The sequence below is a fragment of the Asparagus officinalis genome, chromosome 6 (assembly GCF_001876935.1).
Source record: "Asparagus officinalis chromosome 6, Aspof.V1, whole genome shotgun sequence".
Classification (NCBI taxonomy): Eukaryota; Viridiplantae; Streptophyta; class Magnoliopsida; order Asparagales; family Asparagaceae; genus Asparagus; species Asparagus officinalis.
Genome location: NC_033799.1, coordinates 2714477 through 2786565, shown reverse-complemented (window position 1 = coordinate 2786565; position 72089 = coordinate 2714477). Strand labels below are relative to the sequence as shown.

General features: G+C 34.4%; 6 protein-coding genes across 8 annotated transcripts in view; 3 read left to right on the top strand and 3 right to left on the bottom strand.

Moving 5' to 3' along the window:
• Nucleotides 15573-26908, top strand: LOC109844247 (starch synthase 3, chloroplastic/amyloplastic). Of its 2 annotated transcripts, XM_020413214.1 has the most exons (17): nt 15573-15767; nt 17095-17158; nt 17223-18701; nt 19280-19494; nt 19861-19913; nt 20070-20131; nt 21018-21193; nt 21894-22001; nt 22773-22882; nt 23048-23150; nt 23287-23457; nt 23633-23761; nt 24558-24740; nt 25330-25461; nt 25551-25662; nt 25809-25932; nt 26534-26908. In XM_020413214.1, exons 1-17 carry the CDS (start codon nt 15684-15686, stop codon nt 26661-26663), a joined length of 3435 nt encoding a protein of 1144 aa, XP_020268803.1. In that variant the 5' UTR covers nt 15573-15683; the 3' UTR covers nt 26664-26908. The 2 variants fall into 2 exon arrangements, with proteins under 2 accessions (XP_020268803.1, XP_020268802.1); XM_020413213.1 differs by having other exon boundaries at nt 19861-20131.
• LOC109844442 (autophagy-related protein 8C-like) lies at nt 27657-30323 on the bottom strand. The gene is given in 6 exon segments (XM_020413476.1): nt 27657-27966; nt 28068-28200; nt 28997-29053; nt 29139-29194; nt 30072-30142; nt 30226-30323. Coding segments are annotated over 5 exon segments (378 nt in total). The 5' UTR covers nt 30109-30142; nt 30226-30323; the 3' UTR covers nt 27657-27871.
• On the bottom strand, nt 34455-39192 carry LOC109844441 (L-ascorbate oxidase homolog). 2 transcript variants are annotated; one of them, XM_020413475.1, is made up of 8 exons: nt 38844-39192; nt 38652-38761; nt 37233-37503; nt 36788-36881; nt 36335-36683; nt 35478-35852; nt 35328-35406; nt 34455-34796 (listed from the first exon to the last, which is right to left on the bottom strand). In XM_020413475.1, the coding sequence occupies exons 1-8, from the start codon at nt 38982-38984 to the stop codon at nt 34599-34601; spliced, it is 1617 nt and encodes a 538-aa protein (XP_020269064.1). In that variant the 5' UTR covers nt 38985-39192; the 3' UTR covers nt 34455-34598. The 2 variants fall into 2 exon arrangements, with proteins under 2 accessions (XP_020269064.1, XP_020269063.1); XM_020413474.1 differs by having other exon boundaries at nt 36788-36890; nt 38844-39187.
• On the bottom strand, nt 45088-46101 carry LOC109844729. Its single transcript, XM_020413842.1, has one exon. The coding sequence runs from the start codon at nt 46099-46101 to the stop codon at nt 45088-45090; it is 1014 nt and encodes a 337-aa protein (XP_020269431.1).
• On the top strand, nt 46924-49418 carry LOC109844894 (aminomethyltransferase, mitochondrial). Its single transcript, XM_020414064.1, is given in 9 exon segments — nt 46924-46992; nt 46994-47022; nt 47024-47082; nt 47085-47126; nt 47129-47164; nt 47167-47231; nt 47234-47350; nt 48043-48161; nt 48679-49418. Coding segments are annotated over 9 exon segments (1068 nt in total). The 5' UTR covers nt 46924-46938; the 3' UTR covers nt 49226-49418.
• The window catches only part of LOC109845090 (transcription factor MYB59-like), a 30610-nt gene continuing 10293 nt past the window's right edge, over nt 51773-72089 (top strand). Inside the window, exons 1-2 of the mRNA XM_020414277.1 lie at nt 51773-52158; nt 52334-52811. Coding sequence (XP_020269866.1) covers nt 51790-52158; nt 52334-52811 — 847 coding nt within the window. The 5' untranslated portion in view covers nt 51773-51789. The remainder of the gene's footprint in view (nt 52159-52333; nt 52812-72089) is intronic.

Here is a 72089-nt window from a genome sequence, read left to right as displayed (position 1 = left end):
GTAATTTTAGTCAGGTTTGGCAATCCCGCCAATTTTTGGCAAAGACTTGAATCAGGGTCTCGAGCACATACTAATTAGTCGGGGCTGTCAACCCTGACTAGTTAAGCAACGTGATTTTTTAAAAATCGACCCAATTTCTGGCCACGAAGCTGACGTGGCAGCAACTGGATCAATTTCGCCAATAAAAAAGTGATATGGTTGATTATTGTGATAAAATACGGTAGTGAGTCTATATTAAAAATTTCTTCTTTCGACCTATTTTCAGCTAGTTGGCTAAAAGTGGATCGGAAATCAGAAATAAGTTGCTAAAACTTTACGAGATTTAGAATCCCCTGAAGTTTAGCAGGTAATTAAACTGTACGAGATTCTCAATCCTGTGTAGTTTAGAGTTAGGCTAAACTCCACAGAATTGTAAATTCCGAAGAGTTTAATATATAATTTCAAGTTCAAATCTAACATGATCGTAATAGTTAGCTAAGTTGTTAGGTCAAAGAAAGCTAGACTTCAATCATTCAAGTGGCCTTGAGTTCGAATCTCCCAACATATTTTTTCCTTGAATAGTAAAAAAATTACTACGTTAGGATTTGAACCCTGTGTTTCCATCCAAGCCTTATAGGCTACTTCTATAAGCACTAAACTCACTTACATAATTGCATATTTTGTATAGTTTGTGTTGGCCTCTTTGTTTTGATAATGTTTAACAAACAATTTACCACTAATGTTGTTTGTCTAGTGTTTGTGTTTATCTATTTATTGTAGACAAACAATATATTGGAGGATGGATGGAATTGTGCCACAACGATCATATCCAAATGGAGGTTGGCGGAATCGTGGAGTGAAACCTTGTAATTCAAGTTAAAGATTCAAGTTAAAGCTTCATCTGCAAGTTTACCAAGAAGAGCTTATTGAAGATCAAGATCATAGCTTGGGTATATTTAGTTTAGGTTTATATTATGTGTGTTAGTACTTTAAGCTCAATCATATACACACATACACGTTTTGGTTTTGTATATATATAGTTATATATATATACATATATGTTTTGGTTTAATTTCATAGATATGAAACAAATATATATTCATATAAATACTCATATGTTTCATATTCTATTGTATTTATGAAAATATTATATTCTCAATTTTTGAACTTAATAATAATCATATACATCTTTTATTAAGTCTACAAAATTATTTTGTAATGTTTCAAAACATGGTTAAGCTAAAATATCAAAACTCATGCGTTTACATTTTCATATTTTGGACTATTTTGCAAAATAATGATATTTTTTATTTGGGAGGTCCTTTTTGAAAACCAGTTTTTGTAGCATGATTATTATCATGTTTACAATCATTTTCCAAAGTTTTACATTTTTATGATTTTATTTGTTATTTTTAAAAGAGGTTTGAAAATCAGATTTCTGTTTAAAACAGACAGTGTGCATGTCTTGAGTCAACTCATGAACAGTGTTGAGTCGACTCATAAACTGTTGTGTAGTTTACATTTTGTTTCTGACGAGTTGACTCATAACATCATGAGTCGACCCATCAGGCTGAGTCGACTCATGCCTGTCATAAGTCGACTCATAAACTGTGCTGGTAAGTGTGTTTTGTTTCTGCTGAGTCGACCCATGCATGATGAGTCGATCGACTCATGAATTTTATAAGTCAACCCATAAGTTGGTTTTTAGCATGTAACGGCTACTTATGAGTCGACTCATGAACAGTACCAAGTCGACAACGGCTACTTATGAGTCGACTCATGAACAGTACCAAGTCGACTCATAACACTGTAACGGCTATATTTCCAGACTGTACTATTTTTGGGTTTTTGGTCTTTTTTGCCTTGTTTTCTCTTGGCTTTGGGGTTCCTATAAATACCCCCACATATCCTCAGTTCTATATATAACTCAAGAGAATGTTTTAAGAAGGTTTAACAAGGGTTTAAAGTTTTGTTTAGTGTTTGTTTAAAAAACTTTTAAGCAATTGAGAGTTTGTTTTGTGAAAACAATTTCACAAGAGCTTGAGGAAGATCATCCATCGGTGTTTGAGCATCCAACTCTTATCCCTCTCTCTCTCTCTTGTTATCATAGAGAAGTTTTTCTAAACTCTATTTCTAGCTATTTATTATTTTGTTCATAATTTTCATAAGCTAGATTTAAATTGAGTTTGGTTTGATTTAATTTATCTCTTTGTTCACACACAACCTATTGAGCTTATTGTATTTATATTCATAGTATAATTTGGGGTTGTAGGTTTTTGACTTAGAGTGTGAGCTTTCATTGTGTTCTCATCCATATTAAAGAATAATCATTTTGTTATTTTGTGCTTATTGTGAGATTCACTTTATAATACACTTATACACCGAGAGGAGTGTGTGGTGAGAGGCGGGGTCGTCCCAAGAGGAGTGCAGTAGGTGGTAATGCCTAGAGAGATGTTGTAATTCCTAACACTTGAGGGGGACACGGACTAGAGACCAACACTTGAGAGGGTGTAAAGTGGGATTGCAAGAGTGTGAGATTGTAAAGTTTTCGGTTAGCTAGAAAACCGAGTATGAGGTGTAAACGTTATTCGGTTGAGCGTAAAAAATCCAGTTGTGATAGTGGATTTCTCCCAGGGAGTGGGGAGCAGAGACGTAGGACGGAAAGTCTGAACTCCGTGATCATATTGTGTGTTTGCATTGCTTATATTGCCCTATCAAAATTGTATCTTTAGTATAGATTGTTTACCCTTGTATTGTTTATATATCCTTGCATATATTTCACCATATAGGATATATCTCTTTGTTCATATTGCATATTCTTGCCCATAACATATTGTATATCTATCTTGTAAGAATAATTTATTAATAAGTTTTAATTGGCATAAAATCGGATTAGATTAGCATAAGACCCTAATCACCCCCTCTAGGGTCTATCAGTTTGTTTATTATAAACTTCACAGGATTCAGAATCGCGTGAAGTTTAGTAGCAGCGCCAAGCTTTGGATTCTAAATCCCGTGAAGTTTTCACAACTTAGTTAGCATTTTTACCTAGTTTCAGCCAGTTGGCTGAAAGTAGGTCGAAAATGCTAAATAAAAAATAAACAGGTTGAATTATTTAAAATAAAGTTCCAAAAGTGTTGGTTTTAAAATTTTGTCCCCAAAACTAATTTTTAGAATTGAGCTAATTGCATATTGGTCCCTAAAAGTATTCATAGTCGTAAAAGTAGTCCCCCAAATCTTCCCTCAAAACTATAGTTTATTGCAATTTCATCCACATGTTAGCTTTTATTATGCTATTTTCTCTAAATGTGGTTAGGGTAATTCTTAATCTAACACCTACAATTGACAAAATACCCGCTCTAGTGTGTGTTTCTCCCTCAAAGCAACCCAATCTAGAGGATTATAAGGTTTAGTGGGAATATTACCATGGAAAGAGCTCTAAAATGGGTTTAGATGTGCGTCATTGACTGTTCGGCAAGAATAACTTTTTGGATACAGGCTTGAGGACAAATGGGTTGTGGGTTTAAACCAGCTAAGAAACAGGCTGGTAAATTTTAAATGAAGGTATAACAAGTAAACCCTCTCATTTGTTAAAGATGACTGAACATTCCCTCAAAACCGTGGCAGAGCCAAAATTTCTATGTCAAATCAAATTTGTAATAGACTCTAAATATAAAAAGTCATACGAAGATATAAAACTAAAAAGAAAGAGAAGTTATAAAGTAGCAAATATGGGTTGATTGGATCGTCCGTCGCTTATGGTATCACTTGTTGATGTCAAAGTTCTCAACAACGGAATTAGCTGGTAATCCCGAGTTTAGCGACGGGATTTGGGTTTGATGTGTATGATGTGGGTTCCTCCATCCCTTTAAGCGGCCAATCCCCTGCCCAAGATAGGAATGCTACAAAATAGTTACATTAGAAGAGCAGAGTTGGGTTCTCCGGTGATTCCTCTGATGGTCAAGTCAGTATCTAAACTTGAGTAGAGAAGTTATCAATGAACCGCATAAGTTCTTAGTATAAAATCAGTTGAGTGAGTTGAGATAGCGAACCTGTGACCCTGAGAGGGCCTGAGGATCAGCCCCCTTCACCAGTGGGTGTTGAACCCACACTTATACTGGCTTCGAGGGGTAGAAATGTTATTACGGCCTAGTCCAGGCAACTAGCTGACTCGACAGGTAGCTGACAGGTGTCGACTGTGCACGTAATGAGTCACTATTGATTGAACGTAATGGTGATTGTTGAGGAAGTATGGGAGGATGAGTCATAGAGACTAGTGGTACTAGCTGTGATGATGAGGGATGGTTGTGATAATGAGGGATGGTTGCTGGTGTGGGGCTCGAGGAAGTACCGCCTCTTGACTCGGCTCTACGAGAGGGTCGAAAAGTACCACCTTTTTAGTCAACCTTGCAGGTTGTCGACTTGGTTGAGGAGGTCGTGTGAGAGCTGGTCTCGACTTGGCCGTACTCGAGAAAGGTTGAGTGCTTAAGGGAGCCGAGTCATCCCTAGCTGGAGTGATCTAGCATGATTGATTAGTGCTTAAATGAGACGTGATCTAGCATGATTGATTAGTGCTTAAATGAGACGTGTGTCGGTTCTAAAGGGGAGGACTAATAATTGATGTAATTATGGCTATAATATTGCGCTTAGATTCAGAGTAGCCGAGTCCGAGTGAAATAGGACTGTTGTTGGCTGGGTCCTGAGGATAATTATGAGGACTGCTAAAGGGTCTTTTCGGAGGTGACATTGCTGAAGTCAGGGGATAATTCTGGGTTGACGCCACCTCGATTCTCATGCGACGATTGCGGGCTATTTAAGATGATGGGTGCTTTGGTTTTGGAACGGTTACCTTGTATTCTGGGAACAATCTTAGCCGTTAGTTTAGAGGTGAGTTGATCCACATGGATGAGGCTGAAGAGGATGAGGCCATGGGAGAGGCAAAGGAGGCTCTTGATGCAACCATTGAGTCGGCCCATCATTTGGGAAAAGAGCCAGTTGATGAGGGGGAGCACCCTACCCAAATATATATAGAGAGAGAGAGAGAGAGAGAGAGAGAGAGTAATGGGTATGCTTGGTACCAAACAAAAATTTTGTGCTTGGTAGCATAAAAATAGACAGCCCTACTTAAATACCCTACTGTTTCACCACTTTTACATAAATACCCTAAGTTGTAAAAAGTAGCATAAAAATACCTTAGATTGTCAAAAAATAGCACATTGCTACATTTTGTTAAATAGATGACAGAATATTTCTAGGAATATTCTCATGTGCACAGTACAAAAGGATTTTATTATTGTATTGCCCATATTTATTGCTTTACCTACCATTTTACCTATCATTTAATTAATTACTAATATTTTAACAGAGGACATTTTCATCAAAATTAATAGTGTTAGCATATTCTAATTGTTGACAAAATTTAGAATTATGAATTATTTAAGGAACTAATATGCAATCAACTATTGACGAAATGTTAAGGCTTATTTGCAGTTTAGAATTAACTTTCTTTAACTTGGATAAATTTAAGTTTAAATTTGACAATTTGAAACCTTAACATTTTATTAAAGTTAAATTATAATAAAAACCTTTGAGAGAGAGAAATGCATCAATCACGAGTGGTCGATGCAAATGAGGAAATTACAAATAAGTAAATTGGAAATATTTTTCTTTAAAAAAATGTTATTACAAATAAGGGTTCCTTCAAGAAAAATTTAAATGTCCTAAAATTTTGTAAGACAATCTAGAGTTAAAGAGGAAGTTGTAAGATACATAAGCTCTGCCTTTTTATTGTTCATGGTGTTTTTGTGAAATTAATCCACACATCATACTCTCTTTAAAAGCACGAGTTCAAGAAAATCTTTATATGGTCAATATTACCAATCACTATTTTGAATATTACATTTAAATTTTAATCTATTATAATTCTAATTATATCTTATCTAATCTCACATGAACTATCCATAGCTCAACAATTAAAAAAAAGGTTAACAAACTACGTGAAATATTATTTTAAAATTTTTATTTAAATCTTAATCTATCTAAATACTAATTATATCCTATATTAACCCCACAGGAACTATCTCTAGTTCAGCAATTTAAAAAAATAAGATTAAGATTTAATTCAAAAATTATACAAAATATCTTTAAAAGTTCAAAATTATCCAAAACACCGTGACTTTTCAAAACTTAAAATAACAAACATGAAATCTATAAATTAAAAATAGCCCCCGAGGAATTTAAAAATTATAATTATACCCTCAAAATTTCTAAAATTGTAGAAACAACCTTAAAAATTCAAATTAGAAAAAAGCACCATAAAATAAATGACTTCAAAACTTGCAAACAACATAGATAAATTTCAGGGATTACAATTAGACACTTAAAAAATTAAATTTTATAATAAATAACCTCAAAGTTACATAAACTACAAAAACTCCCTCAAAATTTAAAAATCACAAAAATCCTAAAATTTTAAAACTTATAATCGGTAGACATCAAATCTAAAATTTATCAGCAGATTATTAAAAATTTAAATTTATCAAAAAACAACTCAAAGTTTTAGTAATTGTAAAAAATACGCTCAAAATTTCGGAGTTGAAAGAAACATCTTAACATTTAAAAACTTACCACCAACTCATAAAACATAAAAATTACAAGCACCCAACATAAAATTTAAATTTTTTTTAAAAAAAATAACATTAAAGTTAAAAAAATTACAAAACACACTCTTAAAAGTTTAAAATCATAAAAAGCTAAAAATTGACAAAGAAAAGAGTAAATGTTTGATATCATTTCATTAAGATATATAAATTTAAGTTTTAATTTAAAGTTTATCATCCATTTTTAGTATCTAAAGTAGTCTAAGTTGACGCTGGTAAAAAAAATTAATTACGATAGATTAAAACTATTCAGTTAAGGAATAAAAATTTAAAAAATATATGACAGATTAAAAAGTAATATTATTGTATAAATTTAAGAAACTACATATAATATTAGTAACAACATTAATTGATAGAAGACTAAATTGCATAAAACTAACAAAAGACTATAATATATATAATATTAGTAACAACATTAATTGATAGAAGACTAAATTGCATAAAACTAACAAAAGACTATAATATAATAAGTTAGCATTATTGATAGAAGACTAAATTGCATAAAACTAACAAAAGACTATAATATAATAAGTTAGCATTAATTGATTATGATGTATAAACATTCATCTCTAATGTTAATAATATTTATAGAGTAAAAAAATACAAGGAATTTTGCATGAAAAAAATATCAGGAAGTTCAGAGATATCTTTTAAAAAGATCAAGCTTTTTTATTTTTAAATAGAGAAGTGAAATAAATAAACCCAAAATATGAAAACATTCATGAATCACTTGAACTGGCATTGACAAAAGGTATATCTAGCAAAGAGTACCGATGAGTTCCCCCTTGAAGAAATGTTTAACAATTTTGTCCCAATTAAAAAAGCATTCATCGTGAAAGATACATGAAAAATTAGTTTGTATTTATAAATTTTCTTACTTTATTCTTGAAATACTAAATGAATCATAAACTTAATATAAAATTATATATAAATAATTTTACAATAGAAACTAAAGTAAAGTTATTGATCAACTATGTTGCGAGATATAATAAGCCAGATAAGATGAGAGAAATTACTATAATGGACAAAATGTATATACATGATAATTAGTTACAATAGCATAAGTAAAAAAATTAAAATTGATATTTTTCTTTTTCCTATATATGGTATGACTCTGCAAGTAAATTTATTTGGGGATATAAATTAAAATTGATATTTTTCTTTTTCCTATATATGGTATGACTCTGCAAGTAAATTTATTTGGGGATATGACTACCTAATAAAGGATTAGTTTTTCCTATATATGGTATGACTCTGCAAGTAAATTTATTTGGGGATATGACTACCTAATAAAGGATTAGTTTCTAAAGACACGATCAAAGATAAGCATGTAATAGCACTGTTAGATTTCAAGATCTTTAAATATGAAGGTAACATATTTTATTACTAAAATTTTTATTAAATGTCACTAAACATAAAATTCACATTATATCTGTCTCAATTTTGTTAGGGAAAATATGAATGTTATCGTAAATTTTGTTAATAATATATACCAACACAAAGATATAATTTATTGATGAAATAAAAGAATGGTAAATAAACCAAGCAAACATACATATAACAAAAAAAAAAATATTACACTTTAAAGCTAATACACATGGCTTATTCAAAATATGCTGCTAATATAAAAGCATATCCATCAAGGCTCTTTACAAATACAATACAATTAAACTATTGATGTATGCAATAATCACAATATCAAAGAGGTATGATCTTTTTTTTTGAGAGAGAGAAAAAAAGAGGTATGATCTTATAATACGTACTCTAAAATTTACACAATTTAACTTAAAAATACTCTACCAATATACGGACACACTATTGGACCTATAATGTAAAGATAACTACTATTTATAATAAAGTTGAGTCGTGGTTCTAGATTACAAAGGATACAACAAGAAGATTGGATAGAGATGTTAATAAGAATGTCCAAATGATAAATATCACAGAATTACTAATAAAGTAGTACTAAGGTTGAGTAATATCCATTCTTCATGAAATAAACATATCAAGATTAAATATTAACATTATAATTTAAGCCAATTTGATAATAAAAAATACAGTTATTTAGTTCAGATCATTGTGGAAAATGACACAGATAGAGCAAAAGTTGTTAGTCCCTAGAGGGGGGGTGATTAGGGTCTTATGCTAATCTAATCCGATTAAATGCTAATTTAAACTAATTAATAAGTTATCCTAGCAAGTATGAAATACAACAAGAATATAAGCTAGGATAAGCAATATGAACAATGAGATATATCCTATATGATAGAGATATATGCAAGGATATATAAACAACACAAGGGTAAATAATCTAAACAAGATAGTGGATGAAATAAATGAGTAATGCACAATTGGCGATATAGATAAATGCAAAAACAAATACGCCAAAGACAAACTCAAACAAGCAATATGATCACGGAGTTCGGACCTTCCGTCCTACGTCTCCGCTCCCCACTCCCGGGGAGAAATCCACTATCACAACCGGGTTTTCTACGTTCACCCGAATAACGTTTACACCTCACAGTATCGGTTTTCAACGCTCACCGATCAACGTCACTCCTCACAATCGGTTTTCTAGTTCACCGAAAACTTCACAACACACTCGGTTTCTAGCTCACCGAAAACCTAACAATCTCACAATGTAACAAATATAAATTGTTCTCTAATATGGATGAGAACACAATAAAAGCCCACACTCAATGTTACAACTCTCACAACCCTAATATATTATGAATGCAAATACAATAAGCTCAAGTGGGTGTGTGTAAACAATGAGTGAAATCAAAAGCAAAACTAAACTCAATTAAAATCTAGCATATAGAAATTATAAAGAAAATAATAAATTGCTAGAAATGAGTTTAGAGATTCTTCTCTGAATAACAAGATGGAGAGATGGAGATTGAAGACCAAATAAGAAGTTGATCTCCTCCACTTGTGAAAACTTCTTCACAAACAAAACAAACCCTTAAACACACTTTAAACCCTTGTTTAAAACTTGTTTTAAAAACTTCTTGGCTTAGTTGAAAACTGAGATCAAAGAGAGTATTTATATCCTCCAAAACCTCAGCTAAAAATCCCAAGTCAAAAGACAAAAACAGCCCCAGACAAATCAGCTCAGAAATAGCCGTTAGGAGACAACGACTCTATTGTCGGTCGACCGGAAATTTAGTCGGTCGACCGATGGAGCGAAAAAGCACGAAAACCAGCTCTGGATAATCGTCGGTCGACCGGTTCGACCGGACCGGTCGACCGACAGACTCTCTGTCGCCCAGTGATGAAAGATTAAATGATCGGTCGACCGGTGCGGTCGACCGAAAACTGACATATATAAAAGCTGATTTCTGATTTAAAACACTGTTTAAAAATATCAAATAAATTCCAAAAAATGTAAAACTTTGGGGAATGATTGTAGACATGATAATAAACATGCTACAGTGACTGGTTATCAAAAAAGACTTCCCAAATGAAAAATATCATTATTTTACAAAATAGTCCAAAACATGAAAATATGAGATACTTGAATTTTGATGTTTTGACATAAACCAACTTTTGAAACTTTGTAAAATGTTTTTATAGACTTAGTAAAACATGTATAAACTGATATTGAAGTCTATAAACTAATAAGACAATATTTTCACAAAATTATATATTCTATGGACTTAGTAAAACATGTATAAACTGATATTGAAGTCTATAAACTAATAAGACAATATTTTCACAAAATTACTGATATTGAAGTCTATAAACTAATAAGACAATATTTTCACAAAATTACATATTCTATGCAATGTTTTCGAAAACACAATAGTAAATATACTAATAAGACAATATTTTCACAAAATTACATATTCTATGCAATGTTTTCGAAAACACAATAGTAAATATGAAATATGTGATTTCATACTTATAAACATGAAAACCCAAAACATATGTATGTATATATATAAAACTATATATGCATAGAAACCAAAATTTGTGTATATATATATAACTATATATATATACGAAGAACCTAATAAAATGTGTGTGTATATTATATTGAGCTTAGAGTATCTAACACACATAATATAACACTTAAACTAAAGTTACCCAAGCAATGATCTTGATCTTCATTGTAGCTCAACTTGGTACACGTTGCGGATGAAGCTTGAACTTGGTCTTTAACTTGAATTGTATGTTGCTTCACTCCACAATTCCGCCAACCTCCTCTTGATATGATCGTGTATGCTAAATCCATCCAACCTCCAACAACGTTGTTTGTCTACAATATATAAGAATGTACAAACACTAGACAAACAACATTAGTAGTAAATTGTTTGTTAAACATCATCAAAACAAAGAGGCCAACAAAAGTAACATTATTTAACGCGACAGAAATTCTTATTGGATGCATACCAGAAGAATTTATTACAGAGAAAAAAGAGATAACTCCTAACATTTAAAAAAAAATAGAAACACAAAATTTTCATATATATGAAATTAACATTTAGTCTCATTGAAACACAAAAATAATTAATGTCTGTATTTCTAGATTTTTTGTTGAACATCAAAAATGCATTCAACTTCTTTGGGAAGTAAGACGAGAAGACAAAACATGATCGAGCTCAGGAAAAATAATTACACAAGAAATCTAGCTCCGGCCTGATGTCGTAATCGATATAGATGATGAAGACACAACTCTAGAATTGCTCAAGGAAAAGATAAATGTGGAGAATGATTGATCTTAACTAAAAAAATAAAACAAAAAGAATAAAGTTTTATTTTTTGAATATTTTATATAGAATAACTTAATTTTTATGGAAAATCATGAATCTTTAGAAAATATTTTCATGAACTCTTTTAAATATTTTTATATGGTTATGTGGATGCTTTTATCATATAAAATATACTAGAGTTAGCAATAATATTTAGTCAATAATTTTTTCTGAAGTCTATCAATTAATTAGCAACAAACTTTATATTCTCATTAGTTTCATTTTAGCTCACTTTTAATTAATCATTTTGGTTTTTTAGCTTTAATTATTCATCTTTCTTTTATAACACTACTTTTTTAAAGTGTTTTTCACTTTTACAATATTTATACTTTCAAGCTTGGTTTCATGTCGGCCCAAATCACGTGAAAATTCAAATTGGCTTTAGATTACATTTGTATCCTATCAATTTAATTATCAACATAAAAATTTAAACTATGGTGTAGCCTATTCAAACAAATATCAAAGAAAATAAATAATCACAATGCTAAAATTTAAAGGCATAAGTGAGCAAAAACGATTAAAGTGGAACGGAGGGACAAATTTTAGTAGGAAATAAATTAAAAATATTTACTCATGATTTTTAATCACGTGTATTGCACGTGCATAAAACCTAGTCATACTCTCTTTAAAAGTACGAGTTTAAAAAAATCTTTTCATAGTTAATATTATCCTTAACTTTTTTTAATATTATATTGTTATTCTAATCTATTCTAATTATCCTATATTCTTTGAATTGGTTATTAAATGATTTATCCTATTCATAATTTTACTTATTTCAATTTAGCGAGAAATCTAAAAAACATATGATAGCTAAAAACTAAAAAAAATTTACTTTGGAGAAAATATATTGTAAATTTTGAAAATTACAAAAACACCCTTAAAAATTTAAAATTTATAAAAAACATCTTAAAAATTTAAAACCTATAAACACACTAAAAACCTACAAATAACACAAACAACTTCTAAAAAATTATGATATTTGTAATAAACACTCTGAACTTTTACAAATCGCAAAATAAAACCCTCAAAATTATAAAATTTACAAAAAACTTGATAATTTCTAGCAAAATAGTATATTGAAATTATAAGAATTATAAATATCCCCTACATAATTTATAATTTATAGAAAACACTCTTAAAAATTCAAAAATTATAAACAAACACTCAGAATTCAAACTTTACAAAAAAATACCCTGAGAATTTCAAACTCATTAGTAAATTAAAAACATAGGAATTATAAATAGCCTATAAATAATTTACAATCTATAGAAAAGGCCTATAAGTCTAAAATTATAAAAAAAAACCTAAAATTCATAATTTACGAAAAATACCATGAAATTTTCTAACCTATAGACACTAAAATGAATATAGAAATTACTAACAACCACTAGAAAATTAAAAATTTATAAAAAATATCATACTCCCTTTAAAAGTATAAGTTCAGGAAAAACTTTTTATGGTCAATATTAGCCATAACATTTTTGAAAAGAATATAACTAATTAAAAAATCTATTAAATTTAAAATTTATAACAAAAGCCTTAAAGTTTAGTACATTGCAAATTACCCCTCCAAAATTTAAAAATTTTCAATTGTTGTTTGTGATTCATTGATTTTAATGTAATGTTTAATAGTTTTGCATATTTTTAAATTACAAAATTTAGGGTATTTTTCTATAATTTTTAAAACTTTTAAGGGTATTTTTTGTAGTTTTCTAAATTTTTATTGTGTTTTTAGTGTAATGCATAGATAAGTCAATTAATGATGATATTGAAGAGCAATCCGTTCTTAAAATGTACTAGGCCATAGTCAAATGTGCACATCACTATTCCTAGGCAGTACAATTTATATATGCAAATTTTTTTTTGAAAATCTATATAGTGCTTAAAAGGATTTTGACTTTAATGTACTATTTTTTCTAAATTGTACTTAATGTGAACCCACATATAACTTTGACCATGGTCATCATAATTTTAATATGTTTGATTGATTGCTTATATATGTATATAGACCATAAATTACTTTACTTTCTCGCATGAACTAATATTTGGCGCTTAATAATTTAAATTATTACTTTTAAATTTGATATAAAGAGGAGCTCTAATAACGTTTATTTATTAACCTACAGGATAATACAAATCCCAATTCCTATTTTTTACTTGAGATTTATTCCAAAGTTATGCATATTAAATTAGTAATTAAAATAATAATTATTCATGCTTAAATTAGGATGATTGTAGTTTGTCACTCACTATGGAATTTTCATAAAGATATATACATTACTTCCTATAGCTATCTGTAATGCCCATTTATATTTTATAAATTAGTTGTTAATTTGATATATTAGATTACTTTTCATTTGTAGAAATTTATTCTTTGACTTTTAGATTGCTTAATCACTATATCATCATTCTAGCGTAGAAAGAACCTCAATCTAAATGACTTCAAGTCAATGTTTGAGTTGAACTAAAGTATATACTATTGCTACTACGTGTATATATTTTTTAAGAAAATCATGTTAATACTTTTTAAACAGAAAAGTATATTCTAACCTTTGATTTTATAATAACTAAATATAGCCAATTGAGTGATTAACAAAAAAGAACTTACATCAGAAAAGCGTGAATAATAAGATAAAGATGAAATGTAATGACATTGCAAACAGTACTACTAATAGCAAACTACAATGTAAGGTTAACCTATTTTGTGGAGTCCAACTACTAGCCATAAGCATCCAGGTTTTCATATATATACTTTATAATTTATTAAAAAGGATCATATAATATTATATAATAAAATTGGTTTAATAATGAATAGTAATCTTATTATAATAATATCGTTATTAGAGAAAAATTTTCATAAACCAGTATGTTCTTTACGATACATAAGCTATGCACTCTAAATTCTTGTGTCTTTTATAGAGTCAAAAGGTTTGAATATGAGCCTCTAACATTTTGCTCTCACAACAACGAAATTAACTTAGTAGATGTTGATATTCTAGATGAGTTATATGCCCTATGTATAATACAATTTCCCTAGGAAAGTGATTAATAATAGCATTTTTCATTAGTATTATTTGGGATAAGATTTAATAGGGATCTTGCATCAAAGAAAAAAGAATTTTTTATATTTAGAGCACATGACGAAATATATCATAATCTTTCTGCTCTAATTTTACAAGAAAATAATTATTTATATTTTTAGTTTTACTTCAATGATACGGAGAATGAGCTATAAAATTAAAAGAGAATATTAGATAATGTGAATATGAGTGAAAGTTAATGTGAATATGAGCCAAACCACAAATAAAAGTTTAATGGACATATTGCAAGTAAATTTATGTGCAAAATTCCTTTGCGAATTGAATGATCAGCCATCTTTTGAAGACTTCAAGATACTAATAAACATAGATGTTGTACTAAATCATTGTGTTTATAACTCACAAATAGTAGATCACATGGTCACAACCTCGGTTGAAGGAATCAATAACAATATTTTATTTAAGAGAGATATTATTGAGTTGATGATCAATCCCACAAAAACTGTATTTTTTTTTATTTTTTTTTAATTTAAATAATCATGATATTCAACTACGTGCATTGCACGTGCATGTTAACTAGTATAAATATAAAAGCTCCGACAAACAAAATACAAATCCCAAATAATACGTACACTAATGCTGTGAGATTTTTTTCCGAAAATATAGAATATGATTAGTTATAATATGTATGAATACGTCAGAGATCAAAATCAAAGAGACAGTGACTCCCTTGTCATGGTGTTATACATAAAGTGTTATTTTATGCGCATAAATTTACATTTCATCTGTTTAGTCTACTATTTTCATACTTTTTTCTATAAAAGTAAGGACAGCAGTCATTTTTTTAAAGAGTAACATTGAAAAAAAAGGAAAACAGAGGGATATTCTAATCTCCGAGTTTTTTTTGTCTTAAAAATATTCATTTAAATTTTTTTTCTCAGAAAAGGATATTATGCTTATTTCTACAATTTTATTTTTTTACACAGGGGTCATTCATAAAATAAGCAAATCATTTTCCGGGGCTAAAATCTGTTGAGAAAATATTTCTAAAATCCTAACCACCCACGTGTGCTATCAAAATGCGAGCAATTTCTTCATTCTAAAAACAAATTCAAAACAAAAATTCCCTTCATCAGACCAATTATTATTATTTTAAGTCTATATCAGTTGGATCTCACAAAAAATTTCCTCCTTTAATTCTCTCAATGCTATAAATACTTCAGTCGCTCGTTCTGCTCATCAGTAGGTAAACAATGGAGATGTCCCTGCAACCAAAGAGCTCTCTCTTTGGGACCTACCTCGGGATCAAGCCAGCCCTTACTCCTTCCTTCTCTAAAGTAAAATTCCCATCTTTTTGAGCAATTTTTATGATAAAGTTTGGCTCCATTTCTTTATAACTTTCTAATTCCTCTCTGGGTATTTTTATGATTGCGTTTCACTCTAGTTTTATCCCGTAAAGGTTTCGCCTTTGTGGAGATTTGTGGTTCTGAAGTCGCCCACTTGCTAAAAGTTGCTCCTTTTTTTGCTGATATGGAGTATAATTCTGTATATTCCTTGGTTTTTTTGGCTGCTGGGATTTCTTAATTCACTAATAACTTTCTATGCTATGAATTGTACTCAATCTTTACGTTTAATTGTAGATATTGGGTTGCCTTACCACAATTCTGTGATGGGGACAGAGCCCGGTATTGAAAAGTAATGTATTGAATAAAGGGGATCGGAAACCCATACTATTAATAGTAGTAATGTAAGGTGCACCAAGCAGTAATACAAGAGGAGAAGAGGTGGGAGAGAAAAGTATATACAACAGAATCATGGAGAGAAGATGAGGTGCAACAATGGCCTAAATAGAAGCTAAAGGTGAAACTATGCGAAAAAGCTGATCCGATTTGGTTTATTTTCTGGATCGAAGATGCTTTTTTTTTCTTCCTCATGCTGTAGGAATCAGCAAATGTAATGTATTGGCCCGAGTACTCGAGAACCTCTCTCTCTGTGTTTTGGTCACTCCATTCTCTCAGAGATCCATGGTAGTAGCAAGGAGATTGATTGTGCGTAGTAGAATTTGATGTAAATTATATTTATTTGTTTCTGCATATGTCATACTTTTATTTGAAACTTTCAGTATTACCTCCCAGAATAACTTATGTATGAGTTATTGAGTCGTGTGAGTAAAATCAAACGATTATGTTGGGTATTATTGTTGCATATCACTCTCTTATTTTGTTGGTTCTATAGTAGGTTGCATGTCCTTTGTAGTTTTAGGGGTTCTGTAGTTATCCTCTCATGTGAAAATATTAACTAGCGTGGAGTTCAACTTCGTGCTGCGGTTCTTGAGTATCCATGGTTATCTAATTTATCTCTGAATTTGCTAGGTAATTCAAAATCTATCTGTATTAACATTCTTCTGTCACCTTTTCATTTTATGATTGCATCAAGAGGGCCTAGAATTGCATTGTTTACTAGATGGTTCTATTTATTGTATCTATATTGCCTTTTTTATTTGAGTAAGATCGGTAGAAGTTCAGGATTCTAATTTGTGTCTGATAATTTACTGGGAGCAATATTCATTGATGAAACAGTGCTTTAGTTTGATGCGATTTTATTTTTTCTGATAAATTATATTCTAATTAAGTGCAGTGAATTGCATCTATTTTTTTGCTGCAGTCATTACTTGGGCTTCAGGAATTCAGAAGAAACAAAGCCACAATTTGCTTGGCATCAAGTTCAGGTAGCGACCTCCCTTTTCTCTTTTTCTTCAAATACATTCTGTCTAAAAATCACATTCACTTTAGACTCTCCAAGAAGGCGTCCGAGGAAGAGTGCAATACCTAAAATCAAACCTCCTGCTCGTAAAGGATTTGCCCCAAAACCACAGGTAGGAACGAGCAGACCCAAAAAAGATCAGAGTGATATCAAAGAAAAGATTGATTTACAATCAAGCATCTCAAGCAATTCAGTGAAGAAGGGAGTGGAGGTATTGGAGAAAGTAGAAGAAGAGGAAGATACTGACATTACCTCAGATGATGAAGCTTCTGTAGTTACTTCAGCAGATATTAGTAATGGAACGAGCAGACCCAAAAAAGAGCAGAGTGACATCGAAGAAAAGATTGATTTACAATCAAGCATCTCAAGCAATTCAGTGAAGAAGGGAGTGGAGGTATTGGAGAAAGTAGGAGAAGAGGAAGATACTGACATTACCTCAGATGATGAAGCTTCTGTAGTTACTTCAGCAGATTTTAGTAATGGTCAACCGGATAGTAGATTAAATCAAGTAAAAATTGAAGGCAGAGCTCATACAACTGAATTTGACTCGAGAACTAGTCGCATAGGGGGTTCTTCTAAGTTGAATGAAATCGACTGTGTTGAGCATCAAATCTCCAAAATGGAGATAACAAAAGGCCACACTCTTGTAACTGATAGCATAGAGGGTGACGAAGCCACAGTTGAGAGTGACATCAATATAAATGAGAATGAAGAAGAACAGATAGATGCACAAGCACAGCGGAATTCGCTAGAGCTTCTTGCCGATCAGAATTATGCAAGCGGAAAGAAAGTATTTGTTTTTCCTGAAGTGGTGAAAGCCAGTAAAAATGTAGAAATTTTCCTGAATCGGAGCTCATCGGCATTGGTCAATGAAAATGAAGTTTTGATAAATGGAGCTTTTAATGGATGGAAATGGAAATCCTTTACTGAAAAGATGCATAAAACTGATCTTAAAGGGGATTGGTGGTCATGCCAGCTATATGTTCCTAAGGAGGCATATAGAATGGATTTCGTGTTCTTTAATGGTGAGAATGTCTACGAGAACAACAACTTGAAGGATTTTTTCTTAACTGTGGAAAGTGAGTTTGACGAATCTTCTTTTGAGGATTTCTTGCTTGAAGAGAAAAGGAAGGAGCTTGAGAGGATTGCTGAAGAACGAGCTGAGAGGGAACGACTAGCTGAAGAGCTGCGCGAGAGAGAGGCAGAAAAGGCAGCAAGTGAAGCTGACCTTGCACAAGCAAAGATGGAAGTACAGAAAAAGCGGGAAGCTGTTAGCCAAGTAATGAAGTTTTCCCATGAATCGGTTGATGATTTATGGCACATAGAGGCTACTGTATTTAAAGGCGAGAACAGAGTTAGATTATACTATAACCGAAGCGCTCGTCCCCTTGAGCATGTTTCTGAGGTCTGGATTCATGGTGGTTATAATAATTGGGCTGATGGATTGACTATTGTTGAAAGGCTTCAAAGATCTGAGAAAAAAGATGGAGACTGGTGGTATGCAGAAGGTATTTGTTTGCATCCATGTGTATGTTGTAGCGTGTGTATAGTTTATGTCCAGTTTAAATATCATATGCTATTTAAGTTGTTTTACCAAATGATTTTACTCAATATTTCTCTCCTTGCTACCAAATTAATGATGACGATGGTTTGTCCACATGCACTGACCAATCTGATACACACATAACCCCAAAATAAAATCTGATACAATACATAGGAGATTTTTGAAGCAAGTTAGGTTAGGGTATATAAACGGTAAATCATGAACCTCTACCAATAGCCATTGGTAACTAGCAAAATGCCTAATTTGAAAACCTAGAAACTAGACATCTTTAGGAATTTTACCAAAGAGGTCATCTTCAATGATACGTGTGATCTTTTATTAGGGATAATATGTCCCCTTAATGACCCAAGTTATTGTTAATTTTTAGTAGCAGCAATTTTACATTTAAATAACATATGTATTTCTCAATAGATTGGCTTAACTGTTAGATATGATTTGATGAGAATCTTTAACCATTTTTTTATGTGATTGAGCACAAAGGAGATCTATTGAAATTAAATATTAACCTTCCTCATTATGCAGTTGTTATACCTGATCGAGCACTAGTCCTGGATTGGGTTTTTGCTGATGGTCCGCCACGGAGTGCAACAGTGTATGACAATAACAATTATTTGGATTACCATGCCATCGTCCCAAATGTTTTGTCTGAAGAACTTTTCTGGGTTGAAGAAGAACATAGAATCTATAGAAAGCTTCAGGAAGAGAGGAAGCAAAAACAAGAGGCTGCACAAAGAAAGGTCAGTCTGGAAAACTGTCTTTTTTCTCCATTGTCTAATGCATTCAGCTATATTCTTTCTTGTAAAGTAACGGATTATCTTGTACAATATCTCACCATCATTACCAAACCTTTTCCTGTAAATATTGGGTTTATTATTAGTTGCAAGTCCGCATTGAAAAGTCTCTAATTGAACAAATTATAACCATCAAAATACCAAATGGTCCAAGTCTATGTCAATTCCTAGCTAGCGTGCAGTTTCTTGAAAATTTCTACGATAAGTTGAATTCTTGGCGATGAACACTATAGGCCATATAGCCGATGTAAGGCAAATTCATATGGCTGTATACATTACGAAACTTTTAACTATTGCCATGCTTGTGAGCAGGCTGAGAAAACTGCACAGCTGAAGGCTGAAACAAGGGAAAGAAGCATGAAAAGGTTTTTACTCGCACAAAAGGATATAGTATATACTGATCCAATTGATGTACAAGCTGGAAAAATGGTTACAGTTTTATACAATCCCTCTAACACAGTTTTAAGTGGGAAACCTGAAGTTTGGTTCAGATGCTCATTTAACCGTTGGACTTATCGCAGTGGCCCGTTACCACCCAAGAGAATGGAACCTGCACAGAATGGCACACATCTTAAAGCAACTGGTAATATTCTTTGCCATTTCTAACTTTCGTGTTCCTGCAATGCACTTTGTGTCCTATTTCTATGTTAAAACTAGTTTGTAGAATAATGTTTTAGTTTTTCTTGTTCCCTATTTTTTTGTTCATTAAGGAGTTCTTCAAGGCAGATTATGGTAAGAACTGAACACACAAATGAAATTCTAAGGAATTTTATTTTATGCATCAATCCATTGCGAGCAAGGTTTTAAATATCGGTTATCGGGAATTTATCGGACGACCAAAATTCTTATCGGATAGCGGAAATCGGGGATATATCGGGGATAAGTAGTATTTATCGGAGTGATATACTAGATGGTGTATATATATAATATAATAACTAAAAAATGTAATCTAACCATGCTTAATGAAATATAAACATACCAAAATGTAAATCATCATGTTTAGAATCACTAACCAATTATAGAAAGCAAAACTTGCATCTTGACTGCACGATGAAACTATTCGATTGCATAGCCTTACTTATCGGCCGATAATCCCGATAAAAAAACCTTACTTATCGGCCGATAAGTACCGATAACGCCGATAACTCCCCGATAACTTGCCAAAAACGATGACCGATTAAAAATCCAAGTTATCCTATCGGAGAGCTCCCAAATCCGATAACTCGGCCGATAATATCGGTTATCGGCCGATATTTAAAACAGTGATTGCGAGATTGATTCACTATAATCAAGACAACTTCATCAATGATAGATGAAACCACAAACTTTGGCTTGTATCAAAAAGATTGTTATTTTATATTGTGTGTATTATAACCTTAAATATGAAAAGCATTTCTAAACGAGTGGTTGTATGTTATGTTTATAATGTATTTGGTTAACAGTGTAAAAAACTTTGTTGTCTTCTCCAGTTAAGGTTCCAATGGATGCTTACACGCTGGACTTTGTTTTCTCTGAGCGGGAAGATGGTGGTATCTACGACAACAAAAGCGGTATGGATTATCATATTCCCGTAGTAGGAGGAACTATCAAGGAACCTCCAATGCATGTTGTGCATATTGCTGTAGAAATGGCTCCTATTGCAAAGGTACATTTGATCTAATACTTATGGAGCATAATATGTTGGACTATGAGATTTCATGTTCTTTATCTGTTCATATCACTTTCAAGTTTCAAATGCTTTAATGGAACTAGGAAGCATCCTACTAGAATTAGTTTTGTAGGTCATAAAAAATTCAGTAAAAATAATTTTCAAACTTTGTGCATCTTTGAGTATATGATCTTTGAACAACTAAGCACCTTTTAAATGGCTGAAGGATTTTTACCAAAATAACTAAAACCTTTATATCACGACTATGGCTTCTGACTTTAGTTAAATTAAAATTAAGCTTTACAATATGCTGCATCTGAAGTTGTATTTATCATCATATATTTGTTAGACTTGTGACTTTTAGTGAACTTGCTAGTGGGATCTTTCCTTGGATCAAGCATAGGTTACCATATTCAAATTTGAAAACTTTGCATATCTCAAGTTTACGCTTATTATGAACACTTTGAAAGCAACTCTTTATTGGGAGTGTTTGATATACTCTTAATTGGTTGATGTTGTTGGTCGAATGCTCTTTAATTTATGCCTTTTCTTATGGGTGTCTGTTTTTTATCTCGAGGAAATGAACTATCTAAAACACTGGTTTTTAGACTTTTTACAGGATGTTATAATTCAAATAACTTGTCTGTAATTTAAATTAGCTTTAATTAATGACCTGTGCAATTGCCACTTACTGCAGGTGGGAGGTCTTGGTGATGTTGTTACTAGTCTTTCTCGTGCAGTCCAAGAATTAGGCCATAAAGTTGATATTATATTTCCAAAATATGATTGTATGAATCTTAGCAATGTAAGCATCTGAACCATAATTCTTCGAATTTCTTTCAATATAGTTACTTGATGTATTGCATTATCTTGTTTCATCTGCTACTGAGGTATTTTTTTACTTTGAATATGAGTTTCTGTTTGTCTATAAAGAGAAGAAAAAAGCTGATGAGGATGGAGACTAGTGGAATCATCTAAAGAAGCCTTTCCTTTTCTAAACATTGCAAAGTAGGTAGTATCAGAATTTTTATTAAGGAAAAGAAAATATTATTCTTTTTCTAATGTATATAACATACATTTATTTGGCAAAAGGCAACAATATAGAAATATTGTTCTTCTTTTGTTTATTTCTTAAACGTGGATTTAAAAGCTAGTCTCGACACTACCTTTTTGCATGCAAATTTATCTATTTTATCTCTCAATTTTATCAATTGTGTGTTATACTTAGATTTTCGAAAAGAAAAAGAGAAAAAAAAAAAAAGAAAAAAAAAAAAAGAGATTTTCACCTAGAAGGCATACAATTACTCGGAAAGATATAGTTTAAGCTGATTCTCTTTTGCTCTTACGTGCAATTATGTTTTGTCCACACAGTCTGAATATCATGTTATAAAGTTTGGCGGTGGTTTCTGACTTTGCTCAGAATGTCAGCAAATCAATTGAAGAAGAAAGTGACAGACCTATTTTTGTCTTCAAACAACAATTCAGTTTATAGAATTTTTTTCTCTATATACATCTGTACCCGTATATGTTTTATGAAGGAATGCCTCCTCAATCACCTTGGTCTCTTGCAATTTAGGTGAAGGATTTCCATTTCCGTCAAAGCTTTTTCTGGGGTGGTACAGAAATAAAAGTTTGGTTTGGGAAGGTGGAAGGCCTGTCTGTCTACTTTTTAGAACCTCAAAATGGGTACATAGTATTTTTTTGCAATGTTTATCTCTAGTATTGAATTTTCATTGTGTAGGTGCATCTGTAATTTTACTTTATGATTTACAACTTTGATAGACTCACTTGTATAAGGTATTACCTAATGAACATTTATTCTCAATGTTGGGTGTCTTTTTCTTTCTGCAGAATGTTTTGGGCAGGATGCATATATGGTAGGAATGATGGCGACAGATTTGGTTTCTTTTGTCATGCTGCTCTTGAATTTCTCTTACAAATAGGGGTTCATCCTGTAAGTGGAAACAAAATGATTGACAAATTATTTCACTACTATCGTATGGACTTTTTTTTCCCATTCATTGTGCTATTTTGTATATGCAAAAAATCTATAACCAACAATTCTTGATGCATTTATCCTTCTGAAACAGGATATTTTACACTGCCATGATTGGTCTAGTGCTCCTGTTGCATGGTTGTTCAAGGAACACTATAGGCATTATGGGATGAACAAGGCTCGCATTGTTTTCACTATTCATAACCTTGAGTTTGGAGCAGGCCATATTGCTAAAGCAATGCAACATGCTGATAAGGCTACAACGGTTAGTGCCTAATTCTTAGTCCACATTAAGGTTTTTGCTGAGTGGTTCGTAAGAGTGTATACTTGGAAGTTGGAGTATACATGCTAGTTCTATTTGGTTAGGCTCAAGAATAAATAAAGTGAATAGCTTGCATTCGTGTTTTGTTCATTTACAAGCATATTATCTTTGTTAACAGGTATCACGTACATATTCAAAGGAGGTCTCAGGAAATCCTGCAATTTCACCTCATCTTTACAAGTTTCATGGCATCTTGAACGGGATTGATCCTGATATATGGGATCCGTACAATGATAACTTTATTCCAGTATGTTCATTACCTTTAACTTATCCTGAATTTTTTTAGAAAGAGTATTGATGTCCTGAGCTGCTGGTCATGATTTTATCTTTCACATCTGAGCTTGAGTTGATTGAGATTCTAAGGGTCCAAAATAAATTTATTATGTTCTAGGCACTGAGTTATAGTGTAATTTTGAATTTAAAATTTGAGTATTTAGCATATAACTTATCATGTAATCAGAAAACCAAATTCATTTATAGCTATTCCCTTGTAAGTCCTATGATTTTCAAAATTTTATATAAAAGTACTTATTCTGAAGTGATATAGAAAATTCTAAAATAAGAAAATTTTGGAAGCACTCCTTGGTAAATAACTCAGCAAAATTTAACTAAAATAGGAGGAATAATCCAAGATGCCCACCATGCAGTTAGTAATTTTGTGTATGGTTGAGACATAAGGAGAACTGATCCCTTTACTAAGTGAACAAAATCATTCAGATCGGGGAATGAAGTGAATGCTTCTTTGAAGTTCTATATGATAACCATATTTTAACAAAATGTTGTTAGAGTGTCTACCATGTAGGATTAGACAATTGCTAACGTATCAGAAGAACTGATGTAGGACAGTATTAAGAGGGAACATCTTAAGAGAACCAAATAGCACATTCATGCTTTGTTTTAAACAAAGTGATTCTAGGAAGACTCTGCAACTAAATCATCAATGTGTAATCATAAAAGTTGACATCTTCTGCTCAACTAGTTAGGAATTTAAATATTATTTCCAGTTTACACTTTGAAGGGTGACAAGGACTCATTCTTCCCAGGTAGCTTATACATCAGAAAATGTTGTTGAAGGCAAGAAGGCAGCTAAAGAAGCCTTGCAACAAAGGCTTGGCTTGAATAAATCTGATCAACCTTTAGTAGGAATTATTACTCGCTTGACAGTTCAGAAAGGTATTCACCTTATAAAGCATGCCATTTGGAGAGCGCTTGATCGTGGTGGACAGGTAGAGACAAACTTTATTGCATAAAGACAGTCATGTTATGATAAAAATTTGCACTAATATCAGTCTAGATTACTCCATGTACCTTATTTTTTGTTGGCATTAATACTCTTATGCCATAACTCTGTTCTGCTCACGATGGAAACTGCATCATATGCTATCAATTTGAGCACAGTTCACTCCCTTCATTTTAATCACACGTTTCAAATGATATAAGAGGACTTCTAATTAATCATGCATCAAGTGGTTGCAAATATTAACGGTTTTACAACAATGCCACCATAACGGACAATGTGAATTATGAAGATCATGATGATTGAAATAGATGTGTTATGATGTGTAGATCATGATGATTGAAATAGATCATTCATTGAATAGTCTAACTCATGCACCAAGAGGTCCCTTTAGTTGGTTGTATTGCCAGAAAACCATTAAGTTCTATAGTCACTTGATGCTTGAGTGATGTATCCTCAACATACATAGTACACACTTTCTGTGTGGGCTTAACTTAGTTATCTATAAAAGTATCAAGTCACTCTCTTGTTTTATTTGCATTAAATTACCATGTTATGTGATTTTCCTTTGGCTGCAGGTTGTTTTGTTGGGTTCAGCTCCAGATCCTCGAATACAAAACGATTTTGTTAATTTAGCAAACCAGTTGCATTCTTCACATGGTGACCGAGCTCGACTTGTGTTAACTTATGATGAGCCTCTTTCGCACTTGGTGGGATTTCGTTAACCATTCTCAAAATCCCTATCTCATTGTTCTAATTTAGATTTTGGTCTTTGATCCTTGTCCATTTCTCTTGATAGATATATGCTGGCTCAGATTTTATTCTTGTTCCATCTATTTTTGAGCCATGTGGACTCACACAACTTGTAGCGATGCGATATGGAGCTATCCCTGTTGTACGTAAAACTGGAGGTTAGTGCCTTGAGATTTTTTTCTCCCTCTATATGAGAAAGTTTTACTAGATTACATCAATGAGAATTTGGCAAATTTTTGATTAAAGAATTGTCTGTAATAGCACTATGTGCATAATTTATGAGTATTCTTCTTCACCCTTGTAGGACTTTATGATACTGTATATGATGTTGATAATGATAAGGAGCGGGCTCAAGCTCAAGGTCTTGAACCAAATGGATTTAGCTTTGATGGAGCTGATACAGCGGGTGTTGATTATGCTCTCAACAGGCAAGTGACAAATTTGTTTTACTCAATTCTTTAATTTGTTTATATTGCAGAAATCATTGTCCTGTTAAGCCTTTATATATCTTTGATTCAAATGTGACATGTATAGTTTACAAGTGTATGGCATTTACATAATTTTGTCTATGCTTCATATAATATGCCCATTTACATTTTTGTTATATACTATACCATTTAGTTAAGATGGTAAATTTCAGTAAACTGATGTGACCTTTGGAGGGCTTTGCACAAAATAGCATAATTTTTTATTAGAGATAATTACCATGCAACTCTTAATTTGCAGAAAATAGGATGATCTATTGGAAAAGTTTGCTAAAAGTGTTAATGTCCTGGATAACACGTCTAATCCTCTAGTCCACCCTTACTGATAGCTTTGAGTTCACAAAGTTCATAAGAGTAATATAGAAGATACACAGAGTACAAAGGACAAAACTATCCAAAATTTATTATGTGACAACTTATCGCTAGGCGCCATCATGCATGTTAGTTTAGTGAAATTTATTGGAATTCCATGGTGATCCAATGTGGCGTTTTCTTATTTCCATGAATTTTCATTATATTTAACCCTCTATCATAAATTTTGCAGGGCGATATCTGCATGGTACGATGCCAGAGAATGGTTCAACTCGTTATGCAAGCGTGTGATGGAGCAAGATTGGTCATGGAATCGCCCTGCTCTCGATTACATGGAGCTTTATCATGCAGCACGAAAATAAACGAAAACTTTGGTTTTAGGAGGAAATTCAAGAGAATGAACAATGGTGCTCCAATCGTTTTTCCTTTTTATTTTCTCTGTAAATTCTTCAAGATTTTGTTTTTCCATTCTTTTCAATAATAATTATTGTACAGAAAAGAGTAGTATATAGTTCCATTTTATTGAGCAGCTGGTTAGTTGCGCTAGAAATAAGATGCAGAGAGTACACTTTATATATTCTAAAAATCATGAGTTTATTTTTAGCTATTGGTGTTATTGCCCTATCAACAGTACAGCATTGGTAAAATGTGGTAATCAATTTTGTTGTTTCAATTTGCTTTCGCATATTTTAGAAAGTGACACCCCCCGTAATTTTGATTCGTTCTAAATATTTGAATGGAGTAATTTTGCTGTTGTACTTTAGTATATATTTACAAGGTTAATTTGAAAGCTCATTGTCCCCAGTTTTTTTTACATAGAATTTTTTTTTAGAAACCCATAAAGCATCAAGCGTTTTCCAGAAAAATATATTGACAATTTTTATTAGAAACTTACTGCAAGCAATACCTGGTCATTATTATTGAAGAGAGTTACCGTGTGACGAGCATGTATTTTTTTGAACAATGTTGCCCTAAATTAGTTTGTATAGCTATTTCTCTCATCCCCTCATCATTACCCAATTCATAGAAGGGCAGGTTTTGCTTCTACTAATTAAAAAAATAACTGTTGCGGTTTCTCTATAATAAAAAGTTATATCATACTTTCATGCAAAAACAATGTGTATGTGATTATATTTTTGTAAACTTGTATATCTTTTAATCTACTTTCACATTTTCTCTCTTTCACGGGGAGTAGGGGAAAAAACTTTAGCTTAGTTTATGAGCATTATAAAAGAGGTTCCAAATTGGGGGAGAAATTACATTCTTAGTAGAAAACTCTCACACAAATCAACACCCGAAACAATCTGTAAAAATCTCTAGAACAATAACGGAACAGCAAGCGATAAAACAGCCAATAATAAACTTATCAATGCATATGCGCACTAAAAAGCACAAGGGTCAACAATGAGGATATGGCAAATACTCATAACTATAACATTCTTCCAGATATCCATAATCTTGAAATTCATATATAGAGAAATCGAATAGAGTATGCAAGAGGAGAGGGGGTTATACACATTATTAAGTTTTTATATACAGATATATAGAAGGATTAAATCCTTCATAACCGTTAGAAGGATCCAAATGTGTTCTCTCCACTGTAGGTCATGTAAAGAAAGCCATCTTCATCCTTGTTTTCCTCATAGATCGCAGACATCATCGCAGCTGCGACAATAATTAAGAGTTCAATATCATAAGACACAAAAGAAAACGAAAAAGAAATAACCAAAAGAGCTATGTGATGGCTGCATGCTTTTTTGACAAACCTGTTGGTGGGAGTGTGTTCTTGACGAAAATGAAGATGGCCTTCTCAGCACTGAGTTTGATCCTCTTCCGAACAACATAAACAAACTGACCAACAGTTAAATCAGCTCAAGACAGAAAAGAAAATTATTAATACTAGCTACTAGAAGATACTAGGATCCGAGGAAAAGAAGAATTATTACATCAAATTATTGAGTAAATTAGATAAGAATCAAGGCATGACTAGTTTCAGACAGCATGAAAAGGCTTGTTTTTGTGACAAAGAAAACTACAAATGCTTATAAAAGCAGATGGAATGGGACCAAAACCCTGAGAAATTTTCTTCTTCTCCGTGACTCAGTGTGAACATTTGAAAGATGAGAGATCATTCTAAACATTAAACACCACAATCCCCAAACACAGAGATTATATGCAATTCGGAATGGTGAACAGTTTCAAATTTGTCATTCTGTCAGGGTGAAATAAATCTATCAAACAACTAAACTAAGAGCATATAAGAGGAAGTGTGAAAAGTGAGATATGATGTTAATCATCACCAATGGTACAGGAATAACAGATAAGACATTTCATTTAAAAGGAGGTCACAACCATAACATATTATCTGATCATTAGATTAGTAAGCTTAAGTTGGCCAATGACCAAGCAGTAGCTAGAAGCACATGGAAGACTAAGAGATATTACAACATCATCTGTGAAAGAAGTGTAACGTGTCCTTGTTCTCATGATATCTAATTATTTTTATAAAGAAATTATTATATTTGAAGTTATAGATTGTTCACTTAGGTGACATTATAACCAAGAATTAGGAACATGTAGCTACTTTGAGAATCATAACAAAAGAAAGAGACAAACTTCTTGAAGGATTTTGAAATATATAAATAATGTGAATATAAAATTCTAGAATGCATAATAGAAAATAAAAATAAAGGACTGACTTCTTCTTGTCAATGTCTGGGATGTCACTCCTCTCAGCCTTCTCTACTATCACCTAAACACACGAAATAACAAATAGTCAGAAGAAGGTACAGTTTAAGATATTTATGATATATAACAGAAAAGATAAAGGTTCTCACGGGAATTCTATCAGGATATTTCTCCCTAATACGACCAGCTTCAGCCTGTCTCCTTTCTGAAATACAGAATGTAAAGTTTAGACTAAATGAGACACAGGTTAAGAACTGTGATATGTATGCATTACTACTTAATGTTGTAGCAAAAAAGAACATTAATCTTAGAACGGATATCAGAACCATATCGCAAATGGGAAGAATAAGAATTCATGATTTAATGTTTTAGTTTCTTACAATCAAAGAGTCCTATTCTAGTTAGGATTCTTTTTCTTTCTTCTTTTGCCAAATTATACAAAACAACCACAAACTATTAGGGGTTTTTCATAGACAAAATAACACAACTTTTCAATTAGAGGAAAATGCCATAAGGTTCCAAATCAACAAAGATATCACGTAATATCAAAAACTCTCCATAAACTAAACACCTTTTACAAACCCATCATAAAATTTCATATAAAGTCACTGGACTATAATGAACTTACTTATTCGGGAAACTACCATGGACTTTCAGATATAATAATAATTTATTCATTAAACCACCATACAATTTTCTGATAAGACATAATAGTCGCACTTTCTTTAACAAAAATAGTCCATTGTAGTTATGTGTAAATTCCACAATACTTCATGCCAGTTTTGCAAAATTTACTCTCTTTTTTCCGTAACATATACTACATAGCATGAACATTTAATTTGGATTGTTTCAACTAAAGCTTCAGTCTTCAATTACTATCGTTCCAGTGTTCAACTAAAATTTAGTTTTTCTTCAGCGTAAAATTGGGGTGAAAGTTTCAATCTTTTCCCTCTGCGCTTCTATCTGAGAGAGGCCTAATCATAATTGCTCAACAACAACAACAAAAAAAAAAAAATCAAGAAATCAAGATGGTAGTCGCGATTTTCTAAATTAAAAAAAGGGCAAAAAAAAGGGGAACAAACCGAGAGGGTGTTCGAGCTTGAACGAATTCTTCGCCATTGGATCTTCTTTCTTTCCTACCTCTCTCCTTTTTCTGCGATTGATTAATTAGCAATTAATAGACATACGATCGAACGAGAGAAACCCTAGTTTAATAGAGAGAAACCGATTGCTTACCAAATTGAATCGATCAACCCTGGAGCTATTTGGGGATCTGGGAGAGAACTAATAAATAAATATCAACTTCTTTAACGGATTCGGGTACGTAGTAAAATGAGCAAACCCGACATTTCAATAGCAATAAGAACTTTGAAAGGGAGAAATTTTCAGTATAGACCCACTGGCAAATTTTATAACAAAAATCGACCCAATTATCTTTTTATTATTGAAATCGACCCACTTTCTGTCTCGTCAGCCTCCTTAATTAGTTTGTGCCGTTTACTGCGGTGGGAGCTCAATTTTGTAGCTTTTTTACTTGCACGAGCTGGGAACTGCGTTCTCACTCAGCCTTCATCTTATGTGCAGATCTCAATTTTCTTTGTAAGTATATATATTATTCGTTTTTTTAATGATTAGGATGATTAAGTTTGTTCTTCATAGTGATAAATACATGAATATGTTGTAAATTCAGCAGTTTAGTTAATGCCACCCTGCGTATGCTTGACGACTAGTTCACCGATCCGGCGAGCCAAAAAATTGTTGGGGTTGCCAAATCCGACAATTTTGGTAAGAGCGCCCGTCAGGGTTTTGAGCGCATAAATTAATGGTTTAATTAGCGATTAATTAAGCAACGTGTATTTTTTAAATCGACCCAGTTTCTGGGCAGAAGCTGATGTGGCAGAAACTGAGTCGATTTCATTAATAAAAAGGTAATTGGGTCTTTTTTTTGTGATAAAATGTGGAAGTGGATCTATATTGAAAATTTCTCCTTTAAAAAACTTAAAAATATTCATTTGGGCCCACATTTGAAATCGTTCTATCTTTTGAACTGAAAAAATATGCAAAGTACCACTAAAAATACTAAAAATTTACCACTTCTAGTTTTGATACATTTATATTATATAAATTTATTTAAAATGTAATGGAACTTTGGGGTTATTATTCGGACAAAAGTAGAATATCAAAATTATAAATCGGTAAAACTTTTGGATATCAAAATTGATTTAACCTTTTCTAGGGTGAAAACCCTAAAGGGCTCTCCCTAGAGTATTGCATTAATGCAAATAAAAACAATCTGTACAAATAATGCAAACATCATATTACAATATTTCAAATCACTTAAACACATAGCACTTGTAACTTTTTCCTGAAAATGCATGCTCCGGATCCAATTTTTTTGCCAATATGAACTAATTAGAGGAACTGTTTGTTACACATTGAAGAGTATACATACACAGTCAAGCAGAATAGAATTATCTCACTACAACAAATGCATATTAACACCACAAAACGTCCAAACAGTAACACTCTCAAAAGAACTCAAAATCTATAATGTTTTCATCCTCTAACTACTATGCCCTCCTCTCCCTAGAATCTCAGCCTCCACCGGGTTGGGCATCTCCGACGACATTCACCCCCTTCAAAGAACTCACGCATATATACTAAAACAAATGGTGTCACAAAAACTTCTCTCTTGCGGTAGGATACAGAAATAAGATATTATTATCAAAGAAACTTGGAATTTCTTACCCATTAACAAAATATTGTGATCAGTTCATTCAAACTTAAGGAAGTTAGTGGGATAAATATACTTCCAATTTCTTGGTATGAAAACTAAGACTTACCATAAATTTGTAAAGCAAGTTGATAATCCTGCTCCTCCTCCTCTTCAAAATCTTCAATATAAACAACTCTCTTCTATGACCTACGCATCCAATCTTGAAATTAAGTTTTAACAGGTTTCACAGGAATCTCCAGGGGTTTATAATAGTCACAAAAGTGCTAATTGAATTAATGCACATGTACGTTACAATTTGATGGGTGGTGTAGAGCTTGACGTTATTTCTATACATCAAATACATTGACTATTGAATGATGTTAATTGGACTTAAGTATTTTATTGGACGTGGAGGAAGGTTTAGTTGGAGTAAGTTGAGTAAAAACTGTATAATAATATTTATGTGACAAAAAAGTAAGATAAATGTACATCCCTCAAAGATAATTAATGTACATCTTATACCAACTATAATATATAGTTTACTAATATATAGATATAAAGTTTCTTAATATATAAATATTGAAGTCTAGAACAAAAAAATATGTGTAACTATTAATAGTTGTACTGTAGTTTATAAAATATATCTAACTATAGTAAATAATAGTTATAGTAAATAATAGTTATAATTTTGTAGTCTTAAATCTAACTGTAATTAATGTGATATGATTTAATAAGATTGGTGGTTATGAGAAAAATTTGAAAGTTATATTTCTTGTTAGGAGTTAGTGGATGAATGTTATGAGTGTGTGGTTAAATAAAAATTTGATGGTCATAAAGATGGTGGTTATGAAAAATTGAGTATGAATGTGTCATCATGTATGTATGAGGTTATGAAAAATTGAGTATGAATGTGTCATCATGTATGTATGAATGGATGGATGTGTAGTCAATGGTGATGTTATGAAAAATTAAGTATGAATGTGTCATCATGTATGTATGAATGGATGGATGTGTAGTCAATGGTGATGTTATGAAAAATTAAGTATGTGTGTGTCTCATGTATGCATGGATTGATGTGTTGAAGGGCATATTAGGAAGAAATGTTTTAACATAACAACCCACTTTTATAATAGTATTAGATAATTGTTTAGAGGCTTTTGTGAAAATAATTATTGGAAGTTAGGTGGGTATATTAAAAAAAATCAAGGGCTATACCACTGAAAGGGAGAAAAAAAGGGTAAACATTTTGATCTTTGTGAACTGCCCAAAAGTGAAGAGGCTAACTGACGGGTATTTTTAAAATTCTGAAGGTTTATCTTAAAATGGGCCAAAAGATATGGTGTTATGTGAAATTACTCTAATTTTGACTCGAAGCCTATTCCTTATATTTTATTCAAGATAAGGATTCTTTGAATTGCAGGCCTATAAAAGTCATTCTCTATCTAAAAAAGGGCAACATTTAAGAATTTAAGTTAAAAATTAGCTTAAAAATTACAAATTATTTCATTAAATTTCTTAGAATTAATGATTTTAATCCTAGGTAGTTGCCAACGCCAATAAATATTTAGCAATTAACAAAAGCACTGACATTAAAACTTATAGAGGTTACTCGAGCTGTCAACACACGGAGACCATTAAAAATCTTTATATAGGTAGAATAGACAACATCATATCTCATGAATTCTCAACATTTTTAAAGATTGATGTGTCAGAAAGTATTCAGTGATTTTGGTTTGTAACACTAATGACGCATACAAAAATATCAATTTATTAATCACTGGACTAGAAGATTTGTGTGCTAATTCAACTTAATATTGAGTTAAAAATAACATGTTTGAAAGCCTCTCTCATGCATAAAATGATTGACCAATTATTTTTTAAACCATATTAAATGCATGTGTAAAAAATCATCAAAGGGGAACTTCTTAAGCATAGATATATCTTTAAATGAGCATCATGATTATCCATTATACTTGCTATCCCTATAAATTTTCTTAGCAAACTTCAAGTGATTGATGCTTTTTTGTATTTGAGTTTTTTGAAGTTACTCATAATGACCAATTAGATGGGTAGTTCACACACACACACACAAAGTATCATCACAAAAAATAAACATAAAAATAAATACACGTGCAACGCACGTGTACCCTACTAGTTATGTTATTAATGGAGGTTGGGTGGGGTGGGGGAGGGGGGAGGAGCTATGGCAGTCTAAAAGAGTTAAATGGTCAAATTGTAGAATTTGACAATTTAAATAGCACATGTGTGGTTTCATAACAAAGGAACCTAGTACTTATCAAAAATATCACCCAAAATCTAACACTTTTAGTTTTAATACTTTTTACTATATAAATTCGTTTAAAACAAATTAGATGATTCAATACAATGTACAACAACAACAACAAAGTCATTATTTAAAATATTTATATTAATTCTATTCTTTTCCTTCTGTTTTATTTTGAGATCTGATTTAATCAAAGTTGTTAAAGTTAAAAAGTAATAGAATTTTGGGCTTATTAATCAAGTATAGAGTGTCTGTAGGCACCCATTAGCAGTGAGCCCCTTTGATTTGCACTAATTTCTCTCCTTGTTTCTTCTTGCTCTATTTCTGTCATTCCCTAATGAGTGCCCGTGGACTCCCGAAAAACTTTACCCTAGCCTCTCTCTATCTCTGTCACATTAGGGCCCACGAGCACCCGTTAGAAAAAAAAAATTACTTATGCGTCTTCAAGTAAACAAAGTTCAAGAGTGCAACATAAAACTTCACAGTATGTTCCTCTTCATCAAATTCAATCAATATGCATTCTGAAAACAAAAATATCAACGCTCAACTGATAAATTAACTAGTTACACCATAAACTTCCACAAGTGTAGTATCACAAAATGTCCAAGCTCAGTGTCCTACTGCCCTGCCACAAAGGATAGCATTGCTTGGTATTGGATACTCATCCCTCCACGAGTTCGCTGGCGAATAAACTCGAAGATAAAGTTGCTGTCCAAGATACTGCCTTGCCCAGTTCTCCGATCTTATGTTCCACATGCCCACATTATCCAGTGTTACATATATCGCAGACCAAGATTTCGGGTATACCTGAAAATATAGGGGAATATATTGTTACCAGATACAGTGACAACAAAAACCAAGACTTTATCCCAAAAATTGGTTCGTCAACCCTATTCTTTCATTCAGTTCTATTAAGGACCATCTCCTCCGTTATAAGCTAACTATTAGCACATGCTTCTTAAATGCTTCCAACAAAGTTCTTATGTTTAGTAATATAGTTTTATCATCTTCTCTAGCAGATGCATTTACTAGACTCCGATAAACATGATCAAACCATCTCAATTAGTTCTCTCTTTTTTTCTTTTTTCTTTTTTGTTAATAGGAATAACAAGTGCACTCATTTCTTATCATATATCATGGTGTATGCTCACAAGACCATCATAAACCTCCTCATTTCTGCTACACTCATTTTTGCGCATGTTGTTCCTTAATTACTCAACATTCAGATCCATTAAGTATTGTTTTTTTTATATTTGACCTATAGAACTTTTCCTACAATCTTATAGGAGACATCAGATACATGGCTATTTTTTTTGATACATTAGTTCTTGAAATTACCTGAACAGTACAACGGGCGATTGTGTCTCTCAGATTGTACCCTTGCCTGCTTTCTGGTGTCCATTGCCCTACCTCCATGCTGAACATTACGTTCATGTCAGTCAACAAACAAAATGTAGAACACAGAGAAAAGAATAACTGAACATTTACCCGACGACAAAGAATGAATATCCATCAACATGCCAGGACTGCACAAAATCTTCATCATTCTCAAAGACAATCTCAACATAGTCTCTGAAATTAGCTGGCATTACTGAGGGTTGAAGAGAATAGCCACCACTATTGCCAGAGTTTGGCATGTCAGGGATATTTCCCAGATTGAAAACTTCAGGGATGTTGAAGTAGTCTGCGAGCTTGAGCGGCGTCTCAGATCCTATGAAGGACACACCATTGACAGCAAATCTCTGCTTGTTGTTGATGATGGGTGCAGAGTTTGCCAGCACAATGGTTCGTGTTGTGTTGATCATTCCATAGTGGTATGAGCCTTGTGGGTTCGGTCTCGATCCACTTGCACTTAGATTCCACCTGGATTTTCATTGCATGTAGTGGTTGATGTTAATTTTCATGATGTTTTTTTCACTTTAGGAAAAAAATGAATTTCCAGTATATTTTCGTGCATGTCCTCAGAGCACAGCCTAGAAAAAGAATTTGCAACGAGAGGAAATAGAAATCTTTGGAGATGAAGATATTTGTGATATATGAAACAGATGCAGTGGGCTTCCTAGATTTTCAACATTCATCATATAGTCACTCAGATTCCACCTAGATTTTGAACGAAAGACATGTTTTATTTTCATTTCCACTACAGTAACAGAACAAAATTTCGATGTTACGCATGTTCTTATAGCACAGCCTTTAGACAAATTTTTGACACTGAGGGTAAATAAAATCTTCGAAGATATAGGTTTTTGTGATATATTCACAAACATATTTTTGTACTAATTAAAGCGTTTGATATATTGCATAGCATTACAAAATAAGCAAAAGGAGGAGTAGTAGAAAAATACCGCAATGACTTGGCCTGGTTAAGAGACCACTCAATCTCCTCTGATGGACCCTCTGGCGGTGGTTCCATTGGACTTCCAGCAGAATTCGAGTAGTGGAGAATGGCACTTGTGGTTAGAGCAGGACTACTGCTAAATCGAGTAGAGACAACAATGTAGTAATCGAGTGGTGCTTGATCAGCTGTAATGAGAACTGAACAAGATTGGCCCAAATGAATGTCGAGGGACGAGTAGGTGTTTTGTACCGTGTGTGAGCCTTCAACCTCAACCAATGTCATCGCATGTCCCTGAAATCTTACGTTTATAGATGTTGCAAGACCAACATTTGATATCCGAAATCTATATGTTTTACCTGAAAAACATCATTTACAGATATTGGTAGTGTTGTGCTAGTTTAATATAGAAATCACATATAAATGTCTTAATTCTTAAAAAAAAACTGAAGAAAAAGAATACCTTGTTCAACTGTAAACGTGTTTCGATTTGGTCCCTGGCCATTGATGAGAAGTCCATCGGGAGATGGAAGATTCCCTCCGCTGTCTAGTATGGCCTGGAGATCCTGACACATAAAAGTTATTTTAAGAAATTAAGTTTCAATATTAAAAAAAAAAAGCTGGCAATAATTTTTTTCTGGTTTGAAAAGAGGTTTTTGCACAATTCCCTAATATAAACTTAGAATTACTAATATTGGAGATTTGAAAGTAGGTTAGCATATAAATCTCATTCATAGTTCTCATGCATATAACCAATAGACTTCTTACTTTCTCTGTGATATGCATAAAACTGCAACTCCCAATCTATCATAGAAGCTAGAGTTGTATTCTACACAAAGAAAAAAAAAAAAAATCTGTTTCGGCTAATAATTAGATTATACTTAAGACTTCCATGCATGAAGACTTACAATGTGATTAGCATTGAACCAGTCCCCAGCCAAGATAGTGAAATCACCCGCTGGAGGAGGAAACGGAACGGGAATGACAGAACGGCTGAGGATCTTGATGCCTCCGAACCCTCCAGCAGACTTGTGGAAGGCTAGAGAGGGGAAGTAGAAGTAGCTCCCAATCTGATCTTTCACTTGCAGAACATAAGTAAAATTGCCTCCCGGAGGTATTGGACAATTTGTGCCATGAACTCCATCTTGCCATGAGTTTCTTCGTTGTAGTAGTCCGTTCCTGGATAAAAATAAAAATAAATTGACAAAAGGAAAATAAAATAAGAGAACGAAATATAATGTGATATATTAACAAGTACAAATTATGGGGTGTTTTATTAAATGTAGATAGTAAAACTTAAACATGTGCATTTTGATGGGGTGTTTTCTTATTTCTTCGGACTTAAATCTTCTCATCAGCGACTAGGACACACTCCTTCTTCTAGTCCACATCCAGTTTGAAGGTAACTCCATTTAAACCATAAAGTTAGCAAAATTACAATTTCTAAAGCTTGTGTCATAAGCCTTTAACTACAACTTAAAAAAGTATTATGATTTAAAATTTTTAAAACCCACCTACTTACATATTTATGATGTTTTCCCCTTGCTATATAAGAGGTTTATCTCTAAATCTTCTCCCATGCCTTGCCATTTTCCCGTAGCATGCCCTTAACTATCCATAATATTTCTAAGGAGAGGAGCTATAATTATGATTTTATTGTGCTCACAACTATATTAAGAAGGGAAGTAAAGTCTAATCTAGGTGACCAATTTTATTTATTTTTTGCTTTCCCTCCTTCCTATTCAAGAAAAGTCATGTTGAGTTGAGAAGCGTGGTGGACACTAAGAAATATTTTATTATTATTTCTCTAGTACTACAACCATCTATACTCTTCAATACAAACTACTGCACTCTTTTACAACCACTCACTATTTCCCTCCCTTTATTTCTCTCTTTGTTTTTCTCTCTTTCTCTTTCTCGCAACTTGGAATGATCCTTTCCTACTTGGATGCCTTACAAGTCAAACTTGGGAGGTATATATAAGCTTTGTTATGATGTAGGTATATACTATTAGGGGTTGGTAATTACTGTTGCAACGGTGGCCGAGTAAGGTGGGGGTAGATGAGCTGTTGACTTCAACAAGTCATACCCTATATTGAAACTCAATAACATCCCATAAAATCTAACCCCCCAAAAAACCAGTTCTTCCCTTCTTTCCGATTGCGCGAAACCCTAGATCTCCCTAAAATCACTAACAACCCTTACATGCATCACAAATATGTGTACAAAGGTCCAGGCAACAATCATTTACAGCTATACAAGACATAATAATTCGATTAAATTTCCCAAACAAAAACGAAACTCCCATGAAAAATATTCATGCATACCAGGAGATGAGAAAAGGCTCAGGCAAGCCATTGAAGACATTTATGACCAGATTATCATTGGTCACACAATCTATCTCCGGCCCCGGGAATTGCCCATTTATCAGAATCCCCTGACAAAAAAAATCAAAATTAATCACTAAAAATCAACAAAAATACCCCCAAAAAGAGAGGGGAAATAACAGTTTTTTTTACCTGTTTCTGCACTCCAAGAGGTGAGATATCACCATAAGCTATATTCCAAGTAAAAAACCTGTAAGGATCTTCAGCAACAATTAAAGACAAATGCCCAATAAACACAATACCAAGAACAATGGCAAGATTCTTGGGTTCCATTCTCAATTGAAACACACACACACACTCTCTCTCTCTCTCTCTCTCTCAACTGACATTTCTATATGTAAAGGCTTATGGTCTTTGATTACTTAGCCCTGTGGAACTCCTCAAAGTTCAAATAATGGCACTTTAACGCTTTAATGCAGTTGGCTTTTTATCAAGAGATCCGGTCACCACCCAGTGAGGATAAAAGCCAACCGCATGATCCGTTGGTTCTGCTGTTTTGGTTCAAATTTTTAACGGCTTACTGATTTTGCAAGTGAGGTGCACGTGACGAAAGATGTGCAAGGATGAGCGAGTGGTGATATACATTTTGAGCACATGTGAGTTTGGCTTGGCTGGCATTCTTTGATCATACGAACACGCCCTTGTGGAAACTAAAATCTATTGAGTGTAGTGCTAGCATATGAGGAAAATCTTGCTTTATTTGAAAATTTTCACATTCTTGATTTGTCTCCAAAATGTTATATAACTTGTACGAACCACATATATCGCTTTGTTTGCATCAAAAAAATTTCATTAAAACATGTACTTGTATGATCCTGAAATGGCATAGTAAATTGATAATAGCAACAATCATATATAGGGGAATCGAGGCTAAACTAATATTTTTCAAGCTAATGTAAAGGAGACTGACAATTTAATTTCCGAAACATCCTAATTGAATTACATTTCTACTTCTTCACAGTCCTAATTGAATTACTTGTTAATTGTATATTAAACTCCAGCAATAGAAACTTCGATGTTTGAATAGCATATTTTGTTAAATAGGTCTTTACGATGAATAAAATTTCAGGTTGGTTTGGGACTGAAGTTTTCCTGCACTCTTGATTTGAGCTTCTTTTAGTACTGGAAATTGAGCGGTTTTAAAACATTCAGATTTTGTTGTTGTAGGCTTTAAGAGAAACGAACTAGAGCACCAGGGCTTGTAAGCAGGGAACATAAAGAGAGTGCAGAGATAATACACATTACATTGGGCTCGAGTAATCATAATACTAATTACCAATTTTTTCGCATTTTGTTAGTCCTCATAAACATCGACATGAAAATAGTTTTGCAGAACAGAAAGGAAACTATCTGCAATCCACAATATTAATCCACTCTTTAATTTCACACACGAACGAAACTACGTTAAAACTTTATTCGAGTGCATTCGTAGCATCAAGGCACAAACAAATCTTACACTGTGAACAACAGCGAAGAAGCGTGACACGCCGACGAAACGCACATCACTCCTAACCAAACAAACCTGAACAAGCAAAGGACAGATACGTGAACCGATAACTTTACTCAAACGTAGCAAGTGCCTCCTGGCTCCTGCTTCAGGGAGCTATCGGAGAGCTTACTTCAACCGTGGTACCTGAACCAAAGCTCACACTGCCAACCAAAGGAGCCTGCAGAGTGACAGGGGGCATATTAGAGGAAGCCGCCCATTTCTCATCGGCGAGTCCAGCAGCATTGCCAGCATCAGTGCTGTGATTGATCAGCTTCTGCTTCTGTTCAACTAGAACTCTGCTGCTGGCAGAGCAAACTAGAGCGCAGACGAATATAAGCACGACAAGCTTAGCCATCTCTGTTGTTTTTTTTTTCTGTAGAGAATTTGGATGGGGGTATTTATAGATTGAGATCAGGACCGAGAAATTAATGATAAATTAGATTCATGAATTGATGGTCCATTGTTGTCACTGTTTGTGTACTGTGTAGAGGGGAATCAGCATTGAATCAGATTTTTTGCAGGCTATAGCATGCATCAGTGTACAGATTCAGGATTGCTGAGCTTTCAAATTGATGGAGGCTATTAAATTAAATAGTGAATGAGATGGGGACATCTTGCGTGCAGTTGATCTAGTAAAATTTCTTTTTCCCCACACAGTAGTAAATAGTATATTAGTATCTGGAGTTTGATAACCAAGGTCTTGGATTGGGCCAATTACTACGCTGAAGTACTGATGCACCGAGGGCTCAAAAGCCTGGTTGGCGCTGAGGTTTTAGAAATGTTTTGACTCAGGCCGGGAAAGATAAGAGTGCGAGGTTTCTCTATAAGATATTTGGCCCAATGGGGTTTGGTGAGCGCATGATTATGAACTCTTGTCTTAACGGATAAATACGAAAATTCACAGGTATAAACATGATATGTACTTCAAACCTTACATGCATAAACAGTGACGTAGCCAGGATTATTTTTTGCTCTGGGCGATAAATAAAGGTGGTCTACGAGTATGTCGTGAGGGAGAGGTGGGAGGCGCGGGAGAGAGAGGAGGGCTGGGGATTGTTGAGGAGGGCCTGGAAGAGGAGGGAGATGAGGTTGGATCTGTGGGAGAAGGATGTGAAGTGGCGGGAGAGGAGGGGAAGCGAGGGGAGGAGAGAGAGGTCGTGGGAGAGGCGGACTTTCTTGCCCTGGGCAAGCAAGCTCTGGCTACGCCCCTGTGCATAAACATGATATACTTTTTTGGGGATATGCAGCTAATGAGAAAATGATGGACATAACATGACAACTTATTTACTAATGAGCTACCATGAGATAAACTGAAAAGCTGAAGCCATTATTATGTAATATAGTAATAGGAGCATATGGATTTCCATAACTTCTATCTGTTGGAAATCAGTTTTGCCACTCAGAGTTTCATTGCCATGGGACACAAAATATTATTCGCTCTAGTAATAAGATTTGATCACCTGAGCTTCAAGTTTAGAATTTAGAAAAATGTCCTTGCATCTGAAAATAAAAAAACTCAGCAAAACCCTCACACTAAGAAGATTTGTTGGATATACTCTCACACTTGGGAAAAAAATCAACAGAGATGTCCTCATGCTTGGAAAAATCAATAGAAAGACTTTTACAGGTGGGGAAAAAAAATCCAAAAATCTAACCAACCGTTAAATTTTGATAATTGGAGTACACAATTCTTCTACTTTTTGTGTCTATGTACCCTTCTAAGTTAGACTGGCGTGTTCATGATGCACGTTTATGCATTAGGATCTGAAAGAAGTATCTTACACAAAAACCTAACTCCTATTATAAATTATAACTTCATTTTCTTTTTTTCCCCTTTTGTAAATAAAACATCTTCAAGAAAATTATAGATATTAATCCCTTAAATTATATGTATTTTTTATATTAGTCTCTCAAATCTTCATATTTTAATATTAGTCCCTCAAATCACTTTAATATGTTAATATTAGTCCTTCCCTCGATCCATATATTAAAAATCCTAAATCGTAATTAGATTTAGACTAACCACGAATGATTAAATTACCTTCTACCTCTCTCTACACTCTCTCCTCTCGTCATCCTCTCTCTATCTCCCTCTCCTCTCCTCACGCTTCCATGCATACCGGTCTTCCTGCATGACGCTAGTATCCTCAGCCTCCCTCCTCATCACTACACCACCATATCGCCATCTCCATCTCCAATACATGTTATCGTATCTCTTTCATTTTCAATATCACTACCCGCCTACCTTGCCCTGCCAATCATCCGATAACCGTCGAAATTTCTCGCCTCCACTTCAACTCCTCAACTATCATATTCGTTTCAATTTAAAGACATTGGAGCGACGCCCAGCGAGAAGGAAGATGGCAGGAAAGGGCACCGGTGCCGAGGATCGGGGGGGGGGAGGGGGGGGGGGTTATAACCGCGCACAGAGGAAAAATTAATAAATAAAATATTTCCTATCTATTTTAACACCAGCTAAGGGCCCGTTTAGTTGCAACTCAGACATGCTGAATCCCTGACAAAAGCTGACATTTTTGTCAGCTTTAAGTCAAAATCCCCTGGCTTAAAGCTGACATTTTTGTCAGCTTTTGTCAGGCTTTCAGCCTCTCTTTTGCAACCAAACGGGGCCTAACTAGCAGGATTGTGAGGATACCAAGGTAACTTGATGAGCGACTAATATCAGAAGATTTGGGGACTAAGAGCATGTGCAGCAAGCTCCCAGCTCCGCTCTCAGCTCCGACGTGGCCAAGCTCCCAGATTTAACCCCCTCCAACAGCCTCCGAAGCGCTCCCAAGGACCTCCCAAGCGCTGACGTGGCGGCCTCCAGCTTCGGAGCTCCCAAGCGCTCCACAAATTTGTGGAGCGCTTGGGAGCTCCCAACTGGGAGAGGATTTACAAAAACCCCCCTCCAAAATCCGAAATCGACAGTGGGATCGGAGACTTCGGGGTGGGATCGGAGACTGAAGGCGGAGATGATGGCGGAGATGATGGATGATGGCGGAGATGATGGCGGAGATGATGGATGATGGCGGAGATGATGGCGGTGGCCAGTCGCAAGAATTGGTCTGTCGAGATTGCGGGTGCGCTGGTCAAGAATGGGTTGGCACGAAATTGCGGTGGCGGTTGAAGATTGCCATGGCGTCGAAGAATTGCGTGGCGTTGGCTCGAGACTGTGCGATGGCCAGCTGGGGTTGGGTCGGAGACGATGGTGGCGAAGGGAGAAGATTTGGGGTTTGGTCTGTCGAAGATTTGGGGATGAGGGCTGCTTGGTCTGTCGAAGAATTGGGGTTGAGTTTGTCGAAGGAGAAGAAGGATTTTTTGATTTTTTTTTAAATGGAGTGCGTTGTTTGATTTTAACCGTCTGTCGAAGATTTGAGTTGTGAAATTTTTTCTTGTTGATAGTCAAACATTGTGAAAATCAGGCTGTTGGAAATATTGACGTTGTGGAATCATGCCGTTGGAAATATTGACGTTGTGGAAATATTGACGTTGTGAAAATCATGCTGTTGAAAAATTTACTGTTGTAAAAAACATCTATAAATTCACATCTCACTACTCAAAATATTTCACACAAATCTCTCATAAAAAAAACTCTATATATCCCTATCAAATTACAAATCTCATGGATCCCTCACAAAACTATTATTCGCATCTCCTTACCGGTGAAGGATCGACCTTATACTCGCCGTTCTATACAGAAGTCGGAGAAGAAGATCATCCCATCGAGTTCTCGCAATCCGTAACACAACAAGTGTCATCCCAAGAAACACCGACCACAAAGAAGAAGAAGGCTTACACGCGGTCCGAAAATTGGACTGTCCACGAGGATAAGCTTCTTGTGTCTGCTTGGCTGAACACGAGCCAAGACTCCATCCAAGGCACAGGGCAACACAAAGATAAGTTCTGGCACAGAGCTAACGACTACTTTATCCAATACTCCACCGATCCAACGAGTCGCACACCAAACCAAATGATGCACCGTTGGTCAACGATTCAACTGTCGGTCAACAAGTTCTGCGGGTGCGTTGCTCAGATTGAAGGAAGACAAAGATCTGGTACGGGAATTATTGACCAGGTAAATATTTGACTTATATGTTTTTATGTAAATATTTAACTTATATGTTTGATTATTCTAAATTTAACTCTTGTGTAGACTGCAGAAGTAAAAGAATTATACCAATCCCTTTATGGTAAGCCATTCGTGTTTGACCATTGCTGGGTTGAGTTGCGTCATCACCAAAAGTGGATCCAACAAATGGAAAATTACAATAAGATTCGATCACAGCCGAGAAGAACCACGAACTCTGATTCCTCACCAAACAATTCCATGCCAGCGACCACCATCGAGTTGAATATTGACTCGGATGATGTTATAGCAAGGCCTGAAGGGAGGAAAGCGGCAAAACTCAAGAGGAAACAAAATGTGGACAAATCTGAGTCCGCTAAGTCCATTATGGGAGAGGCTTTCGCGTGGATGAAGCAAACCAACAAAGAAAAATTGGAGCTAAAACAGAAGAAACAAGATGACGATATCATGAAGATCGATCTTTCAACACTCAATTCAGTTCAACGTCAATACTTTGAAATGCGTCAGGCAGAGATATTGGAGAGGTGGATGCTCAACACTCAATTCAGTTCAACGTCAATACTTTGAAATGCGTCAGGCAGAGATATTGGAGAGGTGGATGTCCAAGGGTTCTTCCTAATTATCATATATTGTACTCGCATCGCATCCTTATTAGTTCTTCCTAATTATCAAATAGTATCTTATATTAGATTTATGATTGTACTTGAAGTTGAAAAAATTGGCATTGAATGAAAACAACTACTTTATTAAAAATGAAATTGGCGTAGTACAACAACTTGAACTCCTTTTCTGAAATTACATTAGACATAAAGAAACTTAATCCTCGGCGATGGATCCCTTAAGCATCGAGCTTGCAACACGCCAAAAGCTCGCTCAACATCTTTTCTTGCGCTCTCTTGTTGTTGAGCAAAGTATTTATGCTTATTTCCTCGTGGTGCTGGAATAGTCTTCACTAATGTGGACCACTCTGGGTAAATCCCGTCGGCGAGATAGTATCCCATATTATACTCGTGGCCATTGACAGTATAGTTGCACGGTGAAGCTCTTCCCTCCGCAAGTTGTGCGAAAACCGGTGAACGATGTAGAACATTAAGGTCATTGTGAGACCCCGGCAGTCCAAAGAAGGCATGCCATATCCAAAGATCTTTGCTAGCTACGGCCTCCAAAATAATTGTGGGTTCATGAAAATGTCCAGTATACATACCTTGCCAGGCAGTTGGACAGTTCTTCCATGTCCAGTGCATGCAGTCGATGCTCCCAAGCATACCAGGAAAACCTCGTTGTGAGCCTTCCTCGAGCAGGCGTGCAACGTCTTCATTAGTCGGTGCATGAAGGTATTCCTCTCCAAAGATGTTGATAATCGATCGAACGAACCTCTTCACGCTCTCAAGCGACGTACTTTTACCGATCCGAACGTAGTCGTCAACGGCGTCAGCGGATGCTCCATATGCGAGCATCCGCATAGCTGCAGTAATCTTTTGAAGACTAGATAGTCCTAACTGTCCAGCACCATTCCTCTTTTGGACGAAGTACTTGTCATGTTCGACGACTGTGTCGTGGATTCGAAGGAATAACAAACGCGTCATTCTGAACCTTTGACGAAAATAATAAAGAGGATAGGTTGGTGCGTCAGCAAAATAATCTTGGAATAACTGATTGTGGCCTTCCAGTCGGTTTCGATGGAGCACGATACGTCGTTTGTGTTGAACTGAAGTTGAACATTTCTCTTGTTCTTCTTCCTCAACGACAACAGCTCCTATAAGAAAGAACGTCTTCATCATTTCATCATCGCTAGAGCTAGATGAGCTAGACATTTTATTCTGGGAGATGATGGGTTGAGGAGAGAAGCCGTCGAATTTTATAGGCATCAGTCGGTTGACGGTCAAAGTTTGCGATACCTCGAACTTCGTGCCCAACATCGAAGACCGCGGGTTACCTCGAAGACCGTGTGCGTTCCCTCAAAAGCCGCGGGTTACCTCGAAGACTGTGTGCGCTCCCTCGAAGACCGTGGGTTGCCTCGAAGACCGTGTGCGCTCCCTCGAAGGCCGTATCCAACGGTTAGAAATAAAATACAAGAGGTTTAAATATAATTAAAAGTAATGGGTAAAATATTAAAATAGAAGAGAGGTTTTTTTGATATTGTTGGAGCTCCTAACTAGGAGCTTGTTGGAGCTCCATAAAAGAATGAGCGCCTCTCAAGACTTACTTTTTTAATTTTTTATTCCAAAAAAGTTGAGAGCTCTTAGGAGCTTGCACTCCCAACTGGGAGCTTGCTGCACTTGCTCTAATATCAAAATATCTACAATGCAAGCAACTAATGTCTAAAAGCCCAAAAATTATTTAAAAAAAAAAGATGAAATAAAATCAGAATCATGGGATGAGAGAAACATAGGCGCCACCCGCTGCGGATGACACATCCTTCTCCAACCACCCGAAAAAAAACCAGATCCCAGATCTCCCCTCTTTATCATCCCTAAAACACTCCGCTCCTACTTTAAATAAACAAAAAAAAAAAAAATGAGAGGAACCAGCCTCTGGCACCTCCAGCCAAAACCTAGCCCTGCCGCCTCCGCACCGCCGCCCTCGCCCGCGCTGCTCCGACCTCAAGAAGACCGCCCTGCACGACTTCACCGTAGAACGGCCGCGCCAAGATGGTCCCTTTCGCGGGCTGGTCGATGCCCATCCAGTACAGGGACTCCATCATGTGACTCCGCCCTCAACTGCCGGGCCCACGCGGCTCTTCGACGTCTCCCACATGTGCGGCCTCTCCCTCAAGGGGAAGGACGCCGTCCCCTTCTCGAGACCCTCGTCGTCGCCGACGTGGCGGGCCTGAAGCCGGGTCGGGGACCCTCACGGTGTTCACCAACGAGCGGGGCGGGCCATCGACGATTCGGTGGTGACCAGGGGCGGAGACGGCCACGTTTACCTGGTGCGTGAACGCCGGCTGCCGGCTGCAGGGACAAGGATCTGGAGCACATCGGGAAGCACATGGAGGCTTTCAAGGCGAAGGGGAAGGACGTCGGCTGGCACGTGCACGACGAGAGGTCGCTGCTCGCGCTCCAGGTAGCTTAAAAGATCCTAACTTTGATTGGTTACATGAGATTTGTAGTGATCGACGTTTGAATTGGGGGCGGGATTCGAACTGTGAGAGTTAATATGCTCTGTGTTAACTGGACGAATATCAATCACATTGAACTACTTAGGTCTGTCCTGCTCGCATTTGCGGGCAGGTTAAGGAAACAAAAGCCGATGAAGACTGTGAAGGGTGTGCTCTTTGGTTGGAGCCCATACAGGAGACTTAGCAGAATAACAGTCGGATGATGTTAGTCTTATAATCTGAGCAGTGTAATGCTTTGAATTTGCAGCGAATTTCACTTGCCATGTTGAAAAACGCGAGAACCAATCGAATTTTTGGCATAAAGTATGGGTGTCAGATACAGACACAACACAATGATCGAATCGTCATCGTAGTGTCTGTGCTGCGTAGGTTCCTGCTTTTTTAATTTTTTGATATGGCCATTTTTGGTACTTCTTTCTGCGGCGTATCAATTCTGATGATTAAGCAGTTTGGGTCTAGTTCTGAATCTTCTGATGTTAGAGACCCTTGTTTTTAATTTTTTGATTAACATGAAATATTCACGGAAATGTGCATGCTCCACACTAAATCCCTTCAAGATTTGAACAACTTCTGAGCAGAATACATTTCTACATATGGTCTTGATGACTGAATTGCTTTCAACTATGTGTGGTCTCAGGGTCCTCTGGCTGCACCAGTTCTTCAGTTGCTGACAAAGGATGATCTAAGTAAATTATATTTTGGTGAGTTTCGGATGCTAGACATCAACGGGTCACACTGTTTCCTCACAAGAACTGGGTATGTTCATAAACCCATCGTCAATTGTTTCTCAGTGAAGCCAATTTGTTAATGTCTATTGAATTGCTGCCTCATGGTCTATACGTTACCTATGGTTTTCTTTAGGAAGTTCTTACAAGCAGGAATTTTAATATAGAGAAATACATTTTTTGTGTCCTTCAAGCTATCAGTACCACCTTACGTATACCAGTCTCAATGTCGTCAAATCTATACGTAAGTATCAGATTATTCCGCATATTTCCTTAATAGAGTGATTTACCAACAACCACTCCTCTAGGAGGGTCTTATATCCATTCAGTTCAGATATGGGTCTGGTATACGCAAGGCATGAGATGAGATTTAGTCCATGTTGGGAAAAAACACAGTTAGGTGCATAAAATGTTAAATAATTCGCGAGTCAAACTACATTGTTCCTTTTGAGTAAGTTTGGTCCGAGTGGATTAATCTAGTCCATTAACACTCTCCAGTATATTCTTGTTCGATGATTGTGAATTATTCTTCTCCTGAACTTTCACAGCTACACTGGTGAAGATGGATTCGAGATCTCTGTCCCCTCAGAGAATGCTTTAGACCTCACCAAAGCAATCCTTGAAAAATCCGAAGGTAAAGTTCGCCTAACAGGGTTAGGCGCACGCGACAGCCTCCGCCTCGAAGCTGGCCTCTGCCTCTACGGTAACGACATGGAGCAGCACATCACGCCAGTAGAAGCCGGTCTCAGCTGGGCGATTGGCAAGCGACGGAGAGCTGAAGGCGGATTCCTGGGTGCCGAAGTGATCCTCAAGCAGCTTCAAGAGGGTCCACAAATCAGACGTGTGGGCCTCTTCTCGTCAGGCCCACCTGCAAGGAGCCATAGCGAGATCTTGAGCTCAAGTGGAGAAAAGCTCGGAGAGGTGACCAGCGGCGGATTTAGCCCGTGCTTGAAGAAGAATATCGCGATGGGGTATGTGAAGTCCGGTAACCATAAGCCAGGGACCGAGGTTAAGGTTGTGGTTCGAGGGAAATCGTACGATGGGGTTGTTACGAAAATGCCATTTGTTCCTACAAAATACTATAAGCCGACTTAAGCGAAGCGAGGAATTGTCTTTTTTACATACATTAGTTCTGATGAATGCTGTTACTTGACATTCCTTTATGTGATGTTACATCTCTTTTTCAAGAGGCTGTGCTTTTGTTTTTCTCCTTCATTTGGACATGAAAGTTACATATTGGAGATTTTCTTGCAACAGGGAGTTCTCATGAGAATTGGGGGATTTGTTATTTGTTTTCTATCAATCAGGGAATAAGAGTGGTAATAAGTGTTTTGTCGTACGGTCTTGCTTTTTTCTGTGGATATCTGATTAATTTCTGAAAGACTTATGCCTCAAAACGTTTTTGTTTTTGTTTTTGTGCATGGTTCAGGGATTTGGGGTACAGGTTTTAGTAGTGAAATTATCTTTCTTGCATGCACAAGTTTTTTCTTTTTTTTTTCCTTTGGCCTTCTTTGATAAGGGGGAAAAAATAATTCTTATTTGTAATATAAATGTGTGTCTGTTCAATGTTAGGATATAGTCATTTGTATCAAAAATTCGAATTGCACCCCCATATGCGATGTTGGAGGCAACTGATACAAGGATTGGTCCCATGTACTATTGTTGGATTGAACTTATTATCTATGTAGTTTTACTGTCATATATAATTTACCAAGTGAGCACATTTTGTGGCAATGGGTTGAATTAAGGAACAAGTAGGCTTGAACATTGAAAAATGTGGTTTTTTAATCAGACGTTATATTCCTTATACATGTATACTTGGTTATTTTTAAGAATTGCACTTGCAAATACGAGATCAGAATGGCAAAATGGTTATATTTTTAAGGATTACACTTGCAATATAAGATCAGAAGGGCAAAATGGGTCTCAATAAGATAATCAATCCATTTACACTGCGGAAAAAAAAAATGAATTGTATATACAATAACACCCACCCCCACACAAAGTGTTTTTCACACTAGATCTCAATATCTAAAATCATATAAAATATTTAAATTTTATATATTACAAAAAAATCTCTTAAAGTCAGTTATTCTAAAGATTTTTACCAGTACATCAAGAGGCACAAAATGAATGGTCTAAATTACAAGGTTTGTTGAATGTTATAACAAGGCCTAATAAAATTGAGTATGAGAGTGATGGAGGATTTATGTTAAGAAGGTGGAGGAAATAGGAAGGAAGATTAGAGTTACGCGTTGTTTGGTACGCGGAAATTGAGTCAAATGAGAATTGAATGGAGGTAGGAATGATATGGAATTGATGTGGGAACGGAATGCTCATTCCCATTCTCATATTTGCGTGTGATTAGATAATTAAGTGGGAATATCTTTAAGAAGGGTATATCCGTAATATATTTTATTATTTTTATTCTCATTTAAGTGAGAATATCAATTCCTTGTTAACTCATTAGGAATAACAATTTACATGTTAAGTGGGAATTGATAAGAAGTGGGAACCGACATTTCTAGCATCTAAAAACACATCATGTTTGGTAAGCATGAATGAGAAGTTAGAATTGTATTTTTTCCCGCATACCAAACGAGGCGTTAGAGTTTTAGGAATCCGAATCACTATTTTAATGTAACCTGGAACCCTACTCAACTTAAATTCCCAACTGTGTAATTAGTTTGACTTACATGGATAACATTACAATAAAACTTGGTTACTATAAAAATTAGAGCACACAGATAATGCGAGATTTATGTTATAAATGTGATTATCCAATTAGCTAACTAAAGTTATAGAGGCTGACATTTTCCTTTGGCTTTTTATGAAAAGCGAAAAAAAATTCTAATGTTAATTTGGGATATAAATAGGTCCATGTCCAACATTAGGATGGATTATATTCGTTTTCTGTCAATACAAAAGTTTGAATATGGCGAATGAGAGGGTATGAAGAAGCTAATAAGAGAAATATGTGACCACTGAATAAAAAAGAAATATAATAATAATAATAAAATAAAAACTCTCAAGTAATATTAATTATGTCCTGATAACATTTCCAAATCACTAAAATGCGTAACTAATGATTTATCATTTAACAACAAGACTGCCTAAAAACTCGTATTAATTAAAAACCAAATTCCAGCACTAAACAGGTCTTAACCATCTAAAATAAAAGTTTCTTAAATTCAACAATATATATAGATCTTCTAAGGAAAAACCTGTTTCCACGTACAATTCATCTGAAGAAACTTCAGAAAATGGATCAAAATATTTTATTCACCGTAATCGCCTAATAGATTCCTAGTGATCTTGTTGTTACTCTTATCATCACCAAACATATATAATTAATCTCACCGGTCAAAAAACAAATTAAACAAAGCACATCGACGGCCGAGATTACAAAATTTTAAATTCTTTGCATATTTTATTATCAGAAATCAAAGGTTTTATTTTAAATAAATAATTTGACCCGGCCCCAAGATTTTCCTGCCAAAATGTCTAACAGCAGCGTAAATTGATAAACCTAAAGTTCCCGCGTATAAGGACACGGATATATAGCTTGATATCAAGGATGCTATTCGAAGAAGAACTCGGTCCATGAATCAAGTTTTCTTTTGCTTAATTAATTAAGTTCAAGAAAAAGGAGGGGAAAAATGCCGAGTCTTTTCTTCTTCGGGTTGATGACCGTCTTCTTCCCGACGCCGCCACCATCTTCAGGCGGCGCCGGAAGAGCACGCGAAGTTGGCGGCGATGAGGGAGATGATCATCACCTCCGGAAAGGACCATGGACACAGTCAGAGGACCGGGTTCTCGCGGATTATGTACGTAAGAATGGACCGGGAAACTGGAACGCAGTGCAGAAGAACACCGGACTGCCGCGTTGTGGTAAGAGTTGTCGTCTACGGTGGACGAACCATCTGCGGCCCGACCTTAAGAAAGGATCTTTCAACGCTGAGGAGGAAGCGAAGATTCATAGTTTGCATGCTGCATTGGGGAATAAGTGGGCTCTAATAGCTAAAGAGGTTGCTTTAATTTTTCTTTTTTTTGCATGCATGTTGCATGAATGTTGTCATGATCAATCGATATATCAATTTGTATATATGAACATTAATAATAGTTATAGGCCAACTATATATTATTGTGAAAAATATAATCAATATGATCATGTTACTGATGTTTTGTTCCTTAGCTTTGCAGTTGCCTGGTCGAACTGATAACGAGATCAAGAACTACTGGAACACGAAAGTGAAACGAGAAAAACGAAGGCATTCTCCTTTTACCCCTTACCCAGAGCTTTCTAGCTCCACTGTCAACTACGCTTCTCCTCATGTGGAGTTCATCCACCAAAACCAATCGCAACATTCCGTGAATCTTGATCCAGCCCAGGCGACATTCTATTCAGATTACTGTTATCCAGCCCTACAGGCACAACAACAACATGGAGGACTGCAAGCGATAGTACCCATGCAAGAAGATTACAGTTCTTGCCTTCAATTACCTGCCCTGGAGTACAGAAATGACTCTCCATGTGCACGCGTCTATTCCCCTCGGCAGCCGCAGTATCCTTATATTTCAAATGGTGACGTCGACGTCGTGGACAATGAGAACTGGGTGCACAGTTATGGAATTCCTCAGTATCCTGAGAACACATTGATTGGAATGACAGGCTCAATAGGTAATTCTTTGTTTAATTGTCAAACTGAAAGTTTGGTAATTTCAATCAAAATATTTTGTTCATGAGTACATATTTCGACAAGTTTTCTCCGCATTGCATCATACTTAGAATTAATAGAATAGCTCTAGTCATGTAATACTTGTGTTCTGCTAATTCCAAATATTAATGTTTCAGAGTTTTTCACATGGTTCTGGCCAAACATGCCGATATCCACGGTCCCCCATCCGCTATCTTCAAAACCAATACTATCGATACAAGTTTTGCATGGATAAACTAAAAAAACCCTTGCACATCTCACATCTCTCAAGAAACCCGAGAACACCGATCACTCAAGAGCTCCAAGAGACCTGTCATCATACTACATCACTCAAAGAACTCTTTAGCACTGACTACTCGAGAGTTCTAAGAGGATCCTCCCTCTCACCAAGAGGATGACTTTCTCAATACCAACACATTCTTTTTTATAGCCTTTCTCCTTTGCTATCTCCAAGGACAAATAAATGTCCATCATAACTCTTGACAAATTCTAAAAACACCCTTCAAACTTTCAATGTACGCACCCTTTAAATTTCCATAGTCCACATGCATTCATCTACCTTGTTTTGAGATTTGGGTAGAATGCCAACAATATAAACTTTTATAGATCCATTCTTCAATACATATTTCAACCATTGTTTTCAACATTTCATCATAAAGCATCTAAAAGTAACTATACTTATCTAGGTTTGTATACTACGAATTCCAAATACGAATTTTGCTCAGAAACTGAGTCAATGAACTAATGTTTCATTCAGATCCAAAATGAACTGTTTAATCAAATTAAGACTTTTATCTCTTTACAGTTTGTTAAAGTAAGAGAGAGTGAGTCTTGGGTAAATTTCCCTTGAGTTGAATATTGAGTGTGCACATATATTTATACAAGTAGAGGAGACTGAGATGTGTTCTAACAACCAATGTGGGACTAAAACCCACTACAATGCACTATTATCAACAGCTCCCCTCAAACTCATGTTGGATCAAACAAAGTGAGTTTGCGTATAAAAAACTAGAACCAATGAACATGTAAGGCCTTTGTGAAGAAATCTGCAAGTTCATCAGCGGATGAGACATGAGGAAGTAGAATTGTCTTGTTCTTGATAACTTGTTGACGGATAAAATGAGCATCAATCTCAATATGTTTGGTCTTCTCATGAAATACTGGATTATTGGCAATCTGGATGGTACTCTTATTATCACAGTAGAGAGGAGTAGGAGTCGTAATAGAAATACTAAAATCACTGAGAATGCGACGAAGATGAATAATCTTTTTAGCTATTGTGGACATTACATGATACTTTGCCTTGGTACTGAAAAGAGCAATAACATCTTGTTTCTTACTCCACCAGAAAATAAGGAAATCACCAAGAAATATATAATAACCTATGATAGACTTCTTGGGAGTGGGATCACCAGCACAATCAGCATCAGAATATGCACAAAGCTCTAACTTGGATGTAGCAAGAAACAGAAGAGAGCGAGTGCTAGTACCCCAGAGATACCGACATCATGAGAGATATCTGGTCAATACCAATATCATGAGAGATATATGGTCAAGAGATGCACAGACAAACCAACTGGCCAACAAGATGTCGATATCGGTTAGGATCAGATAGAGGCTCACCATCAGTAGAGCGAAGTTTGACATTCTGTTGGAGTAGAGTATCGACAGTTGCATCGTCAGTTAGCTCAGCTTGATATAGAATATTCGAGAGATACTTCTGTTAAAACAGTAGTACATCTCGCGAGTCTTGAGAAATTTCTAGACCAAGAAAATATCGAAGAGATCCAAGCTCTTTCATGTGGAACTGTTGTTGCAACTGAGATTTTACGTACTGTATACCATCCACATCATCACCTGTAATAATCATATCATCTAGATAGATGGGTTATAAAACTCTGCCACGCGATGTAGTGCGAACAAACAAAAAAGCATCTTGATGACTTTCCATAAAGCCCGCCTTGAGCATGACATCACGAAAACACTCAAACCAAATACGGGGTGCCTGCTTGAGACCACAAACAGCACGGCAAAGGAGATATACATGTCCCGAAGGAATATTGGACCCCAGAGGTGGTTGCATATATACTATCTCAGATAAAGAGCCATGAAGAAAAGCATTTTTGACATTTATCTGGTATAAGGGCCAACGATGAGCAGTAGCTATCGTAAGTAGAGTACGAATGGTGGACATCTTAGCAACAGGAGCAAAGGTCTCCTCATAATCAATACATTGTTGTTGAGTAAAACCTCGAGCCACTAAACGAGATTTCTGATATTCAATGGTGCCATCAGGACAAAACTTGACCTTATAAACCCATTTACTATCAATAAGAGAGATCACGGGAGGACAAAGAACAACATCCCAGGTATGAGTTTGTCGAAAGGCTTGAAATTCCTCAGCCATGGACTGTCACCACTCTGGAATTTGAGCTGCCTCTTGAAAGGACTTTGGCTCAACGGTAGTATGAATGGAAGCAAGAAAGTTATGAAAGATAAGTGAATGAGAAGTAACCAAAGCATACCGGGCAGGCATGACATGTGGACATTTGCCTCGACGAAGAGCAAGAGAAACCTCAGGCGGGGGAGATGTTGGCACAGGTGCGTAGAGATCAATAATATGTTCTGGAGTGAGAGTTGTGTCCATAGAATATGGATCAGATGGTGAAGGCTCGGGTGAGGAAGAGTCAATAGAAGGAGATGAAGAGATGTCAGGGAGATCTCGAAAGGAAAACTGAGGTGAAGAAGTGGGTGATACAGTTGACGGGGAAGCATGATCAGTAGAGTGGAGGAAATTAAAGTCATCAGAAACAGAATAATATGGAGAATCCTCTTCGAACTGAATATGACGAGATATATAAACTCTACGAGTTGTGGGATCATAACAACGATAACCTCAATGTTCCGAACTAATTCCTAAATAGACACAAGAAACAACCCTGGGAAATAATTTATCACGTTCGTGAGATGACAGAAGAACAAAACATCAACAGCCAAAAACACGGACTAGATCATAACGGGGAGGATGAGTATAAACACGACTATAAGAAGTAGCACCGGAAAGAGAGCTAGATAGAGTGATATTAATAGCATAAGTCATGGTGAGAATAGCCTTAGCCCAGAAACGACAAGAAACAGAGTAAGAAATGAGCATGGATAGAGCGGTATCGAGGATATGACGATGTTTGCATTCAGCAACACTATTTGCTCATGAGTGTAGGGACATGATTGTTGAAAGATAGTCTCATGAGAGGACATGATAGAGTGCATGGTAGAGGATAGGTACTCTTTGGCATAATCAGAATGGAAAACTTTAATACGAGATTGCCATTGAGTGAAAATTATAGCAGTGAAGGCTTGATACGTAGTAAGTACGTTAGAGCGATTGTTAAGTAGGTAAACCCATATAAAACGAGAAAAATCGTCAATAAAACTAACATAATATAAGTAGCTAGATGAAGAAGGCAAATGAGATGGCCCCCAAATACCAGAATGTACTAAATTAAATAAGAAAGTGGATATTGATGTACTCATTTTAAATGGTAAAGTAGTGAATTTAGCTAATTTGCAATCAGTACATGACTCAATACTAAAACTAGATAATACAGGACCAAGTACTCCAGACTGAATAAGACTCTCTAGCCTTTTATTAAACACATGACCAAGATGTCTATGCCATAAATTAGCAGGAAGCGAGGTAGAGGATTTTGACGAACAAACAGAAGCAACAAGAGAACATGGGCGTATAGACTCTGAAAGGTGAAGATATTCAGCTTGTACTTCCTAGGACCCTCCCTAACCATCTTGTTCGTCTGTGGATCCTGCACAATACAAGTATCAGAAAAAAATGGGATAAGCATGACAGCCTTACATAAAAGGCTAATAGAAATTAAATTCAAGCACGATTGAGGAGCCACATAGATGGGACCAAGTGTTAGACGTCCAGATGGATCATTTTGTGGGGGTAATAGAGTCATACTGAATGATGGATAATGGTTGTCCAGCAGCTGTGTAGATAGGGGAAAGAGAAGATGAAGTGAAGACAGAGGATAAAAGTGAGGCATTATAAGTTATATGAAAGGAACAACCAGAGTCAAAAATCCAGAGATCATTCATACCAGAGATCGAAGAATTAGCTGAAGAACCAGCAAAATGCATACCAGAGAGTTGTGCGGCGGATGTAGATGTGATATGTTGAAAAACATCAAGTTGACGGTGAAGACTTTCAATAGCTTGAATAGTAGAGTCTGAAGTAGTAGAAGGTATAGCATTGACCAGTAATCCTGGTGTACGAGAGGGTTAAGACTGAGGAGGTCGCCGACCACGACTAGTACCTGAGGAACGTAACTCAGGATGAAGCTTGAAGCATGTCTCAATGTGGTATCCTTCCTTCTTGCAATATTTGCAAGAGAGCTTAGATCGAGCCTGTGGAGAGAGCATGTGGAGAAGTATGGTTCATAATAGGAGCAGTGACAAGTACAGACAGAACAGTATCGAGTAAAGAGGTAGGAGTGTTTGTTGATAAATTGAGTTATGTTGTCTGATGTCGGGTCTCATAAGCAGTGAGAGCTCCCATAACTGAGGCCAAAGTCAAAAATTAAGGCTGATGAAGTAGTTGATCAGCCATAGTTGAATATTCAGGAAGGGACTAAAACAATTGATGAACCTCGTGTCGTTCGTACCAGGCTAGCTAGTCTTCATATGTGGAATTATGTCCAGGAAGCATGGAGCGTAATTCTGTCCAAAACGCTTGAATTTGTCCAAAATGAGATTGCATAGAGGAACTACCTTTGCATTGTAGAGCAATACGTTGCAGAAGATATGCCTCCCATGCACCAGAGCATTCAGTGAAACGCTCAGTGAGACGAGTCCACATGGCCCGAGCAGAGGGAAGAGAACCAATCTCGACAGTGAGACCAGAGCTAACACAGCGAGTAAGATAATCCATGACACAAAATTCCTGCAACTGCCAGTCTGAACTCTCATTGACATAGAGAGCATGAGCGGTATGAAGATCGACATCACCACTGTCATATACAATAGTACTGGATGAAGCAACAGTACTGATGGACGGTGGAACCGATCTCGTACTGGTGAGATGATCAAGCAAACCAACGCCACCCAATGCATTGATGATAATGATGGACCACCCTGCCCAGTCACATTAATCATTGAGGGGCAAAGGTGGTTTGTGAATCTTCTCTGAAGGAGCCATAACAGCAATATTGAGACAGATGTTAAGACGTCGAGATGGATTGAAACGGTGATGTTGTTACTAACTGCGAAACGGTAATGTCATTTGTTTGAGGCCGAGAGACGGCTTGAAAAAGTGATGCCATTAATTTAAGACCGAGAGACGGTCTTGAAAACGACGATGCCGTAAATTTAAGACCAATAGATGGTCTTGAAACGACGATGCCATCAAAATAGAACCTGAAGGTTAGAATAAAACCCGAAGGTTTAAAATAGAACTCGAAGGTTAATATAGAAACCCAAAGGTTAAAATGTAATCCCAAAGGTTAAAATGTAATCCCGAAGATTAAAAGAGAACGCGAAATATGTTAAGAGGTTGTAAAGCAACAAGGCCAAGCTTTGGCAAAAGAACGCGGAAGTGTTAAAAAATTTATTAGAAGGGAAATAATAACCCTAGGTCTGATGCCATGTTAAAGTGTGTGTGTGAGAGAGAGAGAGAGAGAGAGAGAGAGAGAGTCTTAGGGTAAATTTCCCTTGAGTTGAATATTGAGTGTGCACATATATTTATACAAGTAGAGGAGGGTGAGGTGTGTTCTCATAACCAATATAGGACTAAAATCCACTACAATACACTATTATCAACATAGTTCATAGAAATATCCTATGACCCTAGTTATGCACTAGGAAATTCCAGCAGATTTTTAGGATTAAATATTAATAATATTATCTCTTTTCTTTTTCAAACAACATTATATGGCCCTTTGAATGATGGTCCTCGCTCAATATGAAAATTTTCATGTGTCTAGCTCATTGCCAATAATCTTGCCAGGAGGAAATGGTCACATCATCGGATGTGCAATAGTACAAGAGTTTTAATGATCACATCTTCCTCCAATGCTCTCACGCTTTTAGAATTTGAGATTCTGGCTCGCCGACTAAACTCTTAGAGGTCGATAGTCCCTTAACATCTTCTCAATCACATTATTCTTGCTTTTTTCTTACATTTGGAATAAAATGCAGACGCTATTTGCAGTCTATAGTCATTATCTTTCTGGTATGACAACATCACCATAGACAACGGGAATAGAGAGCCAACTCTGATAAGTTATGTATTTCTCCTTAGTCTCTCCCTTTCATGTCATGTATATTCCGAACCATTTTTTAAATATACTAGGTTTTATGCACATGCAATGCACGTGATTAAATACTATGATTACGTTTTTTTGATTTATTTTATTACTAAAATTTGTTTCTCAGTTTCACTTTGATTGTTTATGCCCACTTATGTCTTTAAAGTTTAGTATTATGATTATTTATTTTCTTTAATATTTGTTTGAATGTGATACACCAATTTTAAAATTTTCACATTAAGAAATAAATATAATATAAAGCTAATTTGAATTTACACGTTATTTGGATCGACATGAAACCAAGCTTGACTTGAGAAGGTATAATATTGTAAATGTGAAAAACACTTAAAAATAGTGTTATAAAAGAATGATGAATAATTAAAGCCAATAAACCAAGATGATTAATAGAATGAAACTAAAACGAATATAAATTTTATTGCTAATCATTGATAAACTTTAGAAAAAATCATAAAATAAAGATTAATACTAACTCTAGCAGCTTGTTCTGAATGAACCATGCATATTAGCTTTAAAGTGTATTTTTTTTCTTTATCGTGTTATATGGATGTTTGCTTGGTTTACTTATTATTCTCTTATTTTTTTAATAAGTTGTATCTTTGAATTGATATATATTATTAACACAATTTACGATGACATACATATCTTTCCTACAAATTTGAGATAAATATAATGTGAATTTTATGTTTAGAGGCATTTAATAAGAATTTTAGTTGTAAAATATGTTACATTCATATGTAAAGATCTTAAAATCTGACAGTACTATTACATGCTTATCTTTGATCGTGTCCCTTAAAATTGATCCTTCGTTGGTAGTCATATCTCCAAATAAGGTTACTTGCAGAGTCGTGCCACTATATAGAAAAAAATATCGATTTTAACTTTTTTTTACTTATGCTATGGTAATTAAGTATCATGTGCATATTTTTGTCAATTATAGTGATTTTCCTCATCTTATCTAGCTTATTATATCTCGTAATATAGTTGATCAATGTCAATTATAGTGATTTTCCTCATCTTATCTAGCTTATTATATCTCGTAATATAGTTGATCAATGGCTTCACTTTAGTTTCTATTTCCTCATCTTATCTAGCTTATTATATCTCGTAATATAGTTGATCAATGGCTTCACTTTAGTTTCTATTGCAATATTATTTGTATGTCGTTTTATATTAAGTTTATGATTCATTTAGTATTTCAAGAATAAAGTATGAAAATTTATAAATACTTACTATTTTTTCTTGTATCTTTCATGAAGAATGTTTTTTTAATTAGGATAAAATTGTTCAATGTGTTCTTCAAGGAGAACTCGGTCAGTGCTTCTTTGTCAGATTTGCCTTTTATCAATGTCAATTCAGGTGATTCATGAATATTTTTGAATTTTGAGTTTATTTCCTTCACTTCTCCATTTGAAATGAAAACAACTTAGTTCTTTTAAATGACATCTCTGAACTTTCTGATAGTTTCTCCATACATAGCTCCTTGTATTTTTTACTCTATAAATATTATCAACATTAGAGATAAATGTTCATACATTATAATCAGTTAATATTAACCTATTATATTATAGTTTTTTTTTATTAATTTGTCTTCTATCAATGAATGTTATTATTAAAATTATATACATTTCCTTGAATTTATATAGTAATGTTAATTTTTAATCTATCATATATTTTTAAATTCTTATTTCTTAACTAGATAGTTTAAATCTACAGTAATTGCTATTTTTTAACAGCATCAACTTAGGCTACTTCTAGATGTTGAAAAGTGATGATAAATTTTAAATTAAAAGATAAATTTATATAGCTTAATGTTATAATATCAAACATTTCCTCTTTTTTTTGCCAAATTTAAGCATTTTTGTGATTTTGAAATTTGAGGGTATGTTTTATAATTTTTAAACTTTGATAGTATTTTATGAAAAATTTAAATTATAAGTTGGGTGCTTGTAATTCATGTTTTATGTGTTGGTGATAAGTTTTTAAATATTTGAATATTACTTGTAACTATAAAAATTTGAAGGTATTTTTACAATTACTAAAATTTTGGGTTATTTTTTAAAAAAAATTAAATTTTTAATGATCTGCTGATAATTTCTAAATTTGATGTGTACCGCTTATAAGTTTTTTGAAATTTCAGATTTTTTTGTAATTTTTTACTTTTGAGAGAGTTTTTTTATAATTTTTATAACTTTGAGATTATTTTTATAAATTTTAAAATTTTAAGTGCTTAATGGTAATCCTTGGAATCCATCTATGTTGTTGCTAAGTTTTAAAATCTCTGAATTTTAGGGTGTTTTTTTGTAACTTATACTTTTGAGGTTGTTTTTATAATTTCTAAAATGTTAATTGTGTTAATTACAAATTTTAAAATTTTAGATTTCATGTTTGTTTTTAAGCTTTAAAAAGTTAAGATGTTTTGTGTAATTTTAAACTTTTAAGGCTATTATATGCAATTTTTAAAACTTTTGGGTTTTTGTAATTCTTCATGTATTATAATATGTTATCCATGTATAATTTCTTTATCTTATTTTTTCTAAATTGTTGAGTTATAGGTAGTTATTATAGAGTTAATATAAGATATGATTAGAATTTGGATAGATTAAGATTTAAATAAAATATTTAAAATAACTTTTTTAAATTGTTGAGCTATTAATAGTTTACATGGAATTAGATAAGATATGATTAAATTTTAAAAAGATTAAGATTTAAATAAAATATCCAAAATAGTGAAGGATAATATTGACCATAAAAAAAATTTTCCGAACTCGTGCTTTTAAAAGGAGTATGACTAGTTGAGATGCACGTGTAACGTGGTTGAATATCATGATTATTTAAATTGATAAAAATAGAGTAAAAATAATTTTTTTTTGGGATTGATCATCAACTCAATAATCTCTCTTTCAAATAAAATATTATTATTTCCTTCAACCCATACTATGGTCACGTGATCTACTATTTGTGAGTTATAAACACATTAATCTAGTACAACATCTCTATTTATTAGTATCTTGAAGTCTTCAAAAGAGGGGTTATCATTCAATTCGCAAAGGAATTTTGCATATAAATTTACTTACAATATGTTCATTAAACTTTTAGTTGTGGTTTGACTCATATTCACATTAACTTTTAGTTGTCGTTTCACTCATATTTATATTACCTAATATTCATAATCAATTTTATAGCTCATTCTCTGTATCATAGAAGTAAAGCTGAAAGTATGAAAAATTTTTCTTATGAAATTAGAGCAGAGATATTATAATATATTTTGCCATGTGTTCTAAATATCAAATTTTTGTTTTCCTTTGATGCAAGCTCCATCAAATCTTACCCCAAACGATGTGAATGAAAAATTCTATTATAACTCACTTGTTTAGGGTAATTATATTGTATATATGACATATAGCTCGTCTGGAATATCCACATCTGGTAAGTAGGTTTTTTTGTTGTGATATCAACATATTAGAGGCTCGTCTTTAAACTTTTGTCTCTATAAAAGGCACAAGAATTTAGAGTGAATAACTTATATATCGTAAATAACATATTGGTTCATGAAGAATTTTCCCTAATAACAATATTATTACAATGATATACTATTCTGTATTAAATTAATTTTATTATGTAAGATTATATGACCCTTTTAATAAATTATAAAGTATATATATATATGAAAACCTCGATGCTTATAGCCAATAGTTGGGCTCCATAAAATAGGTGAACTTTACATTGTAGTTTGCTATTGAAATTACCCTAGAGGGGGTGAATAAGGTACTTGCTAATCTAATCTGATATTAATGCCAATTTAAAAACTTGTTAACAATTTATTCTTGCAAGTATGATATTCAACAAATTATGAGCAAGAATATGTAATATAAACAATGGACGATATAAACATGAATTGAAATGCAAATGAGATAGTGCGCAAATAGACAATCAAACACACAATGTGATCACGGAGTTTGACCACTCTTGACCTACGTCTCCACTCTCCACTCTCGAAGAGAACTTCACTATCTCAAAAGATACTACACATTCGGTTTTTAACGCTCACCGATAAACGTTTATAATACTCACAATGCAATCACACAACACATCCTCTAAGTGTTTCCTCAAGTGCTCAGATTTACAACCTCTCTCTAGGTTTACGACCAATGCCAAAACCTAGGCCTCCCTCGCCCTTTATGCGCCTTTATACGCTTAAAGCATATAAAGTGAAGTCTCAACGAGTCAAAAACTAGATTTGAGTACGGCCTTAGACCTTTCTTCAGGAGATAGGAAAGCTTACTGAACGACTTTTCAGTCAGCGTTGTAAGGGATGGAAGGCAACAAAATGAGGGGAGGAGGAGGCTATGCATCTCTCACAAGGTGCCTCTCCTCTTTTGGTTTCAGAAAACTCTGCTCTGTCAATGGTCAATCCAACTTCTGCTTCCTCTGAGGGTGGGGATCGACGGGCTGGTCGAGTTAGCTATCACTTCCTTCGCCTAGTCAGAAAGTTTAAAGTCAGGGGCCCACCTCACCGCTCCCCTTCGCACCATTGAAGCTTATAGAGAAAGAAATTGCCCCAACCACTCCTCTCGATATCCTGTGTATTACAATATGATCTCTCAATAAATAAGTTTAAATACAAATTGTTTGTTCTCTAACAAGATGAGAACTCAATTAAGCTCACACTCAATGTATCACTTACCACAATCCAATTATATAGTGTATGAAATACTAAAAAGCTCAATAGGTGGTGTGTGTGATCAATGAGCAATAATTAAACTAAACTTAATACAAAAATTAGCTTAATAAAATGGATAATTAACAAATAAATATATGAAGCTAGAAATTGAGTTTAGAGAAAACTTCTCTAAAAAACAAGAGTGAGAGAGAGATGAAATTGAAGCTCAAACACGAAAGAATCGATCTTCTCCTCTTGTGAAAACTTCTTCACATGAACATTTGTAAAAACACACTTAAAATAAACTTAAACCATTTGTATACTTGTTTTTAAAACTTCTTAAGTAGTTCAGAAGTTTAAGAGCATGAGGTATATATAGGTTCATGAAACAAAGCTCAAAAACCAAGAAAATCCAAGCAAAAGAACAAAAATCCAAAAAAATCAGGAAAGCTGGAAATATAGCCGTTGGAAGCCATCAGTCGACTTATTGTATGAATCAGTCGACTGATGAGCTGATCGTTAGAGTCAGCTCTCACCTCATCGGTCGACTGATGGTTCATCGGTCGACTGAGCAAAGACTTCGGCTATTCCAGCCACTTTCATAGGTCGACTGATGATTTTCATCAATCAACTGATAACGTGCATATGGCATATAATAACAGTAAATTTAAATTTTGAAACCTCTTTAAAAATATTAAATAAATTCTAAAAAATAAAAAATATGGGAAAATGTTTATAAACATGAAAATAAAAATGTTACAAAAGAAATTTTTAAAATATCATTTCCTGTTTGTGAAAACTCTAGATTTTGCAAAAACTTTAAAATATGTGTTTATGTAAACCATTTGATTTTTGATATTTGACTTAAACCAAGTTATAAAACCTTTTTAAATTGATTTATAGACATAATAAAAGATGTATACAAGGATTATTTAGACCATAAACCAATAACACAACTTTTTCATAAAAATACCCAAATTGTGATAAAACCAAAGAATGTGTATGTGTATATTATTGAGCTTAAAGTTTTTATACACAATATATAAATCCTACACTAATATACCATGTTGATTGCATATGAAGCTTGTTCTTGAATCTTTTACTTGATTTATATTGGCTTCATTTTCAATATAGCTCTTGAATCTTTCAACTTGGGTATATTAAACAAAACACAAAAATACTAGAAAACACAGTTACAAATTGTTTATTAAATCATCAAAACAAGATTAGAAAGTAGGCTCATAAACATGAGTCCTAACAACTATTTGTAGTACTGTTGGCAATGCTATTAACTTTTCTTTTTATCTTATTATTCATACTTTTCTGATGTAAGTTCTCTTTTGCTCATCACTCAATTGACTATATTTAGTTTTTATAATATCAGATGTTAGAATATTCTCTTTTGTTTAAAAAGTATTGGCATGATTTATTTAATATATATATATATACATAATAGCAATAATATATACTTCAGTTCAACTCAAACATTAGCTTGAAGTCATTTAAAATAAGGTCTTTTCTACGCCAGAATAGTGATATAGTGATTACACAGTCCAAATGTCAAAGAAGAGATTTCTATAAAGGAAAAATAATTTAATATGTCAAATTAAAAACTAATTTATAAAATATACATGAGCAGTTCATATAGGTATAAAAAGTAAGATATATATCTTTATAAAAATTTCATAGTGAGTGACCAACTACAATCATCCAAATTTAAACATAAATAATTATTATTTTAGTTACTAATTTCATATGCGTAACTGTGGAATAAATCTCAAGTAAAAATAGGAATTGAGATTGTATTATCTTGTAGGTAAATAAATAAATGTTATTAGAACTCCTCTTTATATTAAATTTAAAAGTAAAATATAAATTGTTAAGCACTAAATATTAGCTAATGTAAGAAAGTAAAGTAATCTATGGTATATACACATATATAGCTAATCAATCAAACGTGTTAAAATTATGATGATCACAGTTAAAATTATATGGTGGGTTCATATTAAATATAATTTATAAAATATAGTACATTAAAGTTAAAATCTTTTTAACCAATATATAGATTGTCTAAAATTTTTTACATATATAAACTATACCGCTTAGAAATAGTGATGCGCACACTTAGCTATGGCCTAATAATCTTAAGAACGACTTACTCTTCAATATCATCATTAATTAACGTATATATGCATTACACTTAAAACATAATAAAAATTTAGAAACCTACAAAATAAGCACCTTCAAAAGTTTTAAAAATTAAAAAAACACACCCTAAAATTTTTTAATTTACAAATGCATAAAACTATTAAACATTACATTAAAATCAAGGAATTATAAAAAAATTATTAAAAATTTTCAATCTTTAGAGGGGTAATTTGTAATGTACTAAACTTTAAGGGTATTTTTTTATAAATTTTAAATTTAATAGATTTTTAATTAGTTATGTTATTTTTAAAAATGCTATGGGTAATATTGACTATGAAAAGTTTTTCTTAGATCTATACCTTTAAAGGGTGTATGAATTTTTTTACAAAATTTTAATTTTCTAGGGTTGTTAGTAATTTTGCATATTTATTTTAGTAATTGTAAATTAGAAATTATCATGATGTTTTTTATAAATTATGAATTTCAGGGGCTCTTTGTAATTTTTTAAACTTATAGGCCTTTTTTACATATTATAAATTATTTATAGACTATTTATAATTCTTATGCTTTCAATCTACTAATGAGTTTGAAATTCTCATGGTGCTTTTTATAAATTTTGAATTTTAAAGGTTTGTTTGTAATTTTTGAAACTTTAAGGGTGTTTTCTATAAATTATAAATTATATAAGAGATATTTATAATTCCTATATTTTTAATGTACTATTACGTTGGAAATTATCAGGATTTTTGATAAATTTTATAATTTTGAGGGTTTTATTTTATAATTTGTAAAATGTTCAGAGTGTGTATTGTAAATTCCATAAATTTTTGGAGGTTATTTGTGTTATTTCTAGGTTTTTGGTGTGTTTATAGTTTAAAATTTTCAAGGTGTTTCTTATAAATTTTAAATTTTTAGGGTGTCATTGTAATTTTCAAAACTTACAAGATATTTTTTCCAAAGTCAAAAAAGTTTTAGTTTCTAGCTAGCATATGTTTTTCAGATTTCTCATTGAATTATAATAAATAAAATTTATAATTTTTAAGATGCTTTAATAAAATTTTAAATTTATAGGGGTATTTTTTTCAATTTAAAATACTTAGAGAATACTTTTTACAAAGTCTAAAACTTTTTAGGTGATGGCTAGCATATGTTTTTTAGATTTCTCTACGAACTAAAATAAGTAAAAGATTTGAATTATATAAAACATATCTCTTTTATCCAATAACATAATAAGTCTCATTATGAATGAGATAAATCATCTAGTTACTAATTCAAAGAAGATATGATAATTAGAATAGATTAGGATAATAATATAATATTCAAAAAAACTAAGTGTAATATTGACCATAAAAAGATTTTCCCGAACTCGTACTTTTAAAGTTCTCATGGTGTTTTTTATAAATTATGAATTTTAAAGCTTTTTATAATTTTTTAAACTTATAGGCCTTTTCTACAGATTGTAAATTTTTTATAGACTATTTATGATTTCTATGCTTTTAATTTACTAATAAGTTTGAAATTCTCCGGGTGTTATTTATAAGTTTTGAATTTTAAAGGTTTCTTTATATTTTTTTAAAACTTTAAGGGTGTTTTCTACTAATTATAAATTACGTAGGGGATATTTGTAATTCGTATATTTTTAATGTACTGTTATGTTGGAAATTATCAAAAATTTTGTAAATTTTATAATTTTGAGGGTTTAATTTGTAATTTATAAAAAATTTAGAGTGTGTATTACAAATTATATAAAATTTTAGGGGTTGTTTGTGTTATTTCTAGGTTTTTAGTGTGTTTATAGGTTTAAAAATTTCAAGGTGTTTCTTTTAAATTTTGAATTTTTATGGTGTTATTGCAATTTTTAAAACTTACGAGATATTTTCTCCAAAGTCAAAAAAAATTTTAGTTTCTAGGTAGCATATGTTTTTTAGATTTCTCACTAAATTGTAATAAGTAAAATTTGTAATTTTCAAGATACTTTAATAAAATTTTGAAGTTATAGGAGTGTTTTTACAATTTAAAAACTTAGAGAATATTTTTTACAAAGTCCAAAAACTTTTAGTTGTTGGTTAGCATATGTTTTTTCGATTTCTCTGCGAACTAAAATAAGTAAATGATTTGAATTATATAAAATATATCTCTTTTTTCTAATAACATGTTAAGTCTCATTATGAATGTGATAAATTATTTAGTTACCAATTCAGAGAAGATAAGATAATTAAAATATATTAGGATGACAATGTAATATTCAAAAAAAGCTAAGGGAAATATAAACCATAAAAAGATTTTTCCAAACTCGTGTTTTTAAAGGGAGTATGGTTTCATGGGTGTCCCGTTTACTCAAACTAAAAATGGTATTTGAATTGTGATTGTGTGACAGTATATCGCGAGGTTATTTTTACAAAAAAGTTAGTGAGCTCCAACTGTTCATAGAGAACGTAAAATATCTGATCAAAACAAAATCCATAAAAATATAAAATTAATAGGTTAAACAGAATATGACAGAAATATATTATCCTCTCCAACCATCATTAATTGATAATCTCTGCTCCGTGTAATTCTCCCATAACACTACAGTTTCCTACTCCAGCAAGGTTAGAATTAAGGATCTAATATAAGCCTACTATTTTTCTGCTCCTAAATTATAATTATCTCGGCACATCTGGTTATTTGTGTACATATAAGATGCAAAGAATTAGTAAAAAAATTGAAATAGGATTCTCAAAGATGTTTGGTTATAATTAAACATCGAAGCATCAATTTTGCAAGCAATAATTTTGCACTAATACGTTTTGTTATGCTCTTGCCTCATGTATGCGACTGAATGAATACTAAATCCCCATAGCAACTTAATCATCTTACTTTAATCTTCTTATTGAATTTTTTTTCCCCCGAAAGTAGGATCACAGTACTTCATGTTGGGGATGCACAACCCCCTGATGCAATTTGGAAATAGAGATTTGGGAGAGAGGAGAGAAATAATCACAATCACAAACACACAAGATTTACGTGGTTCGCTTCTCAATGTGAGAAACTACGTCCACGGCCTCCGCAGGAGAAAATTTCACTATTTTCGTCTTAATTAAATCATGCCCTAATCAACCCTTTTATAGATATAAGGGTTTTACAAACGGGAATAGGAAACAGATCAAAAACCAAACTGGACCAAAACCTGACTTGCGGTCGACCGTCGCGCCACGCGCGGTCGACCGCGCAGCTGCTCGAAATCCAGAAAAGTCTCTGGACTTTTGACGGTCGACCGCTGCACCACTCGCGGTCGACCGCGATGAAGCCTGCTGCTGATGAAAAGTCTCTGGACTTTTGGCGGGTCGACCGCAACGAACTTCTGACCAAATGCTCATGCCCGTGCATGTTTGCGGTCGACCGCCGCGCAATGCGAGGTCGACCGTGATCCAGTTAAAATGCATACTTCGTCTTTTTGCTTGAACTTCGTCGTCGTCGATCCTGTTTCTCCTGTTTCTTCTTCAATCTGAAGTCAAGGGCGAGTCTGATAGTTAGGCTTCACATATTCTAACAATCTCCCACTTGGAGACTAACTATCGATGTCTATCATCTCTCTCTTTGCGGCGATAGCCTCCATATCATTAAGTAATGAGGCTAACTGAAGTTGAACACAACTTCAGTTTCTCTGTATTGACAACCTTAGTAAGCATATCGGCTGGGTTCTTGCTTCCTTGAATCTTCACAAGTTCCAACATGTCTTCATCTAACGCTGATCTTATGAAGTGATAGCGGACCTGTATGTGTTTGGTCCTTGCATGAAAAGCTGGGTTCTTCGCCAAATGAATTGCACTCTGGCTATCATAATGTAAGACACTCACTTTTCTGTCCCAACTCCTCCAAAAAACCCTGCAACCATATCATCTCCTTGCTTTCCTCTGTCACAGCAACATATTCAGCCTCTGTCGTTGATAAAGCAATGATCTTCTGTAACTGAGAAACCCAACTAATAGCTGTAGAGCCCAAAATGAACACGTATCCTGTAGTGCTCCTTCTCTGGTCTATCTCACCAGCATAGTCTGCATCAACAAAACCCTGCAGAACTAACTTGCCTCTCTTGAAGCATAAACAAACTGAGAAACCCAACTAATAGCTGTAGAGCCCAAAATGAACACGTATCCTGTAGTGCTCCTTCTCTGGTCTATCTCACCAGCATAGTCTGCATCAACAAAACCCTGCAGAACTAACTTGCCTCTCTTGAAGCATAAACAATCTTCTATTATACCTCGTAGGTACATCAGAATCCACTTTACCACTTCCCAGTGCTGCTCTCCTGGATCTGACATGAATCTGCTTACAGCTCTCACTGCATGAGCAATGTCAGGTCTCGTGCATACCATGGCGTACATGATGCTTCCAATGGCTGAAACATATGAAATCTTAACCATGTAGTCTTTCTCTTCATCAGTCTCAGGGCACTGTTCCTTAGTCAAATTGAAATGACTAGCTAACGGTGTGCTAACGGCCTTAGCACCACTCATCCCGAATCTCTCAAGCACCCGCCTAATGTACTCGGCCTGAGATAGCTGCAGTGTGCCCAATAGTTTGTCTCTACTGATCTTCATCCCCAATATCTGCTTCGCTGCGCCTAAATCCTTCGTGTCGAACTCACTCGACAGTTGCTTCTTCAGCTTCTTGATCTCTCTCATGTCTGAACCAGCTACAAGCATGTTGTCGAGATATAAAAGCAGGATAACGTAACTGTTGTCAAACTCCTTGACGAAGCAACAATGATCAGCATTGCACCTGGAGTAACCGTTCCTGTGTATAAATCCATCGAACTTTTTGTACCATTGTCTTGGAGCTTGTTTCAGGCCGTATAAGCTCTTTTTCAATCTGCATACCATCTTCTCCTTGCCCTTATGAGTGAACCCCTCTGGCTGCTGCATATATATCTCTTCCTCTAGGTCACCATGGAGGAAAACTGTCTTTGCACCTAGCTGCTCGAGATGTAGATCTTTAGCTGCAACAATACTCAGAACTGTTCTGATTGTAGTCAGTTTGACTACTAGAGAGAAGATCTCTGTGTAATCAACTCTTTCTCTCTGCTGAAATCCTTTAACCACCAATCTAGCATTGTATCTCTTGGAACCATCATGTTTCTCCTTGATTCTGTACACCCATTTGTTGCTCAATGCCTTCTTCCCCGCTGGTAGCTTCATAAGTTCCCATGTCTTGTTGGTGTTCAATGATTTTATTTCATCTTTCATAGCAAGCTCCCACTTGCTCGCATCGTCCACTCGATGTGTCTCATCATAATTTTTTGGCTCTCCACCATTACTCAGTAATAGGTAGTTGAGGTGAGCTCTGGGCTGTAGTGATGGATACTTCGGATTAGGCTTGGGGACTCTTGCTGACCGTATTAACTCTCTAATGAGCGAAACAGGCTCTCTATCTTCATTTGTCCCCTCTGAGGTAGTCTCATCCATCAACTCTTCTTCTGCTTCTTCTTCATCAGAATTGACTTTGGGATTGCCTCCATTTGAGGCATCATCTGACTTGAAGTGTGTAGGCTCACACTGCACCAAACTAATGGGCTGAACGGCATCACGATCTTTGTAGAGGACTGTTTCATTAAAGACCACATCCCTGCTTCTAATGATTTTCTTGTTCTGCTCTTCTCATAACTTGTAGCCAAACTCATCACCGTCATAGCCAGTAAAGAAACATTTTAATGATTTAGGATCAAGTTTGTTTCTTGCATGATCACTCAGATGAACATATGAAACACATCTAAATACTCTCAGGTGAGAAATGTTTACCTGCTTTCCACTCCATACTTCTTCAGGTAATTTATGCTCTAAAGGCACTGATGGTCCCCGGTTGATCAAGTAGGTAGCTGTGTTGACTGCTTCTGCCCAGAATTGCTTTGGAAGTCCTGCTTGTAGACGCATGCTTCTGGCTCTCTCAGTCAACGTTCTGTTCATCTGTTCTGCTATGCTATTCTGCTGTGGTGTACCTGGCACTGTCCTCTCTAATCTGATGCCACTGTCATAACAGAACCTCTTAAACTCTGAATCTTCATATTCACCGTCATTGTCAGAATGAAGCTTCTTGATCTTCAAACTGGT

Bases quoted from the DNA above. Each gene is read 5' to 3' on its own strand.
- LOC109844247 (XM_020413213.1), top strand. From the start codon at position 15,684: ATGGAGATGTCCCTGCAACCAAAGAGCTCTCTCTTTGGGACCTACCTC. The intron at 15,768-17,094 runs GTAAAATTCCCA...TTTTTGCTGCAG, and splicing joins TTACTCCTTCCTTCTCTAAA to TCATTACTTGGGCTTCAGGA. The intron at 19,495-19,860 runs GTCAGTCTGGAA...GCTTGTGAGCAG, and splicing joins AAGAGGCTGCACAAAGAAAG to GCTGAGAAAACTGCACAGCT.
- LOC109844441 (XM_020413474.1), bottom strand. From the start codon at position 38,984: ATGGAACCCAAGAATCTTGCCATTGTTCTTGGTATTGTGTTTATTGGG. The intron at 35,853-36,334 runs GTATTTTTCTAC...ATGAAAATCCAG, and splicing joins AACCAGGCCAAGTCATTGCG to GTGGAATCTAAGTGCAAGTG. The intron at 34,797-35,327 runs GTAATTTCAAGA...CTATATTTTCAG, and splicing joins TCGCCCGTTGTACTGTTCAG to GTATACCCGAAATCTTGGTC.
- LOC109844729 (XM_020413842.1), bottom strand. From the start codon at position 46,101: ATGTCTAGCTCATCTAGCTCTAGCGATGATGAAATGATGAAGACGTTC.